This window comes from Dunckerocampus dactyliophorus, chromosome 1 (assembly GCF_027744805.1).
Source record: "Dunckerocampus dactyliophorus isolate RoL2022-P2 chromosome 1, RoL_Ddac_1.1, whole genome shotgun sequence".
NCBI classification, from domain to species: domain Eukaryota; kingdom Metazoa; phylum Chordata; class Actinopteri; order Syngnathiformes; family Syngnathidae; genus Dunckerocampus; species Dunckerocampus dactyliophorus.
The window spans coordinates 35881209-35953297 of NC_072819.1; the positions used below are offsets into that span (position 1 = coordinate 35881209).

The following is a 72089-nucleotide window of genomic DNA, read 5'->3' on the forward strand; positions in this document are numbered from 1 at the left end:
GGTGATAAAGGTGTCTCACTCCCCATTCTTGTTTTTGCATATTGTAGCTCTACTTAAAACCTCATTAAGATCCAAATGTGCAAAATGCAAATTCTAGCAATTTTTCAACTGGTCTGAAGATTTAGATCAGGTCTGTATGTATTAGCAACTGATGCGATAAGGAGAGGGGGTAGGATTAAATAAGATCTGCTTCTTTCTACTCCTTTTCGGACATGTGGAATTGTGAATTGTAACATGAAGCATTCAATGTAAACTACATGCTTGTTCGAAATAAATTAAACCATAACCAAACGGCTAGGGTTTGGGACTACAATAGACAAAGCAAGTACAAAGAATGAGAGGCAAATGGATGCTCACCTGGAGTTCTGTTCTTTGCGGTGAACAATTCACTCGAGACTATGAAGGAACATCTTTACAAGACGCATTTGACTTGAAAGTACGGAATAAATGTATTCTGAAAAAGGATGCTATTCATGATTGGGTACACAGGAATAAAAAAGGCAAAAAGAACGACGTCAAAGTTGCCATCGAACAGAGTAAGTAATGTCTTGTTTAAATATTGTATTGTAAACACTATTCCACCATAGCGACAAGCCTGTAAAACATACACGTTATATAAACATCTTTTCACAGCTATTAGATGACGGTGGGGGGCGGGAGCGGTGATGGCAGCAAAATACACAATAAAGGCTAAAAGGACCCCTTTATGCTCTTTAAGAAGCCTACTTAAAACAATAATGGAAGGATAAAACTCCTGAGTAATTTACACTTGCCATTCTGTGTTTTGAAGGCAACCCATCGTCATCTCCATGTCGTAAGGCTGAAGTCCATGTTCTGCAAGTTCTCTGTTTCATCTCCAAATGTTTCTCCCTTCTTTTTCTCCTCAAAAACTGTTGACACATCCTCTATCTTGTACGCCGCTATGTTTGTGTAGCTGAAGGGTGTTACTGATGTCACTTCCGGAAATGACGCTTTGTTGCGACAATGAGTTCATCATGGCTGGCGCCATGAACTGTAAATGTAATTTTTGTGAATTTAACGTTCGCTTTAAAAAAAATGAACAATGTAGAACATAATTACAAACGATATATAACATAATTAAGCAAAGTTGATAAATGATGTCAGTGACCCTTTAAGGTTTTTTGTCAGCGGTCTGATAGATCAGTCGGTAACAATGCTGGTGCTTGGCACAGGGGGCAGGGCTTTGGATCCCGGTCAGGGTGAATGGCAATATATATTATCATTTTCTTTTAACAATACTGCCCTCACTGTGCCTGCTGAGAAATATTTTCACCAGTTAAGTCACCGCTAAAGGCCCAGGTACCAAATGCACAAACAAATAACATTAGCGTGGATGCCACAGTCAGCAGAAGAGGTGTCTAACCTTGTCCATCAGTATTATAGACATGCAGAAACTATGCGTGTGTGAGGTGGATGCTTGGCAGAACCTGGCTGGAGTAGCAACATGCTAATGGCGTCTGAGAAACACAAGGCTTTGGCGTGCTAACACCACTGACACTTGGCTGTCAGACACACACAGAGGGTAGCTCTTCACAGCTCAAGTGTCGGTTTGGCAAGTGTGTATATATACAACACAAACCTGCTGTTTGTCACACACACATCCGTTATTAATGCATCCACACGCAGCCCCTCAAGTGGGGTGCCACTCACTCGCTTTGATGTCATTGAAGGCGCCTCCGCTTTTGTAGGCCGCTTGTGTGCCTGATCTAGTGCATGTCTCCCTACAGAGTGCCTTAAACTGGAATCTACATCATGAAGCAAAACGAACGATTGAATTGAATTTGTGGCCTTCAGTGGTGCAGAATGGCATCATCACCATCTCGCTTCACCCGAGCTTCCATGTGCGTTTGTGAGGGCACATGCATGTGTGCGCGCCTCGTCCAAACAGCCTCAGTGCTGCACAACAAGCACACACACACACACACACACACAGACATGCCCTTTAGCTTGTGACAATTTTTAGCTTTGTGTGTACCTTCCATATGAAGTACTGACATCATGCACTGAAGGGCCCATTCGCTCATATCTGCTTAAATCAGATGTTTGTGTAGAGAACAACAATGCCTTACAGGAAGAATAGTGTGTGTGTGTGTGTGTGATGCCACATGAATGTAAAGCATCAGTAGGCACAACATTGGTGCAAAAGTCATAGGCCACCATTAGAGCAGTTCTGGCAATGCTTTAATGATGCTACAATATACTGTACAGCTAGAGTATACTGTACAACTACAGTATACTGTACAACTAGAGTATACTGTTCAACTAGAGTATACTGTACAACTACAGTATACTGTACAACTACAGTATACTGTTCAACTAGAGTATACTGTACAACTAGAGTATACTGTTCAACTAAAGTATACTGTACAACTAGAGTATACTGTTCAACTAGAGTATACTGTTGAACTAGAGTATACTGTACAACAAGAGTATATTGTACAACTAGAGTATATTGTACAACTACAGTATACTGTTTAACTAGAGTATACTGTTCAACTACAGTATACTGTTCAACTAGAGTATACTGTACAACTACAGTATACTGTACAACTACAGTATACTGTTCAACTAGAGTATACTGTACAACTAGAGTATACTGTTCAACTAGAGTATACTGTACAACTACAGTATACTGTTCAACTAGAGTATACTGTTGAACTAGAGTATACTGTACAACAAGAGTATATTGTACAACTAGAGTATATTGTACAACTACAGTATACTGTTCAACTAGAGTATACTGTACAACTAGAGTATACTGTTCAACTAAAGTATACTGTACAACTAGAGTATACTGTACAACTAGAGTATACTGTTCAACTAAAGTATACTGTACAACTAGAGTATACTGTTCAACTACAGTATACTGTACAACTACAGTATACTGTACAACAACAGTATACTGTACAACTAGAGTATACTGTACAACTAGAGTATACTGTACAACTTGAGTATACTGTTCAACTAGAGTATACTGTACAACTAGAGTATACTGTACAACTTGAGTATACTGTTCAACTAGACTATACTGTACAACTAGAGTATACTGTACAACTACAGTATACTGTTCAACTAGAGTATACTGTTCAACTAAAGTATACTGTACAACTTGAGTATACTGTTCAACTAGAGTATACTGTACAACTAGAGTATACTGTTCAACTACAGTATACTGTACAACTTGAGTATACTGTTCAACTAGAGTATACTGTACAACTAGAGTATACTGTTCAACTACAGTATACTGTTCAACTAGAGTATACTGTACAACTACAGTATACTGTTCAACTAGAGTATACTGTACAACTAGAGTATACTGTACAACTTGAGTATACTGTTCAACTAGAGTATACTGTTCAACTAGACTATACTGTACAACTAGAGTATACTGTACAAGTAGAGTATACTGTACAACTGGAGTATACTGTACAACTACAGTATACTGTTCAACTCGAGTATACTGTACAACTAGAGTATACTGTACAAGTAGAGTATACTGTACAACTGGAGTATACTGTACAACTACAGTATACTGTTCAACTAAAGTATACTGTACAACTAGAGTATACTGTACAACAAGAGTATATTGTACAACTAGAGTATATTGTACAACTAGAGTATACTGTTCAACTAGAGTATACTGTACAACTAGAGTATACTGTACAACTACAGTATACTGTACAACTTGAGTATACTGTTCAACTAGAGTATACTGTACAACTAGAGTATACTGTTCAACTACAGTATACTGTTCAACTAGAGTATACTGTACAACTACAGTAGAGTATACTGTACAACTACAGTATACTGTACAACTACAGTATACTGTTCAACTAGAGTATACTGTACCACTAGAGTATACTGTACAACAAGAGTATATTGTACAACTAGAGTATACTGTACAAGTAGAGTATACTGTTCAACTAGAGTATACTGTACAACTAGAGTATACTGTACCACTCGAGTATACTGTACAAGTAGAGTATACTGTACAACTGGAGTATACTGTACAACTACAGTATACTGTTCAACTACAGTATACTGTACAACTACAGTATACTGTACAACAAGAGTATACTGTTCAACTAGAGTATACTGTTCAACTAGACTATACTGTACAACTAGAGTATACTGTACAAGTAGAGTATACTGTACAACTGGAGTATACTGTACAAGTAGAGTATACTGTACAACTGGAGTATACTGTACAACTACAGTATACTGTTCAACTCGAGTATACTGTACAACTAGAGTATACTGTACAAGTAGAGTATACTGTACAACTGGAGTATACTGTACAACTACAGTATACTGTTCAACTAGAGTATACTGTACAACTAGAGTATACTGTACAACAAGAGTATGTTGTACAACTAGAGTATATTGTACAACTAGAGTATACTGTTCAACTAGAGTATACTGTACAACTAGAGTATACTGTACAACTACAGTATACTGTACAACTTGAGTATACTGTTCAACTAGAGTATACTGTACAACTAGAGTATACTGTTCAACTACAGTATACTGTTCAACTAGAGTATACTGTACAACTACAGTATACTGTTCAACTAGAGTATACTGTACCACTAGAGTATACTGTACAACAAGAGTATATTGTACAACTAGAGTTAACTGTACAAGTAGAGTATACTGTTCAACTAGAGTATACTGTACAACTAGAGTATACTGTACAACTAGAGTATACTGTACCACTAGAGTATACTGTACAAGTAGAGTATACTGTACAACTGGAGTATACTGTACAACTACAGTATACTGTTCAACTACAGTATACTGTACAACTACAGTATACTGTACAACAAGAGTATATTGTACAACTAGAGTATATTGTACAACTAGAGTATACTGTTCAACTAGAGTATACTGTTCAACTAGAGTATACTGTACAACAAGAGTATATTGTACAACTAGAGTATATTGTACAACTAGAGTATATTGTACAACTAGAGTATACTGTTCAACTAGAGTATACTGTACAACTAGAGTATACTGTACAACTTGAGTATACTGTTCAACTAGAGTATACTGTACAACTAGAGTATACTGTACAACTTGAGTATACTGTTCAACTAGAGTATACTGTACCACTAGAGTATACTGTACAACAAGAGTATATTGTACAACTAGAGTATATTGTACAACTTGAGTATATTGTTCAACTAGAGTATACTGTACAACTAGAGTATACTGTACAACTTGAGTATACTGTTCAACTAGAGTATACTGTACCACTAGAGTATACTGTACAACAAGAGTATATTGTACAACTAGAGTATACTGTACAAGTAGAGTATACTGTACAACTGGAGTATACTGTACAACTAGAGTATACTGTACAACAAGAGTATATTGTACAACTAGAGTATATTGTACAACTAGAGTATACTTTACAACTATAGTATACTGTACAACTTGAGTATACTGTTCAACTAGAGTATACTGTACAACTACAGTATACTGTACAACTAGAGTATACTGTTCAACTAAAGTATACTGTACAACTACAGTATACTGTACAACTAGAGTACAACTCAAATGCAGACCACCATCAATGGTAATGGTAATGGTTTAATTTACTGTATTTCAAACATGCATACAAGTTACAATGGAATACATCACATAGTACAATTCACAGTCCCACATGTCCAAAAGGAATAGGAAGAAGCAAAGCTTATTTAATCATACCCCCATCCGTTTACATCAATTGCAATACATTTGTCCACTTCCTGTATTCCAAATGCACTCTTTGCTGATTAAATACATGGGAAAATGACAAGGTAATGTAATAATGTGGTAAAATAGTAGTCAAAATTCTTGTCACCGTAACTACTTTATATGACAATCATAATAAATATAATCATAATCATAATAATATGTATGAAATAGACATAATATAACATAATTGGATAATGGGTGAATACTGACAATGAACTCACAAGAATGAAGACTTAGTAATAAATGTAGTAGTGATTAGACAAATTGACAAATTGATTAAAATCAGTGCAAAATTCTTCAAATATAAGGATGGATATATGGCTTCTGAAAGCAGATATTAAATTTAATTCCAATAGCCTTTATGAAATGATCATGCATGTCCTTAATGGTGTCACAAACATGGAATGAAATAAAGCACTGAACAAGGCCATCAAAGCGCTAAGATAAGAAGTAAAGGAGTTGCAAGATGAAAATGCGGACTTGAGCGCTGCTCTTAAGGAGGTTAAAAACCCTGTAGAAAATATCAATGTTTGCCGTATTAACATCCTGGTTCAGACAGGATAACAAAGAGATGAGCAGTGCCATTATGGTTTTAGGGGACGGATGCATGCATTCATGGCATAGCGACTCACTGAAAATATATTTTCATCCAGGTGCTTGGTCCTTTATCCTTGCTCCACCTGTCTACAAGGTTTTGTGGAAATTGGTTTTGGATTTGTTGCATAGCCCTGCAAACTGTACCCGCTCTGTGTGCTGTTTGTCACTGTCAAAATGGGCTGTAAGACAACAAAGCAAGTAACATAAGACTTGTTCAAGTAAGCATTTCCCAGCATACATTGCTCTTGCTGATGCTATTTTCTCATCAGGGTGTGCTTTCATTCGGTCACAAATAGGACAAAGTTCTTTTGTGCCACCTCTCAGGGGATGTCCTCCGCACCCAGTAGCACTTTAACACGGCCTCCTGTATTAGCAGGCAAGAAAATGTACAACTTCCAGACCCTTGTTGTGATTGCAACCTCCTTTCCTCTGTAAACACACTTACTTCTCATCTTCTTTGACACGACTGTCTTAAGTGTCCATCCTCTGCTCTTCTGGCTGGTCTGTCCGTGTCACTTCACTGTCTATCAGCGCCAGTGTTCTTCCTCAGAGAGCCCGCTTCCTCCCTACACTCACTGTCAAAGCCTTTCTCATCCATTGTCTCAACTCTTTTTTTTCCCTTTTTATCTCCCAGACGCCATCTCATTGTGTTTTTTTCATAAGGCTTTATTTGTCCTGCCTCGTGATCATCTGATCAGCACACTCTGTAGCCTCGCATGTTGTCTCTGTAGTCCCACCCTTTTCATCCACTCTCCAGTGCTCCTCCAGCCTTTTTATTTTTATATTCAGCCTCTGGTTTTCATCATGCTGGGTTGGCTTCTCTCTTTTCTAGAGAGCTTCTCTGAGACAATGTGCTGATACTAAACAGAAGACTGGCTGACGGTGCAGTTGCATTAGCAGGTCAAGTGTTTGTTTTTTTTTTTACAGTACATTTCATGGTTCCACCTAACGTCTGACACTGCCAACACTTTTAATATTCTCCATGCTGTCACCTTATGACCCGAAATCATCACCATGTGACTACAGGCTTGTCAGTTGCTGTGTCTTGTAGTCCTTTTTTGTCCAATTAGTCACCCCTCGCTCCATCACTTGAACAGCGCTCCCTCACTGTATCGCGTTTTTTCTAAAATTAATTAATGATGGAGTAGTTTGTATAGCGCTTTTCAAGGAATCCAAAGTGCTTCGCAATGATGTGAACCCATTATTCATTCACTCCTCAGTCTCACACTGGTGCTGGTAATCCTACATCTGTATCCACAGATGCGCTGGGGTAGTCTGACGTAAACGTGGCTACCAATTCGCACGTACGGCCTCTTCAACCACCACCAAACATTCATTCGCATTCATAGGCAAGGTGGGTGAAGTGTCTTGCTCAAGGACACAACAATAGTGTAAGTCATAAACAGGTTTTCGATGCTCTACCTACAAAAGATTTTGTTTATTAATATTGAATCCTACTTGGCAGAAATTCACTTATCGTGGTCGGGTCTGGAACCAATTAATCGAGATAAACAAGGAATAACTGTACTCTTACTGTATAACGCTGAAAGCCCTCGGTTCCCAAAGTGGGATACACGCCAATTGTCATGGGGGTACATGAATAAAAATGAAAAACCATTAGCAGCCAACACTTACAATTACGAGTGCGCTTGAACACTTCGCAGTGCAGAGAGCAGAAAGAAGGAAGTGGACAGAGCATGAAGTTGTTCATTGCGCTGTGTGAGTGTTATGAACAAGTAAGTAAGTCTGATTATTGTGTTGTGCATTAGGAGTGTTTAATCTTGAAGATTTCATTTATATTGGTGTTCCAATCCCTGCACTGTGAAAACCTGTCAATGTACGTGCATGTCAGGATTAGAGAGTGAGGATTCCCCCGAAAATGAGGCTTTATTACTGGTTTATGTATTTCTATACTTTGGATGCTGCTTTATCATGTTTGTGAAACTTTCCCTTTCTGTTTGGCATCAAATTAATATGCAGACTAAAATCATAGCGATTGCGACCAAAAGTGAAGCTTAAGTTCAACCCATTTAAACAGAAGGATCCCAACATCCGGCTGAAATAAAAGATATATAAGACAAATACTTATCTATTTATCAGTGCTTGTGTAAAACCATTATCAATAATTGGCCATGCAAAATACACATTTTTGAACCAGGATTACTTACTTACTATAAAATTAATTAACCAATTAATCTTGATTAATATTTCAATATAATGAAGATTAAAAAAGGTGTATATTTTTTAATTGTGCAGAAGCAGGGGGTACATGGCTTCAAGTCAATTGTCTGAAGGGGTACACGGCTGCGAAAAGTTTGGGAACCACTGCTGCAAGCTATTTTCTGGTCATCAAGCAGGTACGCTATACAGTAGACGCCCCTACAACGTAAATAATCCATTCCGAGAACCTTTATGTTGTAGGGATTTTATGTTATACGAAGCGTAAAATACATGTAAATAGCTTAATCCGTTCCAAGATCTTCCCAAACTCACCCCTTTGGCCCTTCAAAATATTCAAAGTCCACCAAATATGGTGGGAAAATATAAGAAAACATTAGCATAAACATAGTAGAGTAACATTCCAATATAAAATAGGGTAATAAATAAGATTACTGTAAATGAATAAAACTGAAAAACAAAAACAATCCTACCGTTCACGAGATGTCTTGATCAGGAGCGCAAGTGGAGGCAGGAAGGAGGAGGAGGACTAGCCTGAGTCGAAACGCGACTCAAAGAGTCTAAGAGTCAGCTGGTCTCACAGACAAACGCACACGCACTACACGATAATGCTGTGTGCTAAATTTTAATTTGTAACTAAACTTAATTGTTTAAGTTAGTTTAAGGGTGACTACGAAGAGGAAGGGAGGTTGAAGGGGAAGCCTGTCTCTCACACAAACTCACGTACGCGCTGTATAAGTCAGCCAATGAGATGAGAGCGTAGGCGGTGCCCCGAAAATCAGCCAATGAGAGCGTGAAGCGTCAGAAGGCGTCACCAAGTGTTAGTCTGAACTTGCACCGACTTGAGGCATTAATAAAGTTGATTGAAAAAAACCCAAACTTGCACCCACTTGACGCTTTACGTTAGATGGAATTTCTTCCGTAATACGATGCAAAAACTTTACATAAATTCTTTACGTTCAGTGGAATTTACATAAAAGGAGGTTTACGTTATGCGAGGTACTACTGGATTTATTGGCCTTATTGATTCTTTTATTGTAATTACAGGTCATCTACGTTCTTTATCATTACTTCATGTACAGCCCATGGGGTCGCCTCATTTTTTTACATCATTTGTTTGTGTAACTCCTCTCCTCCTGAACCACTGCACACAAAAGGGTGGAAATGTGGCAAACATGCACCCCAATTGTGTTATTTTTCTGAAAAATACACCGCACGGTTGCACTGTTATTATATTCCAAAGTAGTTTTTTTTTTCTCACACAACTCAATGCATGCTACAAAACAAAAAAAACATGCTACAGTAGAGCGGAAGGGCGCCAGGACGAAGAGACAGGGTCAGAGGAGTGAAATACGCGTGAGTCACTTAATAAGTTCTCGTGTCCAACCTTGTAGGTTGATCATGAAAATTCAAACGAAGGTTTTTAACTTTTATGAGTGTTTAAACAGAAGAGAAATGTGAGAAAATGTTAATGACTGTCAGACAAAAGTTTATAATGTGAATGGTGAGGGGTTTTACAGCCTTAAAACTTATATAATAATTATTAAAAAAAAATAACTTGGCTACTTCACGGATTTCACTTATTGTGGGCTATTTTTGGAAACTATCCCCCGTGGTAAACGAGGGAACACTGTATATACTTTTTTATGAGTGTTATACAATTTATTTATATTGATTTGCAAACCTCAACATCATTGTAACACATGGTTGTATTGTTTTATCCTTTTCTTATGTTGTTTCAGAACTGGCGAGGGGCACATGTGAAGTGAATAAATGTATTAGCAATTGATGGGAAACATAGAGGGGTAGAACTGAATAAGCTCTGTTTCTTCCTACTCCTTTTGGACATGTGGAATTGCCAGTTGTAATATGTGATGTATACCAATAAAAAAAACGCATCTACTGTATGTCCAACTAAAATTAAGCCTTTAAATCATCTGTTTTTATAACATTTTGCAGGCTACGGGTCAATGCAGGACATGACAGATGACCGCTGCTAGCATAGCAAGCTACCGAACCAACTAGTTAGACTCTCCACTTTGCTTATTATAAACTTAAAGTGTTTCAAACAGAGTGGGGAAGAATGACAAAGGATCCAAAAACTTACCACTTCCACACGGAATGAGAGGAAACCTTTTCTTCACTCGATCTCAGCCACGGTACGTTGGCTCGGCTCTGTAGTAACGTCGTGTCTCATAACATTATTGATGCCTCGTGACCAGAATACTACATACAACTTGTCTTTCACTATTTTCTGACTAATAATAGGACATGGTCAACAACAAAACAGTGCTCATTTATTAATTATTTTTTTTTAAAACGAAGCAATATTGTGAGGGAGCGATGTTCGAACTGCGATATAGTAAGGTATGACGGTATACAATATATTATCCCTGTTGGTGTAATGTTACACGCTTCTTCTTTTCATGGCAGACGGCATGGGTTCGACTCCCGGCCAGGGTTGCATCAGGAAGGGCATCCGGCATAAATGAATACCATTGTAATACTAATACATAATACATATGCTACAGTGTTTAGCATTAATATTGTCCCTTGATGAAAACACAATGAGACATAGCAAACTACCCAATAATGAAACCTCAAAGTAAATCTAATCTATAATAATCTCAATTACAAACTCAATATCGCCTCTGTTGTTTCACTTTAGGCCTCGGGATAAGTACATTTGTAATGAATTAAATAAAGTAACTATACTTCAATGTGTGCTACTCATTCATCACAAGAGATCACTAACGGAATCCAAAGATTCCTAAATTGCACAACACTGGTTACTTTGGGATTTTATTTGTCTTCCATCAACCAATAATGTGTCATCTGTTCTATATAACGTGAAGCAATGCGGCCAGAAACAAAATACAACAGCCATTGGAGAAATACATATTTAACATGTGTACAAGTAGATGTTTACAAACATGTAAATAGCACCACACTGATATGACATACAGTATCTTTAAGAAAAAGATCACGTAATCGTCCACACAAAAAGTGTTGAGTGTGCTTGTCAGCAGAAACCCGTAGTAACGTATTAGTCTCAGGTCATTAATTTTTGCCCAACATCTCCAAAACAAACTTGACATAACGATGCAGTCACTTCATATAAGTTAAAAAAATGAAAAATGTAGGGGGAAATGCCCTATAAATGAATCATGGTCCAGCTACACAGCCATAGGTGTGTCTTTCAAATACGTTTGTGTGCCCTCCTCCTCCTGGCTAAACTACATAAGCAGGACATCTGGATGCACTGTGGTGGAGGGCTTATGGGAAATGGCTTTCACCGCTCCAATTAATTTGCATTTGTGCAGATGGAAATTGAAAGGAGGGGAAGAAGCAGAAGGCATCACTTGAGCCAATTGAAAAAGACACACAAGCCTCTTTTTTCAAGCTGCAGTGGCTCAAATGCTACTGGTCTCCTTTCCGGTTGGCTGCTTGCTTTGGCACGCAGTCTTTGACTTCTCCTTTCAGCTCAGCAAGCTGCTCTGAATGGACGGCCAAGGTGCCGTTCACCTGAGCCAGGTAAGAATCAGAGTGTCTCTCAAGCTCTGCCCTGATCCTCTCCAGGTGCTCTGCCAGCTGCCCCAAATTGCTGCACTGGCCCTCTACGTGGCTCACCCTACTATCCACGTCCTTCACCTCCATCTGAACTTCTCTAGCTGTGCTCCGGCAGCCTTGAAGCTCCCCGCTAAGCTGTCTCTTCAAGGCCACAAGTTCTCCCTTCAGCTGGGTCAGGCGCCTCTCCCCAGCCCCCAGGAGAGAGGCTTGGTGGCCCACTAGTTTGGTGATTCCTTGCACCTGATTGACGAGCTGGTTTTCCCTCTGTTCCCAGGTGGAATTGACATGCCCCACCTCACTTGCAATAAAACTAATAGAGTCCTTGAGACCTTTGAGGGTGCGGTTGACAGAGTTAATGTTAACTTTCAGCAGAGTGATCTCACCGTAGATTGAGTCACCAGCCGCCTCCTGGGCGATATGGAAGAGCAGGTTCTGCAGTGTGTTGTTTAGACGGTCCAACTGTTTGGAGTGAGAGTCCAAACGATTAGTCATCTTTTTCTCTATCTCCTCACATTCCTCCTCCACTACACTGCCTCTGACACCCCCTGCTGGAGGAGTAGAAGGCGAGCAGGAGGAGGTGCACAGGACCTCCAGGTCTATGAGGCGTTTCTCAATGCCATCCAGATTTCCATCTAATCTCCTCCTCACAGACTCAATCTCTGTCTCCAGGGCCGGGACCACCTGGCCCTCCAAGAGCGCCGGTGCAGTGGCGTTGCTCAGCTCCTCCACAGCCACGAAAACCCTCTCCTCCAGGGTTTTCAACTTCTCCTCCAGCATGTTCTTGAAGCCATCAAGACCACCAGGGAATCCAGAGACTCCACCATCTGTAGAATTGAGACGACCCTCAATGTCCACCAAGCGGGTCTCAATCAGTGTCTCCACATGGAGGCTCTGCTCACTGAGAGATGACTGGAGGTGCCTCTGGGATTCTGTGAGGCCTTTCACCGACTCTTCCAGGAGCAGAACACGCTGGGAGAGAGTGTTTACCTGCAACAATCATCACTTTTTAGCAACAGACATTTTTACGCTTTTGTGTCTCAGTGCTTTTTGTGTTTTAATGTCTTATAACACTGTACGTATATACAGTGATCCCTCGTTTGTCATGGTTAATTGGTTCCAGGCCAAACCGTGCTAAGAGAATTCCGGTAAATATGTAATTAGAGCATTGAGAACCTGTTTACAACATTTCAACATTATTAGAGCCCTCTAGACATGGAATAACACCCCTATAGTGACCTTTACGCTCGTATTATATATTATTATTATATTATCCCATATAGTAGACACAGTAAGAGCAAATAAACTATTTAAGACATATATAAGACTCCTGCTTGTGTGTGTTGCTACAAATGTGTTTCCTAAGGGAACTGAGTGGTGGGACGGACAGGATGGGATGTCGTTGGTTCAGTGTTAAGTTTTATCTTGGCATGGGTTACACCCGTAGTTTCATGACTACGTGCTTTTATTAGGGATTATTATGTCTGTTGTGAGATAGTGTTCCCTCGCTTATCGAGCGGGACAGGTTCCCAACACTGCTAATTAAATACAGTATGTCACAAAAGGGATTACACCCCTCACATTTCAGCAACCACTTTGTTATATATTCTCAAGAGAAAATGCTATAGAATTGAACTTGGGTATGACTTTGAGTAGTCAGCTTGTATTGCAGCATACATGTATTATCCTCTGAAAATAAGGCAACACACAGCCATTATTGACTCAACAGCTGGCAACACACATGAGTGCACCTCACAGTGAACATATCCAAATGGTGTCCAAAATGTCAATACTTAGTGTAAGCACCATGGTTGCCTAGCACTGCCTTAACCCTCTTGGACATGGAATTCACCAAAGATGTGCAGGTTGTTACTGGAATCCCTCCATCATGACTGACTGTTGTACTGCATACATAATTATCTAGGTACTGAGCTGTGTTGCTAGTATTTATTTTTCTTATCTGTGTGCTGATTTATTTTTAGTGGACACTATCTATACTGCTTCACAAGCTGGACACTGGCTACTCTAAAATAGATCCAAGTTTCATCTATTTAGTATTGTCCCCTGCAAAGAAACACTGTAATACAAATGGTTGCTGAAACCTGGTGGGTGTACTCACTTTTGTGAGATTTTCTGGCTGGATAAAATGTATTTTTGATAATACCTGTCCACAGCAGCTCTCTGTGAGTGTTAGGCCTTGGATCTGAGCCTGCAAAGAGCCCAGCTCTGCCCTCAACCCAGTCTCTCGTCCATCAAGGGACTGCTGCATCTGTTCTTGGCCATCTATGTGCTCCCTGTGGCATTGTCTTTGCACGGCCCCGATCTTCTCTTCACAGTGGCTCTCCAGACGACTGAGCCGGCGCTCAAACCCATCCAAGATCTCAGCCCGAATTCCGGCCAGCCTGACATCGAGGAGGTCATCCAGTTGAGCTGAGCCAGGGACAGGGACGGGCCTTCCTCTTGCTCCTTCAAGTAGTCTCTTAAGTTGCCCATCATGGCCTAGAACCATTCCCTGTGGAGACATACAGTACAGGTGGGTGACGCCATAGTCATGTTGAGCCATTTAACTCAACATTATTTGGTAGAACAGGATGACACAAACCTGAATCTCCTCTAATATATGAGTCTTGGCCCGAAGCTCATCTTTCACTTCTGTTACCCTTCCTGCAAGGTCCCCAAATCCATTGAATCTGTCTTCCCCTTCCAGTACACCAGGATGCCCATCAGGGATCAACCCATGCCCCACAGCTGAGTCAGGCCCACGAGGCGTGTTGGGCAGAAGCGCCACCAGGATCTTGTTTGTGTCTTCCCGGAGAGATGTACGCAGTCGCTCCTCTAGGCCAGCCACAACCCCATTGAGAGTATCAAGGCCCTGAGTGAGGCGGCGTAGGTCGTCCTCCATCCGATCCAAACGTTCACCAGTCACTCCAGAAATCCCAAATTTGTTCCCTGTTTAGAGTGTAGGTCTGATGCATAAGCATATTCACCTCATAATTACACCGCACAGCAGGATGTTCTCACCATTATTTGGTTTTCCCACAGGCAGCTGTCCACTGGGTACTGGTCTGGGATCAGGCAGACTGGAGTAAGGTTTACCAGGCTCCAGCTCTGCTCCTCCAGGCCTCTGGTCAATAGGGATTCTTGGGCCATGGGGGACACCTTTTACCCCGGGGCGATGTGGCAAAGAAGCTCCCATGTCAGGCAGTGACCCATCATTGCAGTTCTCTCCTGAGTAGCCGGGGCAACATCTCCATTCAAGCTCAGTCACTGTTTTATAACCCACTTTGTACGTTGGTTTGTAGAATGTCCTGTACCTGAATGGAAAACAGATTCAGAGTTGTTTTTTTTCATGTGGCCATATTGTCTTTCACCACTAACTTGGTCTTTGTTTTAACTAATTATGACCAACGAGTCGAGAGAGTGGGCAGAGAGATGGGAAGGGCAGGGCTGATAACGGGATGTATTTGTTCTTTGGGGGATTAAACACAGATTAGAGAGAGATTAGGAGATTAGGCAAAAGTGTAATGTAAATGATGTGGCATCAGGATTGAGGGATTGAACCAGGGTCATTATTGGACGTTAGAGTTATCTTTTTTAAGCTTGGATTTCCTTTTGATTGTTATATTTGGAATCAACGGTCTCATCACACAAATACACACACGCACGCCCGCACACACATTGAAGTAATTCATCTTTTGGGGAGAGAAAATCCACTCCTTTAATTTCCCTTGTGAGATACAGAATGTTATTACAAATGGGCCCTTGAAAGTCAAATCAAAGAGTCACACAGTATGAAAGCAAGAAGATGTTGCACTGATGTGACTATACATTAAGACATGCTTTTTTTTTTTTTACATTTATCAGTATGTCGTACAGAGCATTTAGAGCCTAATCAGATTTTTTTTTTAACAGAGAAACAGCTCCCTCATCAGATGATATTGTTCAAATGGGCCACTCTCCTGCTCGTGCTTTTGTTCTTTTAAATTCAAATTGTATTAATTACATTTCCAGTGAACTTCCCTCTGTGGATTAATACATTTTAACACTAGAGGGCAGCAATGATGCGGTGAAAAAGCACATTTTGCACTGCAGTTTCTTGTAGTTAAGGTAATAGTTATGTTTCATAATGTTTAGCAACTTGAAATGACGTATATTATTGTTAATTTGTGTATGAACTTACATGACAACAGGACATTTCTGGCCCCAGATGCATTTAGTTGTGTACTCAGCCTTCACGTATGTTCCTACTCCATCCTGCATTGTGCATGTGATATTCCTCTGGACCACATAGGCACAGTGGTTTCTGCAGGGAGAGGAAAGGGGAAATTAGAATTTAATATTTTACAGTGTGGAGTCATCCAAAAGCCTTTGCTTGTCCAGCTGCATGTGATGACCATATTTTTCCTGATATATTTGTAATGTTAAAATGAAACCTTCATAAGTTTCCAGTATTGTCTCTTCCATCTGTTCTTGATTTTTGTGTCGCTCAGTGACAGGGAAAGTGGGCTGTATGATGAGGGATGAATGCACTTGCCATTCCATAATACTATCATTCTAAATATTGGTTCTCATAGATGGGTGGTAGGAAACTACTCTATACTGACCTTATCCAGCATCACTGTCAATATGTGAGAACATTTGCTAACGGCCTTTTGCCTCTGCTAAATGATGTTTGAAATGGTGAAATGCTTTGAAGAGAGCTGCAGCAGCTAGTTCAGCTCTCAGTGTCCCATTGCGAAGTAATTACAATGAAAGTACTTTGGCGGCTAGTTTTTGCATCATGCCGGAGAATCTTCTCTCATCATTGCCAGTAGGCTGACTGCAACTGCAAAACGTTCCCGTCTAAGACAGGAAACGATAATCTGCACTCCTTGGATTTACACGTGAACCGTGACTCTCATTCAGAAGGGACTACTTAACAACACATGCGGCCCTTAATGTTGCTCTCCAGCTGTTCCAGGCACATCGAAGTGTTTGGAGGAGCACGGAGGAACACAGTGAGTGCCAAGTTAACCAGTTAAGAGGGTGAAAAGAAAAGATAGGACCGCCCTTAAGAAACTGTGAGAAAGTGTTGTCAGCTAATCGCTGACTGTGCTGACAGTGTTTGTGTGTCACCTCATTGCCTCATGTACAACGAGGGAAAACAGCAGAGGTCAGAAGGACTGTAATCGCGTAACATGCTGCCAGGTCATGCATTGTTTGGGAAGCTGTTGAAAATATGACTCACATTATTTTAAAAATCTGGTAAAGCTGGTTCTGATGTATTAAATAGAGTTTGGTATGCAAAATGAAGAATGCGAACTTCAATAGACCTCTGAAGTGGTGCAAGATCTAACAAATCCCCTGTTAATTGGTTCCAGACCCGGCCGTGATAAGTGAATTTCTGTGAAGTAGGAACCCTTATTTAAAAATCGAACATTTTCATGGGTAGAACATAAAAAAAACCTGTTTACGACTGTCTAAATTCAGTTTTTAACATTATTAGAGCCTTGTCGACATGAACTAACTATACTAACTATAGCCACCTTTACACTTGTACTACCCAATATAGTAGATAATATAAGAAGATAAGAAGATTCAAGATTCAAGAGTTTTATTGTCATATGCATAGTAAAACAGGCAGTTATACAATGCAATTAAATTCTTGTTCTGTTCATTCTCCCAAAAAAAAGAAAAACACAATAAAATGAATAAGAACATCAGAAACATAAATACCAACAAATTAAGCAACAACAACAGAAGAGACATTAATACAAATAAATCATTAAATAAATAAATAAAGTGCTATGAGTGTGTGCGTGTGTTGCGTGCGCCGTGTGTGAGTGCTTCGTTGAGAAGCCTGATGGCCTGTGGGTAAAAGCTGTTCGCCAGCCTTGTGGTCCTGGACTTCAAACTCCTGTAGCGTCTGCCTGACGGTAGGAGTGTGAATAATGAGTGTTGTGGATGTGTGCTGTCCTTGATGAGGTTGTGTGTTCTTCGTAGGACTCGAGATTTATAAATGTCTTGCAGTTAGGGTCGGGCTGCCCCAACAATGTGCTGTGAGATCTTGATCACCCGCTGGAGTGCCTTCCTATCACGTGTTGTACAGTTACCCTACCAAACAGTGATGGAGGCGGTAAGGACACTTTCGATAGTGCATCTGTAGAAGCAACTCAGGATTGTGGTGGACATGCCAAATTTCCTCAGTCTTCTCAGGAAGTACAGTCTCCTTTGGGACTTCTTCATAATTTGTTGGGTGTTGTGAGACCAGGTGAGGTCCTCGCTGATGTGTGTGCCAAGGAACTTGAAGGTTTTCACCCTCTCCACCTCAGTCTCATCAATAAACAAGGGTCTATGCGGCTCCTTTTCCCTTGTTCTTGGGTCAATGATCATCTCTTTAGTCTTATCTGTATTGAGATGGATATTGTTATCACGACACCAAGCTATGAGGTCCGCCACCTCTCTTCTGTATGATGTTTCAACACCACCAGTGATCAGTCCGATGTCTGTGGTGTCATCCACAAATGTAATGATGCTGGTGTTGTTCTGGGAGGCCACGCAATCATAGGTGAAGAGCGTGTAGAGCAGCGGACTCAGCACACACCCCTGTGGGGTCCCAGTGCTCACGATTCCTGAGCTGGATGTGCGATTGTGGACTCTGACTGACTGGGGCCTGCCTGTGAGAAAGTTAAACACCCAGTTACAGAGGGAGGGTGACAGACCGAGTGTGAGGAGCTTATCTGTGAGTTTGTGGGGGCTGACTGTATTAAAAGCAGAGCTATAGTCGATAAATAATAGCATAATATAATCAGATAAGAATAAATAGGCATAAATAGGCCATTTAATACAAAAATAAGAGTTGTGCTCATGTTACTATAAATGTGTTCCATATAAGAGCTGAGTGGTGGGCGGACAGGAAGTGATGTCGGGGGGTCAGAGTTTAGTTTTAGCTTGGCATGGGTTGCACCCGTAGCTTCAATAGGATTTTTTCTTAGGTATTATTGTTCCTGTTGTCAGATAATTCAAGCATGTTGTTCCGGCAATCAAGTCTGGTGTGTGTGTCTCACCGATCATTACAGTAACAGGATCGACACTTAGTGACCAGTGTAGAATACGACATATCATTCACAGCGTCTTCTGAATTTGTATTTTAGGTCACGTAGCCATTTTTATGCTTCAAGATGATTAAGAGGTAAAAATACGTAAAATTTGCTTCAATATGCATATTTGTATTCAACCACAAAACAGCATGATGTATTAATTGATATACAGTAGTACCTCGCATAACATAAACTTCCTTTTACATAAATTCCACTGAACATAAAGAATTTATGTAAAGTTTTTGCTTCGTACTACAGAAGAAATTCCATATAACGTAAAGCGTCAAGTCAGTGCAAGTCTTTTTTTTTTCAATCAACTTTATTAATGCCTCAAGTCGGTGCAAGTTCCGACTAACACTTGGTGAAGCCTTCTGACGCATCACGCTCTCATTGGCTGATTTTCGGGGCACCGCCTCCGCTCTCATCTCATTGGCTGATTATCGGGGCACCGCCTACGCTGTCATCTCATTATACAGTTAGTTATACAGCGCGTACGTGAGTTTGTGTGAGAGACAGGCTTGTCCCTTCAACCTCCCTTCCTCTTCGTAGTCGCCCTTAAACTAACTTAAACAATTAAGTTAAGTTCCAAATTAAAATTTTGCACACAGCATTATCGTGTAGTGCGTGTGCGTTTGTCTGTGAGACCAGCTGACTCTTAGACTCTTTGAGTCGCGTTTCGACTCAGGCTAGTCCTCCTCCTTCCTACCTCCACTTGCGCTCCTGATCAAGACATCTCGTGAACGGTAGGATTGTTTTTGTTTTTCAGTTTTATTCATTTACAGTAATCTTATTTATTACTCTATTTTATATTGGAATGTTACTGTACTATGTTTATGCTAATGTTTTCTTATATTTTCCCACCATATTTGGTGGACTTTGAATATTTTGAAGGGCCAAAGGGGTGAGTTTGGGAAGATCTTGGAACGGATTAGGCTATTTACATGTATTTTACACTTCGTATAACATAAAATCCCTACAACATAAAGGTTCTCGGAACGGATTATTTACGTTGTAGGGGCGTCTACTGTATTCTTAAAAAAACATGATAGAGTGAAATTCGAACCTTGAAGTGGCAAGGGACAAGTGTGGTCTAGTTTTCTAATGCTTTTGGAACTGTTGGAATGTAATAATGCTCAAGCACTGCCACCACCCCACCTGCAGGCTATATGCTGTGCATGTATACATTTCCAATTCCTGAAGGGGATTAACACTGATCATTTCCTTTGCTCTCATGATCTGCTAAGCATAATTTGTTGAGACAACACTTGGATCCTTTAGTTGAATAAACCCTTATTTCATCACGTGGAAAATCTGGCATCATTTATCTTGCGCAAGGTCGCATTTATTGCAGCCCTTCAGTGAACGTCAGATGTACACTAAATGGAAGTGTATCTCTTTAAATTCTAAACAAATGTGTCTGGCTCCCATGTAGTTTATCCACAATGACAACAAGCTTGGTGGAATGTGTGTTTGTGTGAGTTGACAAAAAGCTTACACGAGCTTACATTTGACTGGGAGCGTGTGTGAATATGTGGTACAGTACATAGGAGTGGTACACACCTGATACACATGAGTGGGGGAGCCAGCAACCTTTATTTATTGCAACCTGTGGGCGCCCAAAGTAGGGAGAATGGTCCTCATTTATGTGTGTTTTCACACATCCATCAATGGCTTTTGGGTCTGTGGGTGGTATTTTATTATGACTAGAGTTCTTTCTTGCATGTGCGCATTTTAAACAGGTGTTTTTTTCACCTTGTATCCCAACACACACGCTTTATTGCTAGAAATAGCTATAATTCAAAAAGTGTGTGCGCAAACTTTGCTACAGTTTTGCTTTGTCTGCTGAATGACGTGCTGGAAAAAAACATGAATTCTGGAGTGATCTAAGATTAGACGTACAGTATACAGTATGAGAAGAGATAAGAGCTATTATTCTCAGTGAGCTTTTTTTTTTCATATCTCAGCTCAAAAGCAGTATACAGTAGCTCAAGGAGACTGTTAAAAAATAGATATGATGTTAGCTTTTGAGTTCGTGGGTGACAGATGCTCCTCAGTGAATCACCACCTTATCATGGTGGAGGGGTTTGAGTGCCTGAGTGATCCTATGTTGTCTGGGTAGGGTAGACTCTGGTAGGGTCCCCCAAGGCAAACAGGTCCTAGGTGACAGGCCAGACCAAGAGTGATTCAGAAGATCTTATGAATAAACGTAAGAGGAGGGATCGCACCTTGCCCGGACGTGGGATACTGGGTCCTCACCCTGGAATCAGACGTGGGGGAGGGGCTCGCAGGCGAGTGCCTGGTGGCCGGGCCTTCACCCATGGGACCTGGCCGGGCCCAGCCTGAAGAAGTCACATGGGATCTCCCCCCCTGTAGACCCACCACCTGTGGGGGCAAGCATAAGGGTCCGATGCAATGTGCCATTCGGTCCTTGTACAACCGGAGCAGGAGCCTGGTTCGCATTGCCAGCAAGTTGAGCCTGTTTCCAGTGAACGTTGGCCTCCGCCAAGGCTGCCCTTTGTCATCGATTTTGTTCATAATTTTCATGGACATAATTTCTAGGCGCAGCCAAGGCGTTTAGGGAGTCCAGTTCGGTGGCCTTAGGATCTCGTCTCGGCTATTTGCAGGCTATGTAGGCTATGTGGCTATTTGCAGGCTATGCAGGCTATGTGGCCCGATGGCCTCATCGGGCTGTGACCTTCAGCGTTTACTGGGACGGTTTGCATGTGAGTGTGAAGCTTCTGGGATGAGACGCAGCACCTCCAAATCCGAGGCCATGGTTCTCAGCCGGAAAAGGGTGGATTGCTCCCTCCAGGTTGGGAATGAGGTTCTGCCCCAGGTGGAGGAGTTCAAGTATCTCAGGGTTGTTCAAGAGTGAGGGAAGGTTGGAGCGTGAGGTCGATAGGCAGATCGGCGCAGCATCTGCAGTGAGGTGTTCCGGGCATGCCCAGCCGGGAGAGGCTCCGGGGCAGACCGAGGACACGGTGGACGGATCATGTCTCACAGCTGGCCTGGGAACACCTTGTGTCCTCCCGGTCGAGCTGGAGGAGGTGGCTGGGGACCGGGAAGTCTGGGCTTCCCAACTGAAACTGCTGCCCCCGTGGCCTGGACCCGGATAAGCCGAGGAAAATGGATGGATGGATGGGTGACAGATAGAAACGGGTGGCCACACATGATTAAACAGTAAGTGTCAAAAGCCAAGCCACAACAAACCTTTAGATTTATCGTCAGGACCAGACAGTGAGGATGTGAGATGGAGAAAGAACAGTCAGTGGAAAAAGAAGCTGCCAATTCACCTAATAAATCCTAAAAATAACTGCTGCTGTTTGGAAATGACCAAACTCATCTAAATTGTCTACTGGGATCATAACAACTCTCCACTTAGGCAAAAGTGATTGAATACACTAAAGTGTTTGCTTCACAAACCCTTCAGGGTAAAGAAGATTGAAACTTAGTGGGAAAGGACTACATAAAAAAAACATGGAGGGTGATTGGAGGATCGGTCTACCTGTCACATCCAAAAAACACTCATATTAGCAGTCATCCATTTTTTTGTACCACTTATCCTGTTCAGGGTCACGGTGATGGTGGCAGGTGGATTACACCGTGGACCGCTTGCTTTACGGACACATATATGTACATATACATACGCCAGACAACCATTTGTGACCACACTCAGCAAATAAGAGAAAATTGGTGTCACAAAAAGAATGAAAACATCCTTTTCCATGAAGAAAGTATTTGAGGAAAGCAATTAAGAAAGATATCTGTCCTTCTTTTAATGAAGAAATGTTGTTCAGTTATGATAAAACTGCTATTATGTCTAGCAGAGAGTCTCTCAAGATTTTGAAAACCAGACAGGCTTTCACTATTTCCGATGTCATGTTCTCTCTCCCTCCTTCCTATGTGATTTGAAATAATTAGATCACACCAGGTGGACTGAAAGTGAAAGTGGACTGACTTTTTCATTTCTATTCTTGAGCCATGTAAAGAAATTGATTGTTGTTTATAGTTTGATTCAGGGGAGCCGTACAGTGGATTAGTGGTCGGCATGTTGCACAGTCAGGGTTCGAGTCTCTGTTTGGGCATCGCTGTGTGGAGTTTGCATGTTCTCGCTGGGCGTGTGTGGATTTTCTCCCATTGTCCAGCTTCTTCCTACGTACTAAGAACATGCATGTTAGGTCAATTGATGACTCTAAATTGTCCATAGGATGTGAGTGTGAAACGTTTATTTAGTCGCCCCTTCTTCTCACCCAAAGTCAGCTGGGATAGGCTCCAGTTGTCTGTGACCCTAATGAGGATAAGCGGTATAGAAAGTGGATGCATATTTGTTTCAGTAAATATAGTTATCCAGATTATGGATCCATTGCATGTAGCCCACTTTACAGTAAGTAACGGTCATCCGCATTCATTCGTTTTTTCTCCTCAGAGAATAACAAAATCTAATGTTATTGGAGAATCCACTGCCTGTGCATTTCTCTAGTATAAAAACGTGGCAGCATATTAAAAACACAGGAGAAAATGTGCTGGTCCACGTTCTTTCAGAACCACCCATCTGACCTCATGCTAAAACCCAATTCTCAAGTGAGATAAACCCTCCTCCTAATCACAGCATGCCTTAGCCACCCCAACTGTAATCAACAGCAAAACACTCCTCACCTCCTTCCATCTCACCAGGAGGGCCACGCTTTGCATTTCTCCTGCGGCTTTGCTCTTTGAACACATTTGCCCTCTAACACCAAAATATTGGCTTTTGTCACTGACTGAAGCGTGTCATTTTTTTTTTTCCACCACGAGCCGAGTCCTACTGTAAATATTTCCAGTATTGCATTTCAGTTGTAAACTGGCTTGCTGTCTCTCAAGGGGAGAGCAGAATTCCTATCTCGGATTCTCACGTGCTGTGTTTATGGCAAATATTATTGCTGCAAGACCTCCTCCCTTTGCTGGGCCCAAAACAACTCACCTTTCAAACCCCACTTGTTCACACAGCCGTCACAGCTGCAAAATATGCAGGAAATCTTGTTTTAATTAAGGACACATAGGCTACACGTCCTGCTTTTGCCAATGTTTCTTGTTTTGTTCTTTTTTGCTCCTCTGATATTCTTTGACCCGCATCTTTCTCTTCTTGTGTTTTGACAAAATGTCACAAGAACTCCCACCTTCCTCATCATTTCATTATATCTTACTTGCAGGGTTCTTCACCGCATGAATGAGCCCTCACAACCGTTGCAGCCTTGTACAGATTTATGGCAGCCGTGTCATCTAAAAAAGATACAGTTCTATTAACTAATGAGGATTTGACTGCTCTTGCAACCGATAAATAGGGTTAAACATTTTATCCACCCATCTTAAAGACCAAGAGGACCATTCAGTCATTGATGAATTCAACTTCACGCCAGTTCTGCTTATTATACAATATTTTGGGCACACAACTTTGCCTGCAATTCTTGTAACAGCAGTGATATATTGTGTATTTATATTTCCGCTATGCATACATTTGCATGCTAAAATTTGATATGAGCCCTAAAAAATTCCTATTTTTATACTCCCCTGCTGTACAGTATGATACTTAAACACACCATTGACTTTTTCTTTATCCTCAGGCATTTGGCAAAGTACATAATCTTCTTTGAGTAAGAATAGTTCTCAGTGTTTGTACAGCAAAAGAGGTTACGAATTGGACTTGCTTTTTCTCAATTTTGTGCTTGCTGTGGGAGTTGAACTAAAACCTGTGCAATGCCGCGCTTGAAGGTCTTGGTGGAACCGGCTGACAGCACTTGTGGAAAATTTAAGGCATTGTTTGGGAAAATTAATGTATGGGTAACTTATTAAATAAATAATAATAAATAAAACATATACAGTAAATAAAACATACTACTTTATACATAATATATTATAATTATGAATAATAAATAGGTATAATTATAAATAATAAATCAATAAAATAATAACATACTCCAGTAATCATCTGCAGGCAATTCAGCATTGTTTATTGTCAAACAAGTTATACAAGTACCTTATGCTAATGTTACATGTAAACAATAAAGCATGCAGCAAACCTAGCCCTTTATTACTACCACTTTGCATAGCTCTTTTTTTTTAGTTCTATAATCGTCATTATTGTTTTGCTCTTTGGTTCATCATCATGTTACCCTTCCACCCCAGTGTGTTTACCACTGTGAAAATAAACACACAAAAAGCCAAAGAAAACACATTCAACATTTAGAAAAATACAAAATTATACGGTCAGGTCAGCTGATTGCTTCATCCTGTCCCATCGCAGCCCCTTTGTGTTTGAGTTTGCATTGTTGTTCCCCTTTTGGACCATATCTTCCTTGACATTTTGGGTCAAACAAGTTGCTGTGGACCACGCCTAGAATCTGATTGGATTGGATACCTTATAAAACAAACTAAATCCACTATCCCACTTAAATGTTTGATCCTGCAAGGTTTCATATTAGCTTTGCAGGATTGGTGCCTATCAATATATGAATGGACCATTCAAAATGCAGTGACATTAGCTTCTACTGACTGATCCGAAAAGAGTGAGACAGATTTAGCAATTTTCAAATCTGTTCCAAGTGCCTGTTAAATGAATAAAATTTCTAATCAGATTACATCAGCTATAGAGCATAAAGTAGTGCAGAAAAACCACACACGTTGTGTCTATCTCTCTATCTCTCTATCTATCTATCTATCTATAATAATCAAGGAATTCATTTATTTTAAACAATATCCCTTTAACTAAAAATACATAAAGTCTTTCCAAAAATAACATAAATCAAGGCACAAGAAACACAAATGTATTCTTACAGTATATAAAATATGTAATACATGAATTATCTACTCAGAGATGGGAGGAGTAGACAACAAAACAACTGTACTCATTTAAGAGTATTGTTACTTTAGAGCAATTTTACTCAAGAAAAAGATATGTGATGTTATATACATATCGGTATTGGTTGATATCGGAATCGGAAATTGAGAATTGGACAATATCAGCATATCGGTTATCGACAAAAGGGAATATCGGACATCCCTAATATATATGTGTATATATACAGTATATTGTGGATCATTGCCCTGCAGCAGAACCCAAGTTCATTTTTAGCGTGAGGCCATGAACAGATGGCCGGACATTCTCCTTCAGGGTTTTTTTGGTAGACAGCTGAATTCATGGTTCCATTTATCACAGCAAGTCTTCCAGGTCCTGAAGCAGCAAAACAGCCCCAGACCATCACACTACCACCACCATATGTTATTGTTGGTATGATGTTCTTTTCCTGAAATACTTTTACACCAGATGTAATAGGACACATACTTTCCAAAAAGTTCAGCTTTTGTCTCGTCAGACCACACCATTTTCCCAAAGGTCTTGGATGATCAAGAAATTTTCTGACAAAATTGAGGCGAGCCTTAATGTTCTTTTTGTTCAGCAGTGTTTTTTATCTTGGAACTTTGTCATGCAGGCCGTTTTTGCCTCGTGTCTTTCTTATGGTGGAGTCATGAACCCTGACCTTAACTGAGGCAAGTGAGACCTGCAGTTCTTTGGATGTTGTTGTGGGTTTTTTTGTGACCTTTGGGTTTTTTTGTGACCTTTTGTTGCTGCGCTCTTGGGGTCATGTTGGTTGGCCGGCCATTCCTGGGAAGGTTCACCACTGTTTCATATGTATATATTTCATATATACATATACTGTATATGATAATAATGTAGTAAAGTAGTTATGGAGTTGCCATTTGTGACATGAACTGTATTTTGTCACAGGCAATTCATACTTTCTGTCAAACGAAGTGCTGGCTTTTTACAGTAATTCTATTAAAGAGCAGCATCTCTTTTGTGACGTAGCAAAGTACATTTTCTGTGAGTGCAAACCATTTTGCACGTTTTTGTTTGTATTTACTTTGTTGACCAAAGGGGCCGGGCCAATAAAAAAAGCCGCAAATGGCCCCGGGTGTGCCAAATGTGACAAAATTCCCTCCAGTTACTCAACATTGACTCTTAGATGAAGAAGAGGACCTCTTTCATGTCAGTCGCAAGCGAAATTCAAAGATGCAATGACTTGGAGAGGACAACTGCAGAGAGGGGGGAAATATTATTCTGGCTCCATTCAAAGTTAACAAAAATTTCCTGCACGAAGCTACACTCTACCTCCTTGTTTGTTTATGTAAAGCTGAGCTAGGATCCACAGATTCATATTTAAAGGAGAAAAATGTGAGGGCACAAAAATCCACACTTCCCACATGAGGAGTCCCACACTTGTGTATAAACTCCAACAGAATTTGATGAATTGGTAACCTACAGTACGTTGGCATATGAGCGTGGCATGATCTTTATCATAAATAAACCACATGCCCCGTGAACGTCCAACCAAATCCAAGACATCTTTATCAACATAAAGGTCAGTGAAAGTGGAAATATGTGTGTGAGGCCAGCCTGGGAGTTTACTAGCCAGGCCCTGTGACCCCTTACTGGAGACTGGCTCCATTCTCTCCACTGGACACCCAACACAAACTTGCAACAACAGCCCATGACCTTTGGCCTCTACCAACTCTATGGCCTTTCGCCCCCTGATCTCTGTCCCATGCATCATTGAAAAGCCCTTGGATATACAATATCTTTGACCTGATCAGTGATGGCATGTAGCATCTGCTGGGATGCTAATTGATGTACAACATCCACACACAGCCCAGCCAGGGGGCAATAACACCTGTTGTGTATTTTGTGCTACACTGGCGTGTCATAGCTGATCACGATGAAAGATGCTTGTGAGATGCCAAATGCATTTATAAACCTGTGCTAGTTCTTTGTGGCATGCAGCAATGCAGATATAGATTCACTCTTTATACTTCTTTCCAGCAGCAAGTATTTGAAATGAACATTACCTTGCATTACCAGGCCGGTTTTGCATTACCTATATGGAAAAGCTGTTTACAAATATACAACAGTTATCCACAATTGGTGGCCTCCACTTAAGGTAGGTTATTTTATAGTAGGTTATTTCTAAATGTTTCCACCCAGGGACTCTAATGCCGATATGTCCTCTAACTATGGTCAAGGAAGGTCAGTAGCTCTTTTATCAAGACTATTGTTAGACAGCCTCATGTGCACCACCATTACCTGCCAGCAAAAAAAAAAGACTATTACAAAGCAACCAAACGACATATACACACACAGATAAAATTGTGACTAGAAACTGACAAAAATGCAGTGACGTGCGGTGAGGTTCATGGCTGGTGAGGCACTGACTTCTTTAGATTTTTTTTTAATGTTAATACAGGTGGCTCGTAGCGAGGATAAACAAAAAAGCTGTAGAAAGTCATGGTGTATGATAAATGTTTCTGCAACATATTGCAATATATATTATTTGTGACATGCTGACAAACAGAAACTCAGTGTGCACTAAGACGGTAGGCGGGGCTTGCGCACTAAGCTAAGAAGCCAAACTCATGATGGCCTCACCTTAGGTTTCTTCCCTGTATTTGATCAGGAAATCTGCAAATTCAGCATTTTTTACTTAAATGTTAAAAAACGATTAGAATCACACACAAAATACATTTATAAGTTCAATGGACAAATATATTTATTTTATGTTATTATTCGTTTTTGTATTTTTCATCATGACATACGGCTTCCTCTGACCGCACGTCACTGCAAAAGTGATGTTAAGAAAAAGACTGGAATTTCATGTAATGCATATTGACAAGCTACAAAGCTTCTGAGAGACAAATCTGGAGCTTTTTGGCAAGTCACATCATCCCTTTGTTTACATACGCAAAAATTATGCATGCAGAGAAAAAAAGACCATACCTACTGTAAAACATGGAGGAAACTCAAATTATGGGTTATGTTCTAAGGCTGTTTTGATGCATCCGGCACAAGGTGTCTTTAATCTGTGCAGGGTACAATAAAATCTCAAGACTATCAAGACATTCTGGAGTGTGAATGTGTTGCCCAGTGTCAGAAAGCCTGGTCTCAGTCGCAGTTAATGGGTCCTCCAACGGGACAATGACCCAAAAGACACAGCCAAAAACATTCCAAAATAGCTAAGGACAAAACATTGGGCTAGTCTGAAGAGGCAGATTTAAATCAAATTTTTGGAAAGAGCTGCCACATGCGGTCTGCAGAAGAACCCATCAAACCTGAGAGAGCTGGAGTAGTTTGGTCATGAGGAGTGGGCCAAAGTACCCATTGACAGGTGCAGGGGTCTCACTGAGAGTTACAGGAAGTGCTTGATTGCAATAATTGCTTCAGAAGATTGCGCAACAAAACATTAGGTTAAGGGCACCATCATTTTGGTCCTGGCCAGTTTCAGTCGTTTGTTTGTTTTTTTAAGTTGTCTTGAACCACAATTTCAAAGCAAAGTCTGATTTGTTCATTTTTACAATTTTTTTCTGTAATGTCACTTTTGTCAATTGTCAATTATGTCAGTGGTTCTTGTGGGTCTTTAATTGTTTGACACAAGGGTACCAACCATTTCTGCAGTGTGAATAGTCTTGTTTGTGAAATAAGGGTGTCAGCCTTGGAAATGTTTGTCAGCAATTTGAATGCAAACTACAGAAATGAAAGAATCTATACGAATGAGAGTTTAATAATATGCGCGAATGCTATCTATTTTAACACAAATATTGTATTTCTGAGGCAAACTATTTTGTTTAGACATTACGAACCCTTCCCTATAGTATTGTAGTGAAAGGAGTGGGAACAATGAGAATTGGAATATCTTTACAAACAGTAGTGTGAAAAAGTGTTTCCCCCCTTCCTGATTTCCTATTTTTTGCATGTTTGTCACACTTCAATGTTTCAGATCATCAAACAAATTTAAATATTAGTCAATGACAACACAACTGAACAAAAAAAATCTGTTTTAAATGAAACTTTTTATTATTAAGGGGAGAAAAAAAATCCAAACATGTAGGTTTGGATTTTTTCCCCCCCCTGTTTGAAATAGTCAAAGTTGAATTTTTTGGAAGGTATGTGTCCCATTACATCTGATGTAAAAGTAACGCCGCATTTCAGAAAAAGAACATCATACCAACAGTAAAATATGGTGGTGGTAGTGTGATGGTCTGGGGCTGTTTTGCCGTTTCAGGACCTGGAAAACTTTCTGTGATAAATGGAACCATGAACTCTGCTGTCTACCAAAAACTCCTGAAGGAGAATGTCAGGGCATCTGTACGTGAGCTCAAGCTGAAACCAACAAGGGTTCTGCAGCGGGACAATGATCCAAAACACACCAGCAAGTCCAACTCTGAATGGCCTAAGTCCTGACCTGAATCTTATTGAGAAGCTGGGGCATGACCTTAAAAAGGTTGTTCATGCTGGAAAACCCTCCAATGTAGCTGAATTACAACAATTCCGCAAGGATGAGTGGGCCAAAATTCCTCCACAGCGCTGTAAGAGACTCGTTGCAAATTTTCGCTTGATTGCAGTTGTTGCTGCTAAGGGTGGCCCAACCAGTCATTAGGTTTAGGGGCCAATCTATTTTTCACACAGGGCCGTGTAGGTTTGGACTTTTTTTCTCCCTTAATAATAAAAACTTTCATTTAAAAACGACATTTTGTGTTCAGCTGTGTTTTCATTGACTAATATGTGAAATTGTTTGATGATCTGAAACATTTAAGTGTGACAAACATGCAAAAATATAAGAAATCAGGACGGGGGCAAACACTTTTTCACACCACTGTATATATATATATATATATATATAAAAAAACAGATGCCATTGTTAAAAGACCAGTCCATCACATGCTGAAACAAGTGAGTGTCTACAGCAGGGATGTCCAAAGTTTTTCTCCTGAGGGCTGCATATTAAAAATCTAAGTATTTTGGGGCCGTTTTGATATTTTGATCAATATTTTTCAAAATGTTTGCTCTAAAATGCTTGCTTCCAATCCAGTGTTATTAAATTTTACCCAAATGATTTTGGTGCCACGTTACAATGTGTTCACATTGCAGTTGGCCACATGTGCTACAATGCATATCCAAGAAAGTAAACCAGATTTGGGGTATTTGTGTCTAGTTTTTTCAGGGGATTTAGTTCATTTGTTTCTTCTTGTTGATTTTTCTCTGGTTAAGATTTGCATCACCAAGATATGCCTCGTTCTGGAAATAACACAGAAAAACAGTCATAACAGAAAGGTTATGACTGAATAAACTCCAAGAAGTTGCTGCCTTCCGAGTGTAGGATGCCGGGGCGTCTTATTTTGTAAAAGGTGAGCGCAAATAGCAGACCCAGGCAGCATTCTGTGGCAGTTTGAGTGAAGCAGCAGGTAGCTGGGGAGCTGTCCAAAGCCGTAATAGCTCTCATGGGAAGCCAAGCAAAAGAGACAGGAAAGGGGAGGAAAAAATGAAAGCCCTGCAGGCCAAACATCAGCCATCTCTATCCAGCAAAAACATATATCACGGTTCTGTTTCAGCTCACAGCTTCATGACTTTCAAATAGCCAGGATATCACAGGGCGTGTTATTCCTTTCTGCTCGTGTGTTGTGACCGGGACCAACTTTTTTATGATACAGATCTGATCAGAAACAGAACATCTTTTGCCTCATTTTAATGATGCAAGAGGAGTAATGTGTTTTTGATTGGCGATTACACCAGTCCCCTCTGGGAGGGGGTACCCAGCTGTACTTCTTCTAATGGAGCTCCCCTCTCACAACACACACAAAGATTGAAGGATCAATACACTTGCCATCGCGCCATGCACCAAAAAGACCAAAACAAGGGTTTTCTTTTGAGAAGCCATCATGTCATTCTTCTTCTCAAATATCTAGCCTCAAGTACAGATGGTTGGAGGTGTGAACCACAACAATTAAATTAATTAAAAAGCTGATGCCCTAACTAAAACCATATTTCTGCAAATAAATAATCTAAGTAAACTGGTGTTTCTCATGGGAGCGCGAGTGGGCGTGGATCCAGTTGGCAATAATAACTCTCTGGAAACGTGGACTAGTGAATGAAAATGCATGGCATCCATGTCTAAAGGAGAGCACTTACTTGTGGCGAGTCATAGGCTTGTTTGGGGTGTACTGAGGGATGATTCCAGCCTTGTACATGTTGTATCTGTGTCCATAAAAAGGGTTGACATAGCCTCCATAGAAAGTTCCTTTGCTGTCCACCACAGACAGCAACACTCCCAAGAGAAAGAACGCCACAAACGCTTGGTGCAGCTGGCTGTTCATTGTTTTGCTTGCCTTAAAATTAATCCCTCAGTATAGAAAATGAAGCTGGCTGCAGAGGAAATGAGGACTGGTGAGTGGAAGCTGTGGGCTCCTCAGGGTCCTGTGCTGAAGTTCCTCACAACACATGCAGTATTGTCTTCCTCAGTGGGCCCTGAAGGAGACATGAAGTCCAAACAGCTGTAGTATCAGCAGCATCTTACCCAGGTTGCTTTCAGCCTGCACACTAGCCACACTGTGCACACATAGGACAGAGGGGAGACAAGGCTCTGGAGGGAGGGGGCGTAAGAACAACACAAAGGTGCGCTAGAGGAGAGATAGTGAGGGTGCCTCCAGAAAATACATCAGCTCCACACACACGTGTGTGTGGAACCTGCTGTCTAGGCTCAACCCTCGTCGGCACTCTGCATGAATGAGTATAAGTGTGTGTGTGTCTGTGGGTGTGTGTGCAAGAAGCAGTGAGAAGCAGAAGGGGGGAAGGCAGACTGACTCTATTTGCATATCCAACCCCTAATCCAGCCTGGCTGCACCATACCAGCAGGAGGAGGAACAAATGATGATGTTTTTCCTTCTGTGACTTTAATTCGCCAATTCTATTACTTTACCTGCTCTTTGACTTAGTCCATCTGCACTGCTGTCGCTGTACCAAGTAGTTCGAGTGTACGCCGCCATGTGCAGGGCTGCAGGCAGCAAGATTCTACAGAGTAACACAATGGACTTCCTCCTTGCCTCACCGCAGTCAACTCATTGACAGTCCAAGCTCCTGCCCCATTTGGGTCCTGTCCCTCTGCACCTACATGTCCTTCTGGAGTTCATGCCTTCTGTGTTTTTCTAAAATCTGCTGTATGTTTTCATGATTTAATATTATAGCTCACATATGCACAGGCAAGACAATGTTTGATAGAAAAAGCATTGTCTAAATGTATATTGCATTGTAAGGGTATGTGGTTATGATGTTTCATTATTCTCCAACAGTATTTTAACACATTCGGAGAATTTGGAGTCTTATTAAAAGTCGTGTGTTGTCCCTCTTCAGTTCCAACTTACACGTTTTTCAACCAAAAATATATCAACACCTCCACTGGCTATCACAGGGTGACCAAACGTTTTGTTTTCCCAGGACATATCCTGTCCTGGGCGACCTGTTCTTTTTTTTTTTTTAGAAAGAGATGAAAATGTCCTGGTTTTCATTGATTTTCATTGAGCCATTAAATAGAGCGACATTAGGGCACTGCATTTGACGTAATCCCTGAGAGGCTGCCTTTTTGAATTAGCGTTGCCAAAAAACTGCAAAAAGCCAAAGAAAAATCAAAACATATTGATGGAGTTAATCCTCTGACGCATGCAAAGTCTTGTAAAATTATCAAATTCCCAAGTGCCAACATGTTAGAGGCACATTTTTCCCAGCAGTATTAGTTACATTGCAAAACTTAAGCATTTGATCTCATGTTCCTGTGTCATTCTGTTTTTGAACATTCTTCCTTTGGAATTTGTATCTTTGATTACCGATGGTATTTTGTAATATGATCATTTTCCATCCATACAGAGGAGGCATACTTTAAATGTACTGAAATGATAAGGCATCTTTGCGGAAACTTAAGTGTCCTGATTTTCACTGCTCAAAATATGGTCACCCTAGGCTAGTATATGTTACCAACAATGGTTTAAAAAAACAGATTGACCGGCTCCGTGGCTGGATGCTTACTGCACGACAACAACTCTCAAGCTCGCTGCTGCCATGGTGCATTCCTGTGCCCACCTCGTGTCGTAATTGGGAGCTAAATACAATCACATGTTAACTTAAAGGAAGAAAATATATTGTCATTTCCAGTTTACATGTAAGTGTGATTTCATAAAGAATAGCAACAAAAAAATAGATGCAGCTCACATCTATGTGGCACTATTTGAGCTACCTTTACAACAGGCTGGCGCGCAACTCATGTGGTCCTTAGTTGCCACCTGGTGCCCTCGGGCACTGTATTGGTGACCCGATTTAGACCACACATACACACCTAATAAAGATGTTGATGTGATGCTCGGAGTTCTCGCGGTCTGTCTAGTGAGAACGAGGAAGTGTCCTTACAATGACCAATGAACTATTTATTTATGTTTATTTTGTTAGTTTAGCGTTGGAAATACAGATATGGTGTTTGAATTGCACTGCTGTTGATGTGTTCAGGTCAGAATAAAGTTATAAAGGAGCCACATAAATAAATTAGTTACCGCCGTTAACGCGCTATTTTTGACAGCCCTGCTAAAAACTAATAAGTCTTACAGATCACTTACACACGTGCACAGGACACATATAGCTGAATAATAAACAATAAATATAGCAACTTCTGATCAATCCATGTCAATTTCAAACTTAAAATAATGTACCACCCGTTTCCGGTTAAACCATTCCCACTTCCGGTTTACAGTATGCCTCGCCCAATTCCGAGTACAGATACGGATACAGATCATTTAGATGGGTGAACACATACACATACAGATACAGATAGTGGTGTACTCGCTCATCCCTAGTTTGGACCGCAAATTATTTTCTGGCTGGTGCAAATAAGGGCTGCCATTGCTGGGGGGGTAGTGGCTTGCAATTACAATCATTAAAATGATTTTGAAGCTATTATTTGTTAAAAGATATCACAAGAAATTAACATTAATTCTGACTGAAGTATAATCACAGCAAACACATGCTTCTAAACACATGCTGTTTAGAAGCAAGAGATCATGACAGTACATTTGGGAGAGCTAGCTTCCATGCAGACACAAGGTCTACTAAATTACTATCAACTGGAAAAGGAAGGATGAGTTATAATGAAGTAAGAGGTTTGAAATTTGCAAGATTTTTAGGACGTTTCAATCCAATGCAGTATTTTTTATATGCCAAAAAATGTGTCCCTCATTCATCCAAGAGTGACTGCACTGTGACCATAAGTGTGTCTTCCCCACATTCTGTTGGCCCATACAAGAGCTTTATCCTACGGCTGAGTTCCTCAATGACTACTGTGAAGGCTCTGGTTCCAATTGACGTCACTGCCTCATTATGGCACTAGCCTTTTGCCAGGATATCTGGCTTCTTTTGTGCACAGTGGCAAGACAAGCTGTCTACATTATAAAACAGGTTTAAGGATAGACCATTGCAAAATGACTATATTTGCACTTGTGCACTGCACTAGTTAGGATCAGAGGAAGAGAACATACTGTATAACAGCATGGCTTGAAGTAAAAAAAACAAACCAAGAGAGAGTGAGAAGCATGTGTTTGAAATGGACTATTTGTTTGAACAGTTGGTTTGCTGAGTCTTTCTCACCTGTGTGTGGACTGCGCTCCGTTTAACCTGCTCTATTTACCCTCCATTTACTGGTCAGTGTGAAAGAAAAACACACAGCATCAAAAGGGCATAAGTGGGGGAGTTTTCAAAAGCACCCGGGCTGCGAAAATCCCAAAACACACTTGGAAATTATACAGTATGCTTTCTGGTGGGATGATCCAAGCTCTCCTGAAAATATATCCCTCAAAGCATTTTTAACTTAAGCAACTTTACATCCGTTTCATCTCAAACTTGAAGATTTATCCTGACATTGCAGGCCAGTAGCAGACAGAGCACCAGGAACTGTTTCTCAAGTTGTGTCTGTTCTGGAAAGCAGCCGTGTACTGCTGTATTTTATTATAGAAATGACTGGCACATACGTTTTAAAGTGACAGTACACCTAGCACAGCCTGCTGTCCAGATGGTAATGCTAATGGTTTCATTTATTTTGAACATGTATACAAATTCCAAATGTACCCGTTGCCACTTTTAAATACATAAGACAATGATAAGGCAGTATAACAATGTGGTACAACAGGAGTCAAGGTTTATAATCACTGTAATCACTAAATAATAACAACTGATGAAAGGGTTAATAGTTGACAGAAACGTAGTTAGATGAGGAGTGACTACAGACAATGTACTCACAAAGAAATGAAGAGTTAGTAGCAAGTGCAAGCGTGTTTAGCATTGTATAGCATTGTATGAACACAGTGGTTCAGGATTCTTTTTCCTTGTACGTAGTCTGTAAACATCAACCGCTTGTACTGTTTGTTAAAATCGCTCATTTTAGTGCATTGTTTGACTTCGTTGCCCAATCCATTCCATGATTTGATTCCACATACTGATATGCCAAAGGTTTTTAGCAAGTGTTTTATGTTTAATTTTTCCCCGAGGTCACATATCTCCTCTCTTGTTGAGATGAATTGTATTACGTTTTTGGATAGCAGGTTATTGTTTGCCTTATGCATACAATTACAATAATTTTAGCTGTTTGAAAGTTTACCAGATCAACAAAATGAATAATTGTGATTTTAGGAATAAAGGGTTTCTATGTTCTCTATATCCTAACTTACCCGAACTGACCTGTTTATTTTGACTGGTCCGTACCTCTCACCAGTCTGAGTTGAAATCGGAGATGTCAGCACACTGTTCTAGTTTTGTGATCACAAAGTGTGGTTCGGAAGATACCAAGATAGTTCAAAACTCTGGTAGCAAAAGTAGAGGTGATGGTTTTTGGGAAGATGGGAAGGAGAACAGTAACAGCTATGTGTTAACGCATAGATCACAATCATCTAAGCCAGGTTGGGGGCAAACTTTTTGATTCGCGGGCCGCATTGAGTTAACAAAATTGGCCCGGGGGGCCAGGTTATATATTGGGTACACGCACTCTATTTTACGCTAATAATTCTAACAGTCCATTTATCTGTAAACGTGTCATACAATCTGGTTTGGTTTGGTTTGGTTTAGTTTATTTGAACATGAAGGTTACAATGGAATACATCTCGTGAATCATTTTTTGACAGTTCCACATGTCCAAAAGGAGTAGGAAGAAGCAAAGCTTATTTAATCCTACCCCCCATCCATTCTACATCTAGTACAGTACATGTAGTTCACTTCCTGGATTCCATGTCATGTTTTCAGTGATAGTCAGGATAACACATAATAGATAACGGTGAGATAACCCTCTGCGATATGTCTCCCTTTTTTCAGAAGCACTTTAAACATCACATCACATCAAATAACGTAACTGAATTTTGACATTTTTTAGCTGAATAAGACACCTGGAATGCACATGGATAAAGGATGTGCGATATATACAATATGAACTATGAACGATAAAACATTAGCTATTAAAGAGTATGTGAACGTCCCTCCTTTTTTACTTCCCAGACAGTGCAGTGACGCTTACTACTTGCAAGTCATGTTACCAGCTTGTATTTTAAACTTTATATTAAATACTTTGGAAGCATCTGGCGGGCCGGATAGGCAGGCCGGATGTGGCCCGCGGGTTGTAGTTTGCCCACCCCTGATCTAAGCCCTACTTATCTTATTATTTGACAAGTAATGTATATTTTAAATAGATTTTAGCCTTTACAGATCAATGATCTAAACTTCTGGACAAGATGGCCTGCCAATAAGAGCATAACGAGTTCTGGAAAACGACCTTTATCAATTCCTCTTGATGAATTCCCCACAAGCCAGCACGGTGGAGTATGTGGTTTGCAGTCTACCTCATAGTCAGGTGGTTCTGGGTTTGAATCTCGGATCTCGGAGTTTGTGTGTACTTCCCACGGGTGTTCCTTCACATAGTCCAGAAACATGCATTCTAGGCTAATTGGAGACTCTACATTGTCAATAGGTGAGAGAGTGATTGTAAATGGTTTATCAGGCCCATAAAATGTTGCCATCGTCTGAAATGAAAGGATGAACCAAGCCAAAGTTGATCTTGTTTTGTTGCAAACGTGTGTAAAGAGTAGGCTACAGGAATTATTGACATACCCCCTCAATGAGCCTTCATTGTTTTCTGTGTCATCTTGGGAACCCACACATATAACTGGGATTTTGTGACACTTGCTGAACATTGAATACTTTTTTACAGATGGATGTGGGTTAATTAGGAAATAGCTCTATGGAAAAACAAGTGTGTTTTTAAGGTAGAACTCTTCCAAGTAACTACCTGATACCCAAGGGTAATACCAAGGTGGTATGACCTTTTGTGACTTCTAGTGATTAGCAGTAAAATCAGGCACCCACCAACAACAGTTTAAGACACAGTTGACTTCAAACTGAGATAATTAGGGGCAGAGCATTGTAAAGATATTCCATGAAAGTATAATAGAGCAGCTATTGCAGGCTGAAATAAGGGGAAGAGACAGGATTTTCACAGAGGTCAAAAGTGCCTTCCTGTCACGGAAACAGCTTCTCTTTTCCACAGTGGGACCAGGAGGATATGAACTCATAAAGCTCTAGGTGTGGGAATGGAATGGCATTTGAGAGTGTTCACATACACAAAGACACACGCACATACACACACACACATACAAACAAACAGACACTTCACATCCTTCTTTGTCCACACAAGTTCTTGAGGACATCACCTCCATGTTGTTGTCAGGTACGTGCCACTGTTTACTGTGTCTGCTGCTTTCAAACAGGAGAGTATGCAGGTGACTGGACTACAAAGACAAAGGTCATACAGTATTTGTTTGAGGTCCTTGGTGGCCTCAGCAACATCTTGGAGATGAGGATGTGACAAGTGTTTCTGCTGAAATGTGTGATGGAAGCAATCCATTACCCTTCTGAGCGTTCAGAAACACAAAATGGGAAAAAAATGTGTTTGTCTCCAAGGACAGAGAGAGCTGAGGAAACAAGTCAATGCTTTGAACTTCTTGGCCAACATGAGGGGTTGTGACTCTTTTCACGATCGAGTTATCCTTACTGATATCTGAGCAGACCAAATAAACCAAACAGGTACAACAACACAAAATACAAGATACAAAATACAAGGATAGGGTGATACAATCAATAGATAGATTATGTGCTATACACACACACACAGACCAGTGGTGTGCAGTCAGGGCCAGCAAGGCCTTCGCTGCTGACCTAAACACTATCAGAAGCACTGACGCACATTTACAATTTAAAATTCTACAATTGGTTCGAGGAAACTATATTCATTTATTCCTAACAGTCTATTATCTTCATTTACTAGTAGTGTCTTACAAGTGTCTACCAGTAATGTGTGTGTATTAGAGTAGTATTATATATTTTTTGTCCAATCAGATTTCAGCTTCTATGTGTTCCTATATCAATGTAATCTGGGCCTTCAGAATCAGGAGTGTTGGCCTATGTAACATACACATGATTAGCAATGGAGCTATTTTTTTTAACCAATCATATTTAAAATTTGTCTCTCAGGGCCAGCTAGGTACACCCACAGTGATATGGCATTTTTCCATCCTCTGATTGGACTGTGAATATTCTCATTCATCCAGGCCGTTGTATTCTCAGGGCATTGAATCGCTCTGAAGTGGACCTTTCAGGTTGTCTTAGAAGACGTTTTGCTTCTCATCCAAGCAGGCTTCATTAGTTCATACTCAATGACTAGGTGGGACAAACACTAGTCTGACTAGATAGACAGCTCTAGTCTGAGAAACTGGTGCGAGAGCCAGTGTATTTATGATGTCGCCCTTGTGTGGTGTCAAATGACCGTTGTTAAGATACAAAGGAATGGGGCCTCTTACAGCCAGTGATGGTCGTTTGGGTGGTATCACCTTCGTTAGCATTCCATTCAGATGTAATCATGGTCATGGACACTCCTGTAACCAAGGTGGCTGTGCCTTGTTTATTTGTTGAAGACTAAATGATTGTATCTAATGGATGAGAGGACAGCAAGTCACAACATTGTACAGTATGTGGGAGAAAAATGATGCCGCAGACCTCCCCCTCCGCTCAGAGATGGTTTCTCAACATAGGTGGCTTCCCTCGCTCCTCTTTCAAACCATCTGTCTTCTATACATGGGAAACCGTTGTTTGAAACCCCACCACAGACAATTTTCATGATCTTTTTTTTTTCGTTTGTGATCCTGGCTGTTGCATTGTCTGCCGAAAAAAGGCTCAGTTACTGTGTCCCCTGTACAAGGCGCATAGACAAGGTTAATTAAATTTGCAAAGTAGAGGCCCTGCCAAAAAAGCTCATATAGAGACAGGCTATGATTAAATTACATGAAATTTCGTAGACTTGTTACAAAAGTGAGATGTTGGTTTTGAACGTACCTCATCATCATTCCTGCAGCTTAATCTCGATATCAATGGAAATTCAATATGCAAAAAATGCAAAACGTTAAGCAGAGTCACCGTGTATTAGCAGAGTTTATCTAACGACATGAGCAACATAACAGTGCCATTCTCCAACCGCGGAACACTCCAACAGCAGCGTCTTTATGCGACCTATGTGATTTATATGTCATATGAAGCATGAGCTCACTCCAATGTATCCACACTCTGCCAAGTGTGATTGCTGCAACATACTGTAAAACCACATTGGAGCTGTAATCAATGCTGGTGCTCTGCATGCTCACACAGGCATCATTCACCCTCAAGTGGGTACTGCATCCACTCCACATCTGGATTACATCTCAGCAGCAGCACCCAAACTCTGTCACGATACACCCACTTTTCACTTTTACTCATTTTTAATACCTCATCATGTATCGCTCTTACAGAGTGAAACACAGAAGCACAATGTTGTAAACCCCCAGCAAGCAGCAGCACTGTGACTTCTCAGTTATCTTAACCTGGTGATTGGATTTAAAGGCCTATTGAAGTGTGTATGCACGTGTACAGAGCCTCTGCATGGGGGCATTGCATGCAAACACTTAGTTAAATTACTTGTATTGTGTTTTATTGTAATGCTGAAAATCTGGTGCAGGCAGCGGCCTGTAGAAAATATGAGGTGTGCTGCAATGAACACACACTCACAATGAGTCCTTGTTCCTCTGCAATGTGTTTTCAGTTGCAGAGCAATTAAAGGCAAGTTTACTGGCCAGCAGAGCTGTGTTCTCTGCCAGTGACGCAATGCTGCAGGTTTGCCCATCACTGTGATGGGCATGCTTACAACACCACCAAGTAGAAACACAGGCACACTCACGGAGAGAGGAAAACAGATGCACGTGTGTGGGAACATGTGCGCAAACATCAATGAGCCAAAAAAGAAAATATTCTACAATCATTATGCAAAAATACTATTCCTTTTGAATTATATATTCCACAAGACATACACAAGTACGTAATTCTGCTCAATTCTCTACCAGTAAGAGCTGTAATTACTGGGGAAGTTGTGTTATGTGTTGCCATTTTAAGAAGCAAGACACATCAACTTTCTCCAATACTGCATCTGCATCTCCAAATCAGAGTTGTCATCTACTATGACATAATAGCAGGAAACACCATATTCAATCAGTCAGTAAGCGTAACATAGAAGGCCATTGTTCATTAAACATGGAGAAAACCTTTGACAGCCAATCAGTGTGAAATATCGCAGGGAGCAATGGAAGAACAGTATACAGCCGCTGGGAGATGAAGAGCTGCCGGCGACACGCTGCAACTTCTCAGTGCTCGCTTTATTCAGAAAGGGTGGGGGCATGCATGAGCTGGAAGGTGCTTGTCGCTGCCTTTCTTCCATAGAGTGAGAAAGCCAGCGTTTTTTAAAACTGAAACATACAAACAGTAGTGCCGGCTAGAGCTAGATTTATAAACATGTCAAATGCAAGATATTTTTATGCTCTGCTGAATGAATACATGAATTTGACTGCCAAGATAGAGGATTATATACCTAACATCACCAGGAGGTGATCAAACTTTTACAACAAAGTATAGCTGTGTTTGTCGCACTGTCTCGCAAAAAACATGAAGACTAGTTTGTGCACTGTTTGCGCATAAATTATGCACACGGCACACAATTTGTGACCCGAAAATGGAGCGCATTTGCACAATATGATCACGCTCTAGCACGACTTATTTAAACCTTGTCAAGTACTGTACAGAGCACGACAATAGTATGCGCAACATGGATTGTTCCCTCATGGGTATGAATTGTCACCGCCACTTCCCACAGCTATGAAGCAGTCATGGCATTATTTGGTACCGCTGTGTCCCGCGTGACTCCACGCAACAGCAGGCATCAGCCCTAGCTTAATTAATTATCCTATTTGCAAGGGACCTACAAGATGTTGAACTCCAGAGATGCAGCTGCAGGTAAAGAATGTGCAAAGAGCAGGAAGGAGGCACTAAACAAGAAAAAAAAGAGACAGACAGTGTGGGAGAGGGAATTGCTGACTATAAGACATCGCTTTGGGCATTATGATTAGTTATTAACAGAAAATCACAAGGAAGATCCAAGATGCTACATAGTTTACTTGAGAATGCCTCCCAAATTGCTCCAAAAGGTGGTGGAAAAATTAATCCAGTCATGTGAATGAGACACGCAGAGGCATGCTTTAATACGCACTACCCGCATTGTTTGCACATAGGTTGCGGTGCGTCCATGCTGCATTCACGACTAGATCACCGAAATTATGCGTGCCATAAATTTTGAACATTTCAAAATTTTCTTTGCGCACTGGTACACAGCATCACATACACATACTTCACACCAAACTGCGTGCAAGTCTAAACGAGGCCTATCACAGCTTTTTCTGGAGAAGGATAGGGTGCTTATACTTTTACATTTACAAATAAAACATAAAAACAGAAATGTTTTTGAGTTAATAAAAAATAACTAAATGGGACTAAAAGTATTTGAAAACATTTCGAAAACATTTTTTAACCAAAGTAAATGATTCTCTTCTTGTTATCCTCATAATGAACAACCTGTATTAACATTACAAAAACCTCCAAAAGAATCAGTCAGTATAAATTCATATTCATAATGTGTCATTTTCACAATCACCACAACAGCACTACAGTCCCTGTCACGGGCTATTGTTACGCCTGCAACCCAGCTCCAACAGCTCTGCCAACTTGGGGGATCCCTCTCTCCTCACTTCCCGTCTGTTCCCCATTATACTCCCCCCAACCCCAGAACACATCTTTCATGGCAACACATACACAAAAACAACAGATAACACCTCTAAGGGTCATTACAATACAGTTAAAGTCCACCAAGAAGTAGCTATCTCCCTTCGTTGTCTGTCTTGGGTACCTTAGCACATTTTTCATTGTAAATACTGTAACTACAAGAAATGAGTACATTCAAAGTTACTGTTTCTACACTAGCTCTACAGTTAGGTGTTCAAGTAGTCATGCTGCTCTTGTATTGGATACAGTATGCGACAACAGTGGGTGCACTCTGGGCCCTCATAATTCACCAAATATTTTATTATATTTTTCATGGGACAACACTGAAGAAATGGCACTTTTATACAATATAAAGTAGTGATTGTATGGCTTGTATGACAGTGTCAATTTGCTGCCCCCTCAAATTGAATCAACACACATTCAGAATTGTCAAAATAGCAGGCAGTAAATGATATAATGATATATGAAATAATGATATAAGAAATATGATAAACTGCACAAATTGGACCCAGTTAGACGTTTTTTTCTCCCTGGGGTCATGTTAGCCTTTAGTGTTAGAAGGTCTAAGGTGTGAATGGGGAGCAGTTTTGTTAAATTTGGTGTTATCTCTATCACAATTTTTCATACTCGTCACAGAAAGTTCAACATGGCACCTCATGGCAAAGAACTCTTTGAAGATGTGTGCCTTGCTGATGCTCTGAATCTGGACTATTGTCGGGAATTTAAATATACCATTGAAGTTTTTCAAAAGTTGTTGCTTGAACTTTTGATGGACTGAAAATCAGTACAAAAATTCGGAGTTTCAAGAATAGTATTGTTTAAAATGTGTAATCTGAAGTATGACAGCTGCTTTTCATGTACATTTTTGAAGCTTAAATTGTATTTGTGTGCTTTATAGAGTGACACAAATGTTTATTACATTTGGAACTTGTTTAACTATACAAAAGGATAATTGTGCCAGCTGTGCTGTAATTTTGCCGCACAGTGTCTTAGTGGTTAGCATGTTGGCCACACAGTCAGGAGATCTGGAAGATGGATGGTGTAATTGTATGTTGATGCTGAATATTGTTTATTCAAATGTTGCCCGAAGTCAGCTGGGCTAGGCTCCAGCATGCCCCCGCGACCCTAAAGAGGAGAAGGGGTATAGAAAATGGATGGATGGATGGAACAGATACAGATCATTTTTCCAACTCAATTTAGGCTCTCCGTTGAGCATAATTTTTGAAGATGTTGTCATTACTCAAAAAATATTGATGAAAATCATTGCGTTAATTTTTTCCGTTGAGGCAGTGTATTATTTTTTAGGGTGTAGAAAGTATTGTGAAAATGGTAGCTTTACATAACACACAACCAAAAAACACCTTCCTTGGCAGAGGTAATAAAATCATGACAAACTGACCAGCATGATCATTTCAAGGAGTAAATGAAGTAACTGCAGAACGAAGCCCACAGCGCCCCAACATACTGTACCTAATGGTAGCGCCGTAGAGTGTGTGAACGGTCATACTGTAAGTGCCTCCATGTGTGAAACAAGTGGTCTTCACTTTCATTTCACTCTCCCTGGAACCTTTCCAGCAACAGTAAAAAGCCACATATGATGAAGGATTATTGTTATTTGGATTGACTGGAAAAGGGGGTTCCACAGTATTTGGTCTGCTTGGGGATCAACAGGTTTAAGGATTTTTTCACATGGTTTATTGTGCATGATGGGAGAACACTTGGCAATTGCATCCATTTTCCCTGGATGTTCACATCTGCCTGAGGTGAGGAGATAATCTGCTGGTGTTAGTCCAGTTCTGCCATGTTGTTTCAGTCGAAGTTATCACACTAAAAAGGGAATAAATCAGTCAAATGCAGGGATTTCCTAGATAGCGGCCCATGTTGTCCTTTCTTATCTGTGGTTGAAGTTGCAACGTACAATAGCAGCCTTGTGTGCTTGTGTTTGTTTTCTTTCCTGCCACTGTGCTGCACACAAAGGGAGCTGGCCAATCACTCTTACAACTGAGTGCTGCTTGCCGTGTGTCCTTATTTGTGCAAATGTTGGTGTATGTTTTTCCCACACACGCTGGGAGGTCATTAATGATTCACGTGAGGTCAACAGTAAAAGGCCACGATACCAAAACCATTATTGCATAAGTGTCTTTAAAAAACACTCATCTTCCAAAAAAAGGTGTCATGCGTCATCTTCTATTGGTTTGTTCACAATGACGGTAATCGGTCCATTTCTCTCCCACCCCTTCTTCTTTCATCACCCGAACTTCATGAGAAAGAATGTAACCGTAGAGGTTGAGCTGTGTAGAAACTTGGCACACTTTCTCAACTAATACCACAACGTGTTAATTGCCACGGTCACCACTTTCTGACGAAAAACAAAAACTCGAACATGGGCCAAATCCCTCCTTTAACTCACAATAAGCCTTCCACAGCATCACAGCATCAGTGACTGGTGCCAACTGGTTTCCTCTTGCTCTGTAAACTGAAAAGCCTTTTAGCGTGTCAGTCACAATCACAAACACCTCAACGCCGCCAAATACTTGCAGTCCTTGCGCTAAAATAATTCATTTGAACTGATCTCTTTTTGGTGAGCAAATAAACCAGACTTACTGTTTATTTCCGATTTTCAACACCTGACAAAAAGCAGAAAAGACATATTCTAAGTCTAACTAGCTCTGTTTAAACATACAAAGACAAAGTAAGACACATCCTGACCAAAAAGTGGTCAAGAGAATGATTCATTGCAGTGGAAATCCTGGGAATCCTTTGCTTTGGGCCATCTTCTGACATTCCCGTGAATATGATTTAAGCCATGTCAAGATGATTTATATGACCAGTACCTAAATCAAAGTTGTAGACTTGAGAGTTGTAGAGCTTTAAATAAAATAAAACAAACAACACCTTAATTCCCCATGTGATGCATTGAGAGGAAGCAAAGTGAAAGCACCTTTTGAGTTCCAAATGGCAGTAGTGAAGAGCGTCAGTGGTAAATCATCCTGTGATGGAATTTGAAGTCTTGCCAACTTCAGTCACATAAACAGAGAAAATGTCCTTCACAGATCTTTCTTCATGCTGCCTTGAAGGAGGCTGCATGTTTAACTGCCAAATACTGTAACAATATTTCAAACTTAAGTTAAATGGTTTGATTCTTATTCAGGCACACACATTCTGATAAATAGCCATAAAGGCCAGGAATTAAAACACTAAAAAAGGACATAAAAGTAATTTTCACCATGTTATTTCATAGCTTTTAAGACAGCGTGAGGTGAAGGTGACATTTATGACTTTCCACAAATTCACAGGGGAAAGATGCTGACTGTGTTAATTTTCTATTCCACAAATCATCATTTCAGACTCCTCATTTCAGATGTGAATGTGAAAGACCCACCTGTTGTTTTTTCTTCTTCAACTGGAAACACAGTCCCAGTTCATACACAATATATAGTAACCTCCACTTCAAATGGTTAAGTCTTGAATTTCAGTTCAAACCCAAATTTTTATTCCCCAGTTTCCTGTGAGCAGCACTTGGTGGGACATAAATCTGCGCTCATCTGGGCTGCATTGTCAAATCGCTCCGGGCGAGAATGGGCTGGGCCGCACACATGAGGGAAGTAAAAAGATAAAATGACAAAAGGAGTTGAGCATCAAATGAAGCATGAGTTACTGTGTCATTTGCATGCATTATTGTTATGTATTTTGTATGATACGTTGCTGGGTTTCTGTGTCGAGCACACTTTCTTAGGAGACATTTGGAAAGCAGACCAAATGCAATAAAAAGGCTAGAGTCAAGCCTGGCTATAATATGCTTGGTAACTTTAGGGACTCTTTAATGACCTGTCTTTGTCGGACTAGTGCTTCTGCAGGCGTAGCTCAATGTCATAAGAAAAAAATATCCAAGTAAATTTGTGTTCCATTTTAGCCATGCTACAACCACGGTTGGTTTGTCAAGGGCGGGTGCAGGTGAGTTGTCCCCCACAAAAGACAAAAAGAATATGGACCAAAACGAGTACAATCAGGAGTAGTAGTCCTCTCTCTTCTCTAGGAACGTCTATGAGCAAGACACTTAACACCTAACTACGAAGGATTGGACAAAAAGGGTCTGTTTATTTTTGACAAGCTGTCCGTGACCCACCAGTTGAGAACCACTGGTTTAGGGCAGTGCTTCCCAAGCTGTTTTGTTATAGAATGAGTACCCCCTCACTCATAGGTCTTGATAATTCTCCAAAAGTAGAATGTAACACAACTGCGCAGCTGTGCTACAGGTTATTGCCTCCCTGGGGAAAAGTAGTTGAAGTGCACACGTTCCATTTTCTGGGTTAAAAAGAAAGGATTGAGAATATTTACGTATCATCCTGGAAATAATTCATTAAATGTTTCCACGTACTCCCTGCAATTTGCTCGCCTACCACGAGAGGTATACATACTCTTGGTTGGGAATCACTGGTTTAGGGTGTTCAATCCTTCTTGAGACTTTCACTTAACAGCACTTTTTTGTGTGTGTGGTACCTAGTGGTGTGCCGTCAGGGCCACCAATGCTATCTCTGCTGGCCAAAAAAATTAAAAGAAGTACTGACCTGCATTTACAACTTAAATTCTTTATTTGTTCCATGAAATTGTATTAATTTATTCCCAACAGTCTACTATCTTAATTTTGTAGCATGTCTGTTGGCTGCACTGCTTCCAGTAGTATATGTGTATTTTAGATTTTTTTTATTCAGATTTCAGCTTCTATGTGTTGCAATGTCAATCTACTCTGCTCAGGGCCTTCAGAATCAGTAGTGCTGGCCCATGTCACTTAAACACAATGAGCAATGGGGCTGTTTTTTTAACCAAGCAGATTTCACATTCGCCTCACATTTTTTGCCCTCTGATTGGTTGATGCCTAAAAGTCTTGTGTGCCTAACACACAAAGTTGCCAGTGCACTTGAACACATGATCTTGTGAACAACCCAGCGCTATATTGATCCTGTTGCGGGAAGAAAGAAGTCAGAAACAATATTGTTCATTGTTCTGTATGAGTTATATGAACAAATACGTTTTTATGTATATACTACTATATATAAATCAGCCGGGGGTATGGTTTGTTAGCCACTTCCAATGGAAGCAGTGCTCACGAGTGAATGGTGAGTGTGATGCATTTTATTTCTGCATTTCATGTTAGATAACCATTGATTCAGAATCGCTCCAGATGATGTTGTAGTGTACAGGTTTGGAGTTGTTTAATGACCATGTATTCGAAGGGTCAAATGGGTTCGTTGCTTTCGTAATAATGGTTTTCATCCTAATTATGTAATGCCATGCATTGTTACTGTATATTGGCATGATAGTGGTGGTATTAAGAGGTGGACTTGGTCGCTTAATTCTCCACTCAAGGCTCAGGTATGAAATGCTGTGCCCGCCACTGGTGGGAGCCCTTCAAAAAACAGATTGACATTATTCCCCCTAATAACCGTTCGCAGGACAACCTGCTACTACACCCACCTGACTGTAATATCTCGTACTTACTGGATCACACGTGCTGCCACAGTCTGGATTGGCACTTGGTCCACTCACTCTCAGCTGCCTGGGGCCCCGGTCTAGTAAAAAGGTTTCTATAAATAAGGCCAAATGTTTCTCTGCACCACATAAATCTCAGAGAGCTGTCTCTCTCGCTCTCTCTTTTGCGCTACGCTGTGGCAACTGGCACGATTTGTCACATATGTGGTGAGCAATTGGATAGAAAAGAAAACCAGAAACCAGCAGAGGCTGCACTCGATGGTGCCAGCAACCTTTGCCACGAAAAACTATCGCTGCATTCGAACCATGATTAAGAGATTCTGTTGGAATAGGAGAAAAAGAAAAAAAAATGAACACAAAGTTTAGGAGTCAGGGAAGTGACATCATTGCATTCATGTAAAAGATGTGGCTTTGGCTATAACAAGCATTTAAGGTTTAAACTGTCAAAAAGGAGTCTTATCTTAAATCTTATTTCAGCAGTGATCAACACAATAAAAGAAACGCAGTCAATGTCTCATAATGTGTAGTCCGTGTGCAGAAATCAGTGAGAAAGAAAGTGTAGCGAGTACTGACAAAGTGCCAAAGTGAGCTCATTTATCTTATCTAATCTTGTGAACATGGGTATGGCCATTATGGTGCTACACTAGTTAGTTCTCCTTCTTGATATACATTCACTCATGTGAACACAGTAATAGAACCTCTCTGGTTCTTCTACTAATTAAAAAAATCTCTGGTGTGGTTCCGTTGTGGTGAGAAAGCGATGCAACTAGCTCTGAAAGAACCTATGACAAAAGTAGAAATCATCTATGAAAGATTCAAAGAATGTTCGTTCAAGACACACAAATCCCAATTTCCACGACTCTTGGGTCAATTTTATTATTATTTTTAGTTATTAATACATAACACTGATTTTCATCCCTGGATTCATCCCTATATTATGTTACATGTGGCCAGCTTGGTGGAGTAGCAGTTAGCACATCTGCCTCACAGTCATGAGAACATGAGGAGTATGAGAATGAATGGCTGCTTGTCTGTCTGTGTCCTGTGATTGCCTGGTGAACAGTCCTGTGTATACCGCACCTCTCACCCAGAGTCAGCTGGGATAGGTTCTCGATGATCTTGTGTCAGATAGCGAAAATTATATGGTTCCTCATCGGAAATTGGAAGAGGATGCATTAAGAATCTTACGGTACATAGACCCATTGCTTTGTGGGGAACACAATTATTGAATTGCTATGCAGTCGTGCTTTGGCTACAAATACTCCTGCACATTTGCCACAAAAAACGAAAACGAAGTTTAATCCCTGCATTTGATGCCTCCCACAATTGAACCACAACTCAGAGGTTGATCACTAGACTGAGAAATTACTGTGGCTACAACAGGACACAAGTCAGACCAGCAGTTTAAAATAACGCTCATTCGTTCATACGCTTAAGGCTGGAAGTTTACTGTCAGAATAAGTCGAATCCAAAGTTTAACTACGGGTTCTAAAATCCCATGTCGACTCCATCTGGTGTAGATAAAACATTCGACTCAACCTTTTCGCTGTTCCACAGCTTTTCTTTCATCAAAATTCCTCCCACTTCACTTGACTTCCTGATCTGGCATCTTCAAAGTCGCACACTATGCCGCAGCAAGCACCTGTGCCAATAAACATAAAAGCATTGCACCAGTGCGTACGGATATAAACAGAAATCCTTTATCTGTTTTTAAACAGAATCATTATGCTTATTCTTCAAATGTTAACACATGTGACAGAATACAACTCGGGAAAATAAAGATTTACTCAGTCTTGCTGATGCCTACAATTTGTGCGCTGATTCACATTTGTTCAGAGTTTACTGAAAGCAGAAGACGTTTCCCGTACACACAAATGTCTATAACAAGCATCAAATGCTGAGGTGCATTCTTTCAAACCGTGTTGCTTTTTCCACTGGTTATTGCCAGAGTATACGCTAAATAGCAACAAAATCTCCCAGTGGGAAAGTGCCTCTTGATGGCAAGGAGAGAGTGCGGGCTGGAATCACTGATGCTGTTCCAAACACATCAAGTCTTCAGCCACTCCGTGCCATTGCTAAGCAAAGCCTGTCGTCCCCTCCCACAACCATCTAGGACATTCCCTCACCTTCCACCCCTCTTTTTGCATCCCTTTCTATACTTCTGCCATTCATGCTTTTGCTTTCTTTCTGGATCATGCAGGAAAGAAAGGGTCAGTTTTCACTTCGCTGATGGTGGAATGCCATTCACAAACACTTGCCCCGTTTAGGGTTTGAATTTGAGGTTGCACTTGCCGCAAATAATGCATGCAGTTGTGACTTTTTGTGTGAAAAAAAGGTATTTCTGAAGAAGGCCAACACATTTCGCAGAAAAGTACAAAAGTATTAGAAACACATGTCTTAATCATTCACTCAGTCAATAAGGGTTTAGGCTGGACTCTTTAGTATGTTGTGGGAACTGCTAAATCAATGACATTTTGTTGATGGGTTGTGCGTGACCGAAAGACTTGACAGACATGCTTTTATTGTTATTAATTTCCGTTGTTACCCGCATTTGTTATTGTGCTGCAAATTTTGGCGGAAATGCATTCAGTGGGGAACTTGTTAACTTCAGTTTGCTAGCCATCGAAGATTGTATTGCATTGTAGGATCAGGCCTGCTAATGTTTGCAAAGTCTAAATGGCTGCATGGGTTCTCAAAGATCTCAACTTGCCAAGTTCTATGTTGTTCTATGTTAGTGAAACATGACAAAAAAAAGCACACTAAAACTATGCTTGCTGACAGGTAAGAGCCTGCTTTTGTGCTTTTTAAATTATTATTTGGCTTAAAAGTACGATAAACTGTATTTTGATGTGTACAGTGGAACCTCGGTTTTTGTCATTATTCGTTGAAAAAGGTTCGACGAAAACAGAGGCAATTTTTCCGATGTAAATCCAATAAACCCGTTCCGGATAACCAAAAATATTAACAAAAAATACACTTTATAGGGGCCTCAAACTCAATTACCTCCTCAGGGGAGGTAGAGTCTGGGTGAGGCTGGGCCGCATCAAGTATTGGGAGTAGGGCTGGGAATCTCAGGGTACCTCACGATATGATACAATTCACAATACATGGCTCACAATGACGCTAAAGGGCCACCCCTCCCCCGGTCCATGTGATAACACCCCCATTAGTTCAGTGTTGGTGTTTACTTGCCCCTGTAAGTATGGAAGTAACACTGAGCTTGCCTGGATGTTGCGGGCCGCAGTTACACTACTCTTTGATGTCCAGTCGCGGGCCGCAAGATACGATTTGGTGGGCACCAAATGGCCCGCGGGCCGCAAGTTTAAAACCCCTGATCTAATCACACAAGCTTGCAGGCCGATACTGTATTTGCATCCATGGCATTGAATTCTCAGCCTCAGAACACTTACACTTCCTTGGAAATAAAAGGAACTTAATGGATATAAATTAGACAAAACACAAAGCAGCTTCTGTTGCTACAATGAAACATACCCTTGTCTGTTCCCAACACACATCTGCAAAATCATTAACAGATGTCTTATGAGGTTCCTTCAGCCGGCAGACCACAACAAGGAGCTCAGTCTCTCTATATTATTCAATTCTCAGTAACCATGTCGGGCTCCGTTCTGTCCTCCCTCAATTCCTCCTCTGTCGCTCACATTGATGCTGCCAGGCCACAAGCTCATGCAAGTACTCGCAAAGCAAAACGCAATATCTGCAGAAACAACCTCACACATGGTCACCTCTGCGCTATGAGAATCATTATTTTTCCCGCAGTGCCATGATCACCACAACCATATAACTTTCTCTTTGTGGAGTGATCAATACGCTCATGTGGTGCTTTGCTTGTCGTCATGCTGTTTGCTGCATCATAAAACCATATCTGCGTTTTTGATGTGAGCAACAATCCTAAAAATAATCTAAAATGTTTTTATTTCTTTCCATCGAGTCTGTGAAACCCATTGAGTCTCGTTGCACCTATTAAGCTGCAAAGGGACCCTAACTGTGCCCACCCTAGGCAGTGTCGCTTTTATCTAATAATTATCACCTCGTAATTAGTGCTCCAGGTTTCATGAGTGAAAAAACAGAATGTGTAAAGTGTGTGCCAGGGCAAGCAGTTGCCAAGTAGTTACATTTGTAGAGAACTACAACAGAGACACAACACGCTCCAGAACTGATTGTTGGTCTCATAAAGACAATAAAAAGCAGAACTTTAAAACAGCAAACATTGGCCTCAGTAGTGAGGGAGGACAAGAGACAGTTGGACACTCGCCTTCAGAGACACGAGGTCTGTTATCACACATAGTTTGATATTCCAGCACATGGTTGACTACTGCAGGCTTGTGATTGGCTAATCATGATAAGAAGCACTGTAGTTAGCTTTAATTAAGTGGTTGCCAAGCAAAGTGACACATGTATTTCACATGTACTTCACGCCCCTTCATACTGGCGCTGCTTTGTTGAAGTGTTTCCGTATGCCGACTTGGTGGATTTTGTGAGAAAACGGGGAGAGGGAGAAAACGTGCAAACATACAGACTTCAGAGTCACTGCAAGCTGTTTGTTAACCATCAGACAACAGGAAACATAGCATGAAGATTGACTGACAATTGTCTACAGCCAATCAGGACGCAGAAGACAATGGGCGGGTTCTCCTTTAGCCACGAAGCACGCAGAACACAATGCGCAGGGGGTTTGGGGGTGGTGGGGGACGGGTGGCGGGGGGATAGTTGGTTGATACAGTCAGGCAAACATTAACCACCAAAGCAGCTGTGCTTGCAGAAACACACATTCATCATCCTGGAATTGTGTTAAACCCTTTACATAGCAATAAATGGCATATAATACAAACAAATTATATTATTATAGTATATAAAATATAATTAATTAATAATTATATTATATTATTATAATGATCCATAATGGGAATAAAATATCTTGATAATAACTTTTTTTAAATGAAAATGTCAAGAAAATGTACTATAATTATATAATTTGTTTGGATAATTATACTTATGGTGTATAAAAGTGAGTTCCCTATTAAGACTTATTGTTGAGTATTGTTCCCTGAGCTCTCCTAAATACAACAAATGAAGCCAACAAAACATGTACACACATCTGAGTTTGAATTTTTGGTTGCTGCTGATGCTGGCCCATCGTGACATGTTCCAGTGTTACATACACACTCAGGACTTTTAAGGGGCACAAAGGCATCGGAGTGAGGGAGAAAGATGGTCGTTACTGACAGAGTATACCGCATGGAGTGTTTTTGCTTATTTGACCTTTGTTTGTTTGACTTGTGTTTATCCTCAGCACATAGGTTCAACATTCAGCTACTGCCTGTTAGCGTCCCTCACAAGACTGTACACAACAGTGGCAGGAGTCTGCTCGTCTGCACAGAGAATCCTTTAGCCATGCCAAACCTGGCAGAGTCACTTCTTCCACACCTACTGCTTGTTTGTAACCACAGACGACACATAGGAACAAATATGCACACCTCCCACATACTGTATATGACATGGTCATCAAACCTGCAGACATCTACAAGGATCTTCTATTCCCTACGGTCTATGATTTCTGCAGCGCTGCACAGACAGACGTGTATTTTCTATTCTTCATTTCACCTCGTCCTTTTTCACAAATGTTAATGCTGTGTGTAAATACACCGAGGTGAGCTTTAATGATGTTAGCTCTGTGCTGCTGTGCATATTGGCTTGGTGCATAATCACATGTTATATGTGCTCATATGACCATTTGGCTCAGTTTGTACGTTATGTAACTTTGTTTTCGTAATTTATAATTAATTTGTTTACGTGTAACATAAGTTGCGTTGTACTGATTATTTCAATGTTGTCCAATAACCTGCCAGGAGATATCTTACACCTCTAAAACCCTCTCTGTTTTAAATTAGTAACCTATGTGTGCAGTTGAAAAATAAGACACATTTTTTTCTATAATGTCATGATATAGATTTAATAATATATTAAAGATATCTCATTGTTTCGTTTATGTTTTTTAAGTGTGCAGGTTTTGAATTGGGTTAAAAGCTACCGAGCAAACAGGAAGCAATTTGTAAAGCTAGGAGAATACACATCTGCAAGTTTAAATATCACGTGTGGAGTACCCCAGGGGTCAATATTGGGACCAAAAGTGTTCAATTTGTATCTCAACGACATTTGTAAAGTGACAAAAGACTTCAATGTTGGTGTTATTTGGGGATGATACCACTGCCTTTTGTTCTGGGGAAAGCACAAAAGAACTAATTAAAAGGTCAAGGATGAAATGATCATATTAAAGTCATGGTTTGAAAGAAACAGATTATCCTTGAACCTAAGTAAAACTAAAATAAAGCTAATTGGAAATGGCAGAAAGGATAAGTACGATCAAATACAAATAGACGGCGTGGATATTGAAATAGTAAAAGAAAATAAATTTCTGGCAATAATAATAGACAAAAAAATTTGTTGGAAATCTCACATCAAAAATATACAACAAAAGGTGGCAAGAAATACTTCAACATTGAATAAAACAGAATTTGTTCTTGATCAAAAATCACTCCACACTCTTTACTGTTCTTTGGTATTACCACATCTAACTTATTGTGTGGAGATATAGGGTAATAATTATAAAAGCAAAAAAGATCGGTGTGGATAAGTCATAATGTCACATATTGACAACATACAACCCCTTTATTTTTAAAATCACAGATATTAAAATTTGCTGATCTAGTAAAACTGCTAAAATAATGCAGGAAGTTAACAATAACTTGTTACCCAAAAACGTCATCCAGTAGTTCTCTATATGAGAGGTAATATAATTGTAATATAATTTTCCCACAATTATAATAAATAATAATCACATATAATAATCAATATAATAATACATAAATAATAATAAATATAAATAAACATACCATAACAAATTCAAGACTCTTCTTCCTTGTATTTTGTAAACATTAACTGCTTGTACTGTTGCTTGAAATTGCTCATATTGGTGCTTTCTTTGAGTTCCTTACTCAATCCGTTCCATAATTGAATTCCACATAAGGAAATGCTGTGGGTTTTTAGTGTTGCTGTCACATATAAGTGTTTAAAGTTTAGTTTTTCCCTGAGATCATATTTCTCCTGTGTTGTAGGAAAGTATTGTTTGACAATTTGGGGTAGCAGGTTATTGTTTGCTTTATGCATAATTTTAGCTGTTTGAAAATTTAGAAACGTTTAAAGTTAATTATATATTGATATATAAAAATCATGCGGTGTCCAGATGATCACAATTGATATCACTTTATTTTTTGCTCTTTGTCTGAGAGAAACAATGCACGTTTTAATCAAGCATTATTGATCACGTCAACATAAACTGCATAGGAGTATTTACATTCAAAAAGAATGGAGAGATACAGCATGTTACTGTCCAAGTTAGCGTTAGGTTTGATGCACTGTTAGTGTAATTTGTAAGGCATTAATAAAGTTGATTGAAAAAAAAAAAGTTGGTTCCATTCCCAGTGTCACACTGTCCTCTACTGGTCAAGCTGCAAACTTATCTGCAAATGCAAACACGGCAGCCTCCATCTCCTCTCAGCCAATGCTCGCCAAGACGACAGTTTTGTCTCAAGGTATGTTGACGTATTACGACTTGTGCGTAACTTACAAATAACGTGTGTGAACGGGCGTCAACGATCGCATAACTTATTGCCCGCGTATGCGGGATGTATGTGTCATACGTTGACAAACGCCAAAAAGTTTTATGAAAGCACAAAATTTTTGGACGACTTAGACGTACTACGACGTACGCAAGCGTATTGGCCAAATTTTTCATACGTTGGCATAAGCTGGCTAAATCGTCAAGGTGTGACAGGCGTTGGGCACTGGGCATAAGTTGTGAACACCGGCAACACGCTACGCATTTGTTGATATAAGTTGTCTATAGGTTATAGAAACGTTCTATATAAGTTAGTAATACGTCATGTATACGTCGAACTCGTTGTGAATACGCTATGTATACGCCCATAATTACAAAAAAAACGTTGGCAGTTCAACGTATACCATCAAAATGATCACGTCAGGCATGCGCTGCCTAAATCGTCAAGGTGTGACAGGGCCCTTATAATCATTTTTACTAAACCTAAACTAAACCTTTTGTGTAAGATGACAAATATTGCATGTTACTCTTTCTACAATGGCACTGTTGTGTTTTAATAAAATAATTACACTCATTCAATGTTTATATACAATTAATGGAATTAATCCTTACCCATCACAACGCATGCATGAATTGTTAACTACTGAGTCCTGGCTGAAATTATTAGCAATTGAGTAGCATTGTTGTTAATGCTGTATGCTTGTCAGATTTGTAAGTGTTGCTAGAAGCATTTTACTCTTCACGACTGTCAGTCTACACGTACACTGTATTCCCATTGCAATATGTAGGGACCATATCCACAAATGATACATAATTTGGATGCCAGAACCTACTTTCAGGCTATACATCCTTGTCATGGTTGTCAAGAGGGACACTACAATTAACTCTAAATGGGCAGATACTCTGGCTGTATCCTGACCCTTTACCTACTTAAGGAGATAGGTACCACATGCAAGAATTTGTGAGAAAGTCTGTTTTATGATATGAACCAACAACTGCACTAGTGGATGGGAACATGCATGGTTTGAAGTGGAAAACCTATTGTCCTGATTGGCTGATGATGATAGTCAATGGTTTGCAATAATCCAGGGGCAGTCAAGGTCCAGCTGTCCCAGTTCCCTCAATCATGCCAGCTGGATGCATCCCTGCAAGCCACTGGTTGCAAGGGGACACAAGCCAAGGCAGCAACGGGGAACATATTTACTCCTATAATTGGTAGAATTAGCAGCAGAAGAGGTATAGAATATCCACAGGATTAGTGACTTTGATAGCTGGGGCCAAAGACAAAGCCGGTGGTAAGTCATGACTGTGGCACGGTTAATGCGTGTGGAATGAAAGCAAATGAGGACGATGTCGTGTCATGACTGAGAAAACAGCAAGTTCAGTAATGTCTATGGGAAATACAAGCAGAATACAGATCAAATGTATAAGCACTAAAAAGATGTGTTTGTGCTCACCCACAAAGCTGTATCAGCACCTCTGGACCCCTCTACAGAGTACCTCAATTACAGCAAATTGCCCCATCTGGCGCCTCCAAAGTCCCCCAAATGTCAATTTGTTCATCATCCAATGCTTGTGTGTGGGAAAAGTGAATCTATTACTGCATGAATGCTTATAAGGCATGCTCATGCATAATGTTGTGTATTTTTTAACCTCTAAGACATGTTGTCTAGCTGCTAGACAACACCTTTTAGGTAAGGAATCAATCCCAGCCGGGGGGTTTTGAAGTGTTTAAGCAAACAGCTTTAGTTTTATCAAAGGCAAATGAACAGATTTTTAGTTCAGATGGTGAGAGAGTAATCAGAGTCTGGGGTGAGCAGAGAACACCGCAAAATATGGCCCAGAAAATTAGTTTTTCTGGGAGTAGGGATGGCCCTACAGCCTTCTGCATATCATGCCTTCAGGTCTGATTGTGTAGTTAAAGTAGTAATGAGGAAGGAATTAGTAGATTCTTTGGAATAGTGTTGCATTACGTCTCCCTCTGTAGTTGTGAAGGGTTAATTATTGTTTTAAATCATCTTCTTAATGAGCGTAAAGGGGTTTTTAATAGTGTGTTTTAATGGCTATACATGTGACCTCACGTCGTCGTGTGTTTGCCGTCATTGCCGCCGCTGCCCCTCACAGTCAACATATCGCTGTCAAAAGATGTTTATATAACATGTATAATGCTTTGCAGCCTTGTCGCTATCATGGAATAGTGTTTAGAAGACATTACGTAAACAAAACATAACTTACTCTCTTGTGCCAACTTTGACATAGTGGTCATTGTCTTGTTTTTTTCCAGTGTACCGGCGGAATAGCATCCTTTTTCAAAATGCTTTTACAGTATACCGTACTTTCAAACCAAATGCTGCTTGTGAAGGTATTCTTTCAAAGCAGTCATCAGTGAAACAATCACTGCAAAAGAAAGAACTTGAGGTGGCCGTCGTTCTCTGCACTTTGTTGTCTTAAACCTTTGTCTTTGAAAAAAGAAAACAAACATCCAGCAGCAACACGTTTTGGTATGACTACTGTTTCGATGAAAAATATACTGAACCAAGTCGACAACATACCTCGAGAAGCGTTTCTTTACTCTGCTTTACCTCAGAAGTGTTACCCTTCTGATTGCCATGTTCTGTATGCTGCTCTGCTGCCCTCTATCTGCCATGTGTTGCAGCACACCACCGAGTCTACCAGGAGGAGCTAATTGACACACCTGTGTGCAATTATCTGCCAGCCCTCTTAAACTGCAGTGTGACCTGCATTCGTTGCCAGATTGTCACCTGCTCTTCGCCTGCTACCTGTGCCTCCCAGCATTGTTCTCTTGTGTCTAGCAACTCTCTGGTCATGTTTTGCTTCTGCTATTGCAGTGTCCCCTGCCAGGCTTTTTTCCTGCAGTGGTGAGTGCTATTTTTGCCTGTGACTCCTTTTAGGTTCTCAGCAGTGTTTTCAGTTTGTATTTTTCCTCTCTGCTACCTTTTTGCAGCACTTTTATTTTCTAGTTTTTTCCCTGGAAATATTCTGACCAATTAAAGGGCTAATTTTCAGGTCAAAAAGTATTTTATTGTTTCAGCCTCTCATCCACACAGAAACGTCATTCTGGGTGCCCTGAAATGGTATTTTTTTTTCAAACGGCTTCCAGAGTGGGAAAATCGGAAAACGCTGGCTAGTCGTTTCTGTGTAGACAGCTCTGCACAGGAACAATGACATCACCGACCCACCTCCACGTGACAAGAAGTGAGCTTTGACGACAACATAAAATCTGAATATTTCAACGGACATGACCTCAGTCGACATTCTCCTGATATTTTCTTGTCTTACACTCCAAAATGACCACTTGCCGTAAGTCTAGGTAAGCCTTGGAAAGCGGAAGACGCCGAACTTATGCTCATGCATTCTTTTTTTTCTATGGTTTGAAGTGTCGTGTGGTTCCATTTGCGAATCAGCTCACATCGTCACACGTAGGTGCGCCTTGTGTATTACATTGTTTTCACTCAGTTATCCATTCCCGTATGGATGCAACTATATACTAATCCAGCACAGTGAGGACCCCAAATTTTTTCAATCCACCAAAAAAAAAATCCCAAGATCTTTCTCATGTGGACAGGGCCTAAGTCCCCGCTGAGGGCCCAGGTACCAAATGCACAACCCGCCCCTGGTTAAAAATGTTATTAATGGCATTTGGAAAGAGTGAGCCAGTATCTTCCTTAACCATTCTCAATTTCTTCTCCCCTCCAAAAGATAAAATTGTACATAACTGTACTCTACTACAGCTTTTATCCAAATAAATAATTTGAGTCAAGGTCATGAATCCACAACTTGTTTTGGAAACTGTTACACGGTTACTCTGAGTTCTGCATTCAGTCAGGTTGACGGACACTGCAAAGCTGTGCAAATCAAGCCCCACCAACAAATGCTCACATCTGCTGACCAGATACACTTCCAAGTAAACACAACAGAGGCAGGGTGACACATCAAATATCCCATTGCAGTTATCTCTCACACAGAAAGCTGAAGTGAGACACGTGAAAACTTGTAGAGCTTATAGAGTTTCATTATTCAGATTTTGGGACAAAACATGACAATAAACAATGAGCTGCAGTCAGTTACAAACAATCCCAATTGTAGTTCATTAGACAAAGACACCCCCGCCAGTAAGATCTTTTAAAGACATCCACAATGCAAAGCCTATTTTATTTCTGTTTCAAAGGATACAAACATGTCATGCATTTGCCTTTATTTTGAAAGATGCTGTTACATGTGGGCTATTTTTGTAAAAATAGGTCACTTTGTCAGTGAGCCTCTCAGTCAATAAATCGGTCTCTATTTTTATAACACTTTGCATCCATCTTGGTGCAGCTCACATTTTTCTGCAGATGACTAACAAATTCATAAAATCATCTCTTATGTCAGTCAGTATATCAACCTCACAAGGTATTTTAGGAAAGTTAACATATGTCAATGAGTATGCAAGGGCAGCCAGGAAGTCGAGGAAGGAAACAATAAGACATCAAAGAACTGAAGGAAACCAGGATCAACTTATCCTGGCCAAGCACTTGACACAGATGGCTATACAGTATTTTGGTGCCTGCTTAATGGAACTTTCCATACCAGCGGTAATATTCATCATCCCAGAGGGGACACAAAAAGATTTCAGGTCAATGAAATAAAAAAAACAAACTTTTGATAGGTTGTCGGGGGCCATTGGTAATGTAATGGTGTGAAAGTTCAATAATGCTTGTTGCTTTAATCAAATCAAGGTGGTCTGGGGGTACCTACACGCACCTTGCAAAAATGCAAAATGGTTCATTCCATCTGCAAGGGTAGAACAGCAAGTACAGGCAGCAAACACTTGCAGTCAAGACAGACATCATCAAAGCTCACATTTATGTATTCACTCACAGAGTCAGCATTTGGGAACAAGGCTGAGGCGATAAAGCAAAAAGTACGCGTCATCTGCGTCGGACAAAGTTATGTATACCACTCACAAAAACGTATAGTAGAGAACAGAAAGTTGTACGTTAAGTGCGTTAAGCGTTAGAAATATTCGACATGTGCATTCAAAATGAGAGAAGCTCAAATTAAGTTCACCTGTGAAGTTTATAGAGTGGTACATTTTTGGTTCAATGTATCGGGGGGGGGGGGGTACATTTTGCAATTTTATGAACACTGTTGATTTCTGCAAAGAGTTAACACAGTTTGAATGTTGGTTCTCTTGAGCAAGTGCTCAGTGAAAACTCCTCAACAGAGTGGAATGGAATACGTGGGTGCCCAGGGACTAGACCGAGTGGTAGGACTGAATGTTTATGAGCTCAGGAGTGTTGAGTAATCAAACCTTCAAGATCGGGAGTGGTGTTCCAAGTCTGCATCCTCACTGATAAGCAACCTCTTAAGCACACATCATCATGCTCTGACCTGTTGATCCACAGTGGACTGGTAACAAAATGCTACTTGTCTGCAGCTTCCCGACAAAAAAATAATATACAGCTAATTCATCATTTCTACATCCAAGTAGTGTAAATATACAGTATAGTTGACATTCAATCATTTGAAAGTTCAAGAGACTTGTGTGTGTCATATCTGTGCAAACATGCTCTGAATCTAATGATTTGTATGGTTAAGTTGTGTATCTCAATCAGGCACCATTTGATAACTTATACATAATATAGCCACATAATCATGAGTTACAATACAAAAATCGAATTATCTATTAGCAATCTATTTGCAAAACAGCCAGAATTGACTCAAACAGTGTATTTCGGTGCATTCTTTTTTCTCAGGAGATGCACATATCTCACACAAAATAGAAAACAAAGAGTCACATACAGTCTGTTGCACTGGTATGCAGCCATGTAGGCACACACATATGCATGCACACACACACACACACATGCACCTTAGTGAAAGTGAATGGCCACAGTTGCTGCTGTGTGTTTGTTTTACTGCGGACGTCCAATTCCGATGGGTGGACTTTCAAAGCCGTCTCTAATCCATTTGATTAGCTGAACCCAAGAACCTGGGCCACGGACAAAGAGTTCTTTCACACATGCAGCCGCTGCTTACAGCTACATGTGATCTCAGGAATCTGTACATCACAAAACATTCCTCTGCATTCCTCCTCCCTTCTCTTCTTTCCTCACTGTTAGTGTTTCACTGCGCTGACACTCCCTACCACTGTTCTCCGCAGTGTCTTTTTACAAATATTCCTCAGTGACACATTAGATGATCATATCATTTCAGAGCATTCAGTTGTCTATTGGAGTGAAACTCGATTGTAGTAAAATATAGTTTATTAGAGGCATCCGCGAGTTTAATAGTGGACAGACCTACCTGGAAGAGAAGGGATTGGAAGTTATGCTAGTGACATTATATTACAAAACTGAGAATGACAATTTGTGATAGTCATAGGGCTTGGCAACAATAGGCAAGGTCCAAGACCCATGCCAAGGGCGCTTGTTTTTAGCATCTGGACAGAGACCACCTAATGACAGTGGACAGAGGAAGGGGCAATTCAGAACAGTAATATTGTGCTTCTGTTTGCAGCGGAAAGGTGCATTCTTTGAGACCCTTCCCTCATTTTCCGTGTAATCCAATAATCTGACAAGCCAAATGTGTTTGTGAATCTCTTCCTCTGAGGCGTCATCAGAGAGAACTTTTTTGGAAAAGGTCGGACACTTTCAAAAGAGCTGGTTTGAATCTTGAAATTTGATTGTTCTATCAGGAACACACGTTTCGAGTAGATGAAATGAACAAACTGGGTACACTACAATTACATGGTTTATTATTGTAAATCTTACATAAAATTCAAATATATTCCCTAGAATAGCAAATAAAAACACCCACAAATGCTGCTTGTATTTCAACAAAGGCTGCTGGGTTTTTTATGTTAATGCAGGTTGCTCATTAAGAGCATAACAAAAAAGAAGAGCCTAAGACACTTTGGTTATAAAATGTTTAAAAATTGTTTTCAGCTACTCCTTAGTTCCATTTATTCATTTTTTTTTATTAACTGAAAAACATATGTTCATATTTTTTTATCTGTATATGAAGTACATGCACCCTCCTTCTCCAGGAAAAGTTCTGATACTTTGTTGTAAATGTCTGATCACCTCATGGTGAGTGAATCACAGTTAAAAAAAAAAAAACACTGGCTTTTCCTCTGTGCAAGGACGGCAATTGGCAAGCACCCTCCAGCTCACGCACGCCTGACCGCTTCAGGATGCATCGGTACTGCAAGTGCCTCCCGTATGACATTTCTGTTTATTTTATTGTCCCATTAGCAAGAATAATGATCATATCATGATATAATGTCTTACATTAAAGACATTATACTGGCTGTAGAAAGCCATAGCGTACTATAAATGTTTCTGCAACGTTATATTATTGGCGACATGTTGACAAACAGAAACTGGCAGGCGCCATGATCCAACTCAGTGTGGACTCAGATGGTAAGCCCAGAAGCCACGCTCATGTTGGCCTTGTCTTAGGTTTCTGTTCTGTATTTGATCAGGAAATGTGCAAATTCAGTTATGTTTACTCAAGAAAATATTTAAAACGATTGGAATCATACAGAAAATACATTTACAATACAGTTCAATGTACAAATATTAATATTTATTTTATGTTATCGTTCAGGTTTTTGTTTCATCATGACAAGTGAGGCTCTGCCTCACCTGGCTGCACGTCACTGACTTTGTTGTACAAGTTTGATCACCTCCTGGTGAGTTTGGGCATATAATCCTCCATCTTGGCGGTCAAATTCATTCATTCATTCATTCAGCAGAGCATAAAAATATATAAAATGCATTTGATTTTCTGCTAGCTAGTGCTAGCAAAAAGGGAAAAAAAAACACAAACGCTGTGGAAGGACATCGATGACAAGCACCTTGCAGCTTTCCAGACCTCTCCAGGATGCATCGGTGCTGCAAGTGCCTCCCCTCTGAATTGTATGTGTATTTTATTGCCTGATTAGCAAGAATAATGATGTCACACTTGTATTAAAGACGTTTGCCTCACGTGCCTCCTGTGACCACATGTCACCGGTTACTGTATAGCCAATGTGAGGGCTGGATACTGTAGCTTAATCTGTCCTGGCGATCCTCATGCTGGCCTGTAAGAAATAATCACTGCACTGAGCTAAAGTCCCTGTGGTTTTGATACAATGCAACACAAACAGAAAAGGCACACAGCAATAACATTTTGACCCCACCAAGAGGAAGAAGAGTTACATTAGAAATGCATTTTGACATTATAGGTATGTACTCCCTTCTGTGCATACATAAGCGGGAATGCACTCACAGTATAAACGCATCCACCTTGTCTCCACAGATTAGACAGTAAGACATAAATTAAACAGCGGGTCATTGCATTTAATGCAATGTGTATTAGGTGTCATTCCCAAAACACCAATATAAAGGTGCGGTCCACAATTTGATAAATTATTCTAGGATAAAGCGATGCCAATGAGTACTTGTGTGTGCAGGTTGTAAAGAATGAGCAGCGGTTATATGTGACGATGAGGAGAAGCAGATCTGTTCTGGGTTAAGGACTGACTGGACTCTGGGAGCAGCCGGTCTCTATCCCTTGGGTTCATCTCTTTTCTTATTACTGGAAACACTATAGCTGCAAGAGCACACACTCTGCAAAAGATTGTTTGCTTCCTTCTCAAATGGAGCATTATTTGTGTGTTTATTTTAGAGAAAAAGAGAACACATTTTGACAACACACTATGAAATCCAGAATTTATGTTAATTTACACTGCATGTGTTATCCCTTGGCAGGTAACATAAATAAGAAACTACGAATAGTGGATACACAGGCACTACAGTGCATTATCTGGTATAAATCTGATATAAATGGTTTGCCATTTACAGGCAAATGTTTCGCTGGTTAATGACACTATCACGCTCCTTGTGTCTCCGTCACTTCCTGCCTCTGCTCCACTTCAGGACGAGTCGCTTTCTGCCTCTGCTCCACGGACGCCCAAGCTGCTCACCTGAGTCAGTGGCGCATGACCTGCAGCTTCCCAACTCGAGCCCTTCGACGGCCAAGCAGCCATATAGGTCACGCTAACTTCGCCGGGCGTGGTGTCCTGGCCGTCCCCCGCCACCGAGGAGATTTTTGACATCGGCAACCTCAGAACCAGAGATGAGAGAGCCCTATGTGGAGTCCCCAGCCACTGCTTCCTCATTGTAAGAAGTGTCAGCAGCAAACCATCCCTACCGTACACGGTGTCCATTGTGCACTGCTTCTTCCTCCCGAGACAGCGGATGGTGGTCCAGAATTTCCTCGAAGCCGTCCAGAAGCTTCTCCGAACTCCTCCCGTGTCTGTGTTTTTGCCTCAGCGACTGCCAGAGCTACAGGCCGCTAGGCCTGCCGGTACCTGTTAGCTGCCTTCGGAGTCCCATGAGCGAAAAGGCCCAATAGGACTGCTTCTTCATCTTGACGACATCCCTTACCACTGGTGTCCACCAATGGGTTCTGGGATTACTGCCACGACAGGCACCGACCACCTTCTGGCCACACCTCCGATCAGGCAATGGAGGCACGGAACATGGCCCTTTCCGCCATCTCCCTTGGAACATGGTTAAAGCTCTGCCGGAGGTGGGAGTTGGAACTCCTTCTGACATTATCCACAAGTGGCGTAAACATGGAACAGTGGTGAACCTTCCCAGGAGTGGCTGGTCAACAAAAATTACCCCAAGAGCGCAGCGACGACTCATCCAAGAGGTCACAAAAGACCCCACGACAAGTAAAAGTATATATATATATATATGTACATATATAGAGAGAGAGAGAGAGAGAGAGAGAGAGAGAGATTTTGGGGGGCTAGAGCTCATGTAAAACAGGCCTAACAATGCCACTTATTGTGGTTATAGCATTGGTGTAGAACTGCACTGTATCCTACTATTCTGTGAGGCGTGTCTGATATTTTCCTCAGCTCATGTATGAAGGTAACCAAAATATAAGAAACAACTCTAAGTGCAATGCTACAGCACTGTAAATTACAACCACAAAAATATAATAAACATATTGTTAAATTAATACCACTGAGTGCATCAGTTAAAGTTAGAAAAAGGCAAAGCAGAATATTTATTACACCAGTGGTGTGTTTTTTCTATATTGCACATATTTTGGTGTAAGGATTACCACCATCCGCACCTTTCGCCCTAATTTATTCAGACTACATTGAAGTGTTAAAACATTTTGTAACATTGGGCCTTGTCCAACATCAGTCCAATCCCACTTTTCAACAACTCAACATGTGGACAGAAGAAGCCAGGTGAGGTCTGGACCAGTGAGCCTGAGGTTACGCGTGGAACTTAATGAAGCTAGACAGATGTGTTTGGTGGGGGTAAGAGGGGGTGCTGTTATTAATAAGGCTTGACGCCTGTAGCGTACCCTGGCTATTTGGGCATGTTATTACCTTCATGATTTCAGATGGGAAATAAAAATGAGTGCAAAAGACTTCTTTGCAGTCTCATGGCAGATGTTTAGCAAACACGCCCGTTATATCACCCGGTGCAACACATGTGACCTCACGTGGACAATACTCATCTTTGAGGTTCCAAGTTAAGATGTTGGAGGTCAGAGCATGTGTTACTGTGCCGTGGTGTTTTTAGGAGAAAAATATTTATCATCCGTGCCAGACTTGAGGACCCACCCAGGGAACAGCCTTGCACATTCCCACAGACAGACCCTCCCACATACACACACACACACCCACATAGCTGAAACTTGTTTCATGATATCTGACACATTGTTTTAACTGCTATGTGACATGTAATGCCCTCCGTAAATCTCATTTGGAAAAATCCCTGATGCCCTGCTGATGCCCAGCACACAAGTCATGAGTGAAATATCGCTCAGCAACTCTGCATGTTCTTCCACAATCCTCAGTCAGGATTTATGACTCCTTTTGTCTTTTAAGATTTCAGCCCTCGTTGATTCTCTCTCATATCTGTCAAACACAGCATTTATTCACATACTGTATCCACATGCTAGACATGTGCTCTAAATGCTAGGTTTTCAAAGTGGGGTACGTGTACTCCCAGCGGTACGCCAATTGCCATGGGGGTACATGAATAAAAATGAACAACAATTAGCGCCTAACACTCACAATTACGAGTGCGCCTGAACACCTTACAGAGCGCACGTAGAGCAGAAAGAAGGAAGGGGACAGAGCATGAAGTTGTTCATTGCGCTGTGTGAGTGTTATGAACAAGTAAGTAAGTTTGATTATTGTGTTGTGCATTAGGAGTGTTTAATCTTGAAGATTTCATTTATATTGGTGTTCCAATCCCTGCACTGTGAAAACCTGTCAATGTACGTGCATGTCAGGATGAGAGAGTGAGGATTCCACCGAAAATGAGGCTTTATTACTGGTTTATGTATTTCTATACTTTGGATGCTGCTTTATCATGTTTGTTAAACTTTCCCTTTTCTGTTTGGCATCAAATTGCTTGCGATTGCGACCAAAAGTGAAGCTTAAGTTCAACCCATTTAAACAGAAGGATCCCAACATCCGTCTGAAATAAAAGATATATAAGACGAATACTTATCTATTTATCAGTGCCTTTATCAATAATTGGCCATGCAAAATACACATTTTTGAACCAGGATTACTTACTTACTATAAAATTAATTAACCAATTAATCATGTTTAATATTTCAATATAATGAAGATTAAAAAAGGTGTATATTTTTTAATTGTGCAGAAATAGGGGCCCCATGGCTTCAAGTCAATTGTCTGAAGGGGTACACGACTGCGAAAAGTTTGGGAACCACTGCTTTAAATGTTAAGCTAGAGTGCATGGCCTCAAACCAGGCTGCACTGTGCATGCATGTATTTTTTGTTCTGTGACTTGTTCAGGCGGCTGTGTTGTGGTTTCTGTGTTCTGTGTGGTCGGTCTCAGCTTCCAGTTTTCCAGTTTGTCTCTAGCCAAAGTGCATTCATGTATCATGTTATCCTCAAAGAGAAATTTTGTTTTACATGCCCAACAGATGATAGCAACAAATCTGTCAGAAAGTCCAATATGATGATTTATTGTGCATGTAAACAGCAGGCTGAAAGAGTGTTATGTTCACACGCATCAAGGGACAAAGTTCATGTGTTGAATTCATTTTGAGTGGGTTTGCAACATCCTCTTATCAAATATTAGGTTGAAATCTGAGCGTTTGCATTTTCTAAACAGTCTAAAGTCACACAGTCTAAAGGTGTGAATGTGAGTGTGAATGGTTGTTTGTCTTCATGTGTCCTGTGATTGACTGGTAACCAGTCCAGGATGTACCCCGCCTCCTGCAAAAAGGTCAACTTGGATAAGCTCCAGCTTACCTGGAGCCTTACCTACAAATAACAAAAAACAAAACAAGGTAAGCAGTAGAAAATATAAGAATGCGATTTTTAAAAATTCAGTGTACAGTTGTGCCTCGGCACATCGCGGTTCAAATTTTTTAAATTAAAAAATAATTCTGTTTTGTGTTTGAGTACGTTGTATTAGTAAAGAAATGCACATTTAAGCAAATTTGATGTATATTTTTTGCCTAAATTAAGCATTTCAAGCATAAAAATGGTTAAATGAATTAAAATAAAAAATATAAGGCATTCAAAAGGAGCATTCAAAGATGATGTAGTATTCTACACTGGTCACTAGATGTCAGTAATGTTATTTTAACGTTTGGTGAGACAAGCATCAGACTTGATTGCCGGTATAACAGGCTTTTATTGCAGGTTATTGAACAGAGTATCTAACAATAAGCGCAATGATATAACATAATAATCATAATCATAATAACAACACAGGCTGTTGCGGCCATAAGCTATGCCAAGCTAAAACTCAGCTCTGAACCCCCGACGTCACTTCTTGTTCTCCACATAGCCGAAACACATTTAATGTGACACACACGAGCACAAGTTTTATTTATGTCCTAAATGGCTTATTTTCTCTGATTATGTGTACTGTTTTGGGTAATATTAGTGTAAAAATGACTATAGGGTGTTATTTCCTGTCCAGAGGGCTCTAATAATGTTAAAAACAATATTTAGAAGGTCGTAAACAGGTTTCTATGCTCTAACTAGGAAAATATTCATTTTATAACATCCATTTATAAAGAACTCAACTTTGCGGAAATTCACTTATCACAGTCTGGAACCAGTTAACCACAATAAATGAGGGATTACTGTGTTTATTTTAATTCTATTGTATTACTGTTGTTTTTTTTATGGAGAATCATCCCTGACACATTTGGACCCATTGAGTAATTTACCTGACAGCACCTGGGAAACCGAACATGGAAGAAAAAACAAAAGCATGTACAATACACTATTTTTATATTCAATAAAATAACTATAGTTGCCATGAACTACTGATTACTCAAGCCCAGGGTTAAAGTCTAAACATCTTTATTAAAATCTACATCTTATTATTTGGTTTTGGATACTCACAGGCTATTAGAGCCAAGTTATGTTTTCCTTTGGCCTATTATCAGAAGCATGACTGTAGGCCATCATTTTTTGATGTTATTGACAGATTAAATCACAGCAACCAACAGAACGACTCAGCCAACTGTAGATTATTGTTATTATTGTGTTTTACATACTACACGTAATCATTTCTCTGTACTTTTTTCCCATTAAAGTCATGCAAATCAGCTTAACGATACACTGATAACTATGACAAGATAACTACATTTCTGGAGGTAAAACCTAACTTGAGTTTTTATTGCCTTCTAAAAAAAAGACATTTGGACATACAGTCGTCCCTCGCCACATCGTGCTTCATTCTATCATGGGTTTTCAAAAAGATATATTAATTAATAAATCACGCTGTTTTGTGGTTGAATATGGCCTATTATTATGATTATATAATCATGACAATAATGTTGCCAAGCTAAAACTCAACTCTGAGTCATCACTTCCTGTCCTCCACACATCCAAAACAGATTTAACACGACACATGCACAAGTTTTACTTATGTCTTAAATAACTTACTTTCCCTGATTATATATATAAAATTGGGTAATATGAGTGAAAAGGTAGTTATAGGGATGTAATTTCATGGAGCAATAATAATAATAATCTAATAATGCTAAAAAATGTATTTACAATGTCACAAACAAGTTTCCTATGCCCTAAATATGAAACTAAGGAATGCTACTTCGCAGAAATTCCCTTATCACGGTTGGATCTGGAACCAATTAACTGCGATAAAGGAGGGATTACTGTACATGTTTTTCATCAGATAGCAACAATGTGGAAGGATACTGCTGATAACGTTGCTATTGGAACCTCCTATGCTAAAAACAACTTATTTCATGCTGCTACTTCCACAGCTCTCGTAACTATTGAAAGCATTTATTGAATGCACTCTACATACGTTACCCTACATTATGATTACAATCATTAGTTTGGTTAGTAATATTATTGCATTGTACTGCGCTCACTAGCTCCCGTTATTTTATCTTCTTATGGTCTTTCTTAGCCCAACAGGTTGAGGCAGAATGCCACCCCACAGTGCATGTGTCTCTGTTCAAAGTTAAATGTTTTTTCTTTGCTTTTGTGGTCAAAATGCTTGCTTATGGAGGGAAACACTGAGTTTTGTTATTGTAAATGGTGCATGGTCCCCAACATGCACCATTGGAAAGATGCCTTGGATAACTTGGTGCTCAATGAATACAATGGAAATGTCAGTCAAACCCTGCGATGATAAACAATAATCCGGTGTGTCCTGCATGTCACCACAAATGGCCATTCTTCACTTACACATGATCTCATTCTGGTAGCTTTCATGCCACAGTGGGGAGTCTGGAATTCAAGAATCCTAAATGCATTCCCTTTCAGTCGCGGAAATATTTCCACCTCATTGTTTTTCAAACGACTCCTCTCTCAGGTTTTCAGGTCACAAGTGCACTTTTAAGAGCATTCATTTCAGCACTGCTCCGATATGAACGTTCCAGCTGGAGACGTGCCCTGCAGAGGCGCTGTTAGGCTCACTGTCACACAGTTCACTGACTCACAAGCACCTCATGACCCATGAAGCTATTTCTTTCCACCTGCCAGACACTTCTTTCTTTATCAGTGCAGCATTATGCATGCGTGCAAGTGTTATTGGCTTATTTGCTAATGCACACTGAGAGTTTCCAGTGCCCCATAAGTAAACAAAAATCTGCAATATTGTTTAGTGTGAGAGCTTCATTATATGTTTTTTTTCCAGACAGAAAAGCCCAAATAAAGAGGCAGGAGTCATGCGTCTACATGGCTTCTTGCCAGGTGCGATTCGAAATGAACCCAGCAAGCATTCCCTAGACGCTGGGGCAAGTGTCCACAAACTGTGTGTGCGCGCGCACGGAGACAACATGTGCACACGTGACTAGATGGAGAGGCGGTAGAGCGTCATTAACAGTAACAGGAACACACCCCGTAAATCATATGCTCTAAATGCACATTTGCAAAGTTAAATGGAAAATAACATCAATAGATCTGGTTAGGCACTATTCCAATGCTGTGTTTGGCAGCAAAAAACAACTAACAAGGCTTTATTTCTTTTTTGAAACCCAATCAATCATTTTTGAAAGGCAGGAAAGAGTCTGACTTTCATGTTGGAAAAGGATAAGTCACAAAATTGTGCTCTTTAAATACACCCTGTGGACACACAGTTATTCCCTGGGAAAACCTAGTGTATAATACACTCCTGATCAAAGTTTTAAGACCAGTTAAAAAATTGCAAGAATTCACATTTTG

The 72089-nt window shown here is 40.4% G+C and overlaps 1 protein-coding gene across 1 annotated transcript; it reads right to left on the reverse strand.

The window, feature by feature from the left end:
• Nucleotides 1-11318: 11318 nt before the first annotated feature.
• On the reverse strand, nt 11319-32736 carry LOC129185558 (EMILIN-3). Its single transcript, XM_054782783.1, has 6 exons — nt 32173-32736; nt 16283-16405; nt 15124-15416; nt 14705-15051; nt 14267-14614; nt 11319-13092 (listed from the first exon to the last, which is right to left on the reverse strand). The coding sequence occupies exons 1-6, from the start codon at nt 32355-32357 to the stop codon at nt 11956-11958; spliced, it is 2433 nt and encodes an 810-aa protein (XP_054638758.1). The 5' UTR covers nt 32358-32736; the 3' UTR covers nt 11319-11955.
• Between the last annotated feature and the right edge of the window lie 39353 nt (nt 32737-72089).

Coding starts and splice junctions, on each gene's coding strand:
- LOC129185558 (XM_054782783.1), bottom strand. CDS start 32,357: ATGAACAGCCAGCTGCACCAAGCGTTTGTGGCGTTCTTTCTCTTGGGA. Junction 16,406..32,172: donor AAGCCTATGACTCGCCACAA/GTAAGTGCTCTC, acceptor CTCTCCCTGCAG/AAACCACTGTGCCTATGTGG. Junction 13,093..14,266: donor CAGAGAGCTGCTGTGGACAG/GTATTATCAAAA, acceptor TGATTGTTGCAG/GTAAACACTCTCTCCCAGCG.